Raw genomic sequence first — 72089 nt, 5'->3', positions numbered from 1 at the left:
TGAAAACGAGCCCCACAAGGGGTAATTGGTGCACACACTTGAAAATGAGCCCCACTAGGGGAAATAGGTGCACACGCTTGAAAACGAGCCCCATAAGGGGTCATAGGTGCGCACACTTGAAAATGAGCCCTATACGGGGTAATAGGTGAGCACACTTGAAAATGAGCCCCATAAGGGGTAATAGGTGCACACGCTTGAAAACAAGCCCCATAAGGGGTAATAGATGCACACAAATGAAAACGGGTTGCCACGCTAATGCTGCAAGGCTACCTCAGTAAGCAGACCAACCATTAAGTAGCCTTGTCTCTCCCATGTAAAGGAGACAAGTGCATTACTCCCAAAGCATTTCACCATACATATCAGACTATAGCTAATAAATTCTGAAAATGCAAGGTATCAGGGGCAGACTTCCATGGTCCTGCACTAAAATAAAGGATTACTGGAGGTGGATCTCAGAGATATATGTCAAGAACATGGGACTATAGCTACAGATGACACCCCAAGCTGTACTCGTGGGAATATGACCCTTCAAAACCAATAACAAAGCGAGAAATAGGGCAACATTACATATGTTGTTACTGGAAAAGAGAAGACAAGCTATACACTGGGGGTCTAATTCACAGAGGGCCTCCACACTTGCGGCGGAGGCACCGCAGTCATGGGGGAGTCTCTGCACTCGCAGCGGAGGCCCGCAGTAGAGGGGGAGCCTCTGCACTCGTGGCAGAGGCCCCATAGTCGTGGGGGAGTCCCTGCACTCGCGGTGGAGGCCCCGCAGCCGTGGGGGAGTCTCTGCACTCGTGGTGGAGGCCCCGCAGTCTTGGGGGAGTCTCTGCACTCGCAGCGGAGGCCCCGAAGTAGTGGGGGAGTCTTTGCACTCACGGCAGAGGCCCCGCAGTCATGGGGGAGTCTCTGCACTCACGGTGGAGGCCCCGCAGTCATGGGGGAGTCTCTGCACTCGCGGCGAGACACCACAGTCGTGTGCAAGGCTCTGCACTCGGGCAGGATGCCCACAATGACAATTCTCTTTGCAGAGATTCTGCCGGAGTACGGAGACACTCACGCGACTACGGGGCCTCCATCACGATTGCGAGAGCCCTTTGTGAATCAGGCACAAAATGGGGGAGGACGCTCCAACTTTAAAAAAGCGGATGTGAGATTCGGTTGAATGGATAGTCAGCAACAGAATACATTTGTAAACGACTCGACCGATTGGCAGATGTTTACTACTGGTCTATTGTCCATCTGACTGACAGTGACCGTGATGAGGATATGTCCACCCAGTGATGGGTGTTTGTGTACAAGAGTACTGTTGTAGTTCTCATGGCCTCTAAAGATATGTGCCCTGGCTGCAACCGTATAGACATGAACAATTATTACGCTGTATAAATGGGGGCTATTGGATCTTCCTCAGACATTCAATAAAGTTATTAAAGCCAGGATTTCTAAAGCGCGGCAAGTCACCTGTGAGGGTCCTGAGGCGCTGAATTGGAGGCCCGGAGTGATTTGCCCACAATCACAGAATGTTGAGGCTGACGCCAGAAGTCAGCAGCTCAGGCTGTTATGCCACATCCTCTCCCCCTGCTAAAGTTATCACAACAGATGACCATTTCCTCCCTCAGTAAGCTTCAGAAACCTATGTGCCCCACTAGGCTTGCATAGATGGATCCATCAGTTTACCTACTTTTTGATACTCACACGTTTGTTAAATTGTGCAACAAGAAACCAATAAAGCTATTTTTTTTGAAGGTACATGTCATGCATGTAGGGTGCATCAGTTAAATATGTGTTAGATCATTAGTCATGCGTTTGTCTCAGCCATTTACAAGCTTTTTTCGCTTCTACAGGATTAGACAATGTAGCCTTTTTGTACTTTGCACACAGTCCTGAGGCTGATCCCTGTCATCAAAGAAGCAGCGCCTCATAGACAGTGCTTCTCCCTCAGTCTAGTGAGCTGCAGTAATGTTGCAAAAGTGATTGCACCAACTATATTACCTGGAAACGGCACATATATTAGACCCTGCCAGACTCCAGACAGTGAGGCCAATATGTCCCTGGTTGGCGTTCCAAGATTTATGTTTGTCGACTCGAAAAATGCAGCAATAATTGGGCACATTTGTTTTTGTAAATTAAACTATCTTCGTTTTTGTCATTACTTCTTCAGGCTGAAATGAGATATTGATCCAAGGTTTGTACAAAAACAGAGCTCTGAATGTTCACAAAAATAATAGTTTGTGTGGTTGCTTCAAGAAACCAAAGAGGTTTGCCCAACGTTATGCCTATTTATGTGTTTTTGTTACAGATGGCCTTATTCACAATACTACACAGTCAGCCTTGTTCGACTTGTCAATCACAGTTCCCAGCCTTTTGAGTGGATTTGCTCTCTGTTCTGTGTTTTCACCCCCATGGATACAAGCTTGTTTACCCTTGCTTTTGATTGCCTGGGGCAGTGGGTCCAGGGGTCCCTGGGGGTCTGCGAAGCCAACTCAGGAGGTTCGGGACTGCATAGACACAGAAATAATGTTAACAGGTTAATAAAGTGTATATAAAATAAGAAGTAAAATGTAAAGATAACATTTTTCAAACGTTCTGTAAGTGTGAAGGGATTTTAAATTGGAGGCTAAAAAATGAAGTTAGTTTCCTCTGATTGATTCGTGGGAGCAGTGCAAGTGAATTAAACAGATTATAGTGTGGAAAATTAGTAGACTAAATTGAATTTAGAAAAGCTAAAACCTTCCCATCAAAATTGAATTTAGATTTTTTTACATGTGTTTGTGAATTTAATAAAATATTTCATCGTGTGTGTGTTTGATGCAGGCTTGTTTCTCTATGTTTTGTGGTTCAAATCATTGAAATGCTAAGGCTGGGAGCGCTGGATTCCAATAATGACTCAGCGGGGGTACCCAGGTTCCAGTAATGATTTAGGGGCCCATTAGGATGGCGGGCGGATTTCCCCCGCCAGGCTGGGGGTAGCCACTGCCGGCCTGGCGGGGGCAATCCGCCCGCCATCCTCACCTAAATGACCTTCCGCCATATTAGGATGGCGGGGGGGGACCGCGGCGGACGGATCAACCGTCCACCACTTTTCTGCCCTGGTCCCCCTACGACCGGGGCGGAAAAGGTTTAATATGGTGGCGGTGTCTATCAGACACCGCCATCCATATTAAAATGGGCTTCTTTAGATGCCTTTCTGTGGCGGCGATGCCGCCAAGGAAAGGCATGGGGTCTTCACTTTGGGGGCCCCAGTAGGCCCCCAGAGTGAAGGAGAGGTGGGGGGGGCGCACACGGGGGGTACCTGTTGTACCCCCCAGCATTTGCATAAACAAAGTTGTACCCCCCAGCATTTGCATAAACAAAGTGGCAGGCACCGCGCCGTGCCTTACGCTTTGTGTATGCAAATGCATACGTGTATTTTTAGCATTGTTGCGGGCGGTGCTGAGAGCACCTCCAGCCACAATGCTAAAAATGCAGGATGCGCCTGCCACACTGGCGGGCGCATCTTAATGCCCCCCACGGGACCCCTGCCCTTCTGGCGGGCGGTCTCAATCACCGATAGGATGGTGGGCGGACTATGTCCGCCCGCCATCCTAATGACCCCCTTAGTGAGGGTCCACAGACGTCAAAAAGGACACTGGACTATATTGTTTCACTGCTGACATATTCAAATTGGTTCTTTGCATTTTTTTAATTATATATTTAATTTCTTGTTTAGCAATCAGAGAAGTACTTTAATGTCTCAGTGTTAGAGCATACTTTTTACTTTTACCCTCCCTGACTCTTGGGATATCTCCCCACCGGACTTTTTGCTGATGCTCCTTGGAGGTGCATCCAGCATCAGCAGGTGGCCAAATTGATGCCTTGAATGTTCCCTTTACCCAGCCTCTCCCTCTCCCTCCCACCCCCTATCATTTGCAAAACCAATAAGGGCCACCGGCCATGTCAAAATTATGTTAAAAAAAATTCTATTCCTATGATGAATATTTTGAAATTCATATGGTGCTAGCTGGACCCAGTATCACTGCGCTTTACATGTTAATGGGATTCCTATACATGCTTTCGCATTGCATCCTGCAGCACACACAGCATTGTCACATTTTTTAAAAATTTTGTTTATTGAAATCCATATAACAAACATTTTAGTATCCAAGTCAAGTCAAGTCAAAAGAACTTTATTCGAATGTTCATAATAACATCCATAAAAGCACATTTCAGTAAATTTACAATTAACACATAAAATCCATATATTACTAAAAATCACATAGAGTAAAGGATCACAGACAGAGTATACAGTAAAAATTTATAAGTACAAATAGTTATATTGGTTAAAAATATTTCTCTCTGCAACAACGCAATTACCCCTCCATACTTTTCCTAAATTTGATTGCAAGTTTTAAAAAGCTACATACAAATAAAGTGCAGTCACAACTTAGAAGTTGGAGGTAGTAAAGTGCTGGTCGAATTTGTGCAAAATTCAATTGTTTGAGGATTGGTTTTAAATATAACTTCCGTGGTACGAGATAAAAAGGACAGATGAATAAAAAGTGTGCCAGGTCTTGCGGAGACTTTTCGTCGCAGCCGCAAGGTGGCAACACTTGGCCTCGATGGGCCCCCCTCAGGACGGCTAGTAAAAGATGGAATAGATCTAGGCGAAACCTCGAGAGCAAAAAGCGATCATAACCTGACAGGGGCCATGACAGGTACGGTTCCGTTTGCAGGGAGGTTTTTAGTAGCAGGTGTTTCCGGACACTGTCTTTCTTTAGTTCGGCCTCCTCCCGGGCTAAATACCTAGAAGCAATGAAGGTCTTCTTCACAAAAATGACGTCAGATTTAGTAATAAGCTCTGGAGTTGCAAAAAGGTCAGGACGCCCTAGTTCAGATAGACATTTGCTGATATATTTGATCCAGGGGACTTTGGAACCATTTTCCCATGTTAATGCTTCTTTCAGGATTTGTTGACTAAGGGGTATTTCAGTATTTATCCAACAGTTTAGCCAACAAAGTATGGGATTTACGGCTATTCTGTCGCTCAAATAGGGCATACCCAATTCTTCATGGACAGAAAAGTTTCCTGTGCCCCTTGGTACCCTCAAAACCCGTTTTAAAAAGCTATTTTCTGCAACCTCCAGGCCTCTAGAAGAAGTAAACCCCCATAGCTCACTTCCATAACATGCAATAGATATGCTTTTTGCTTGATAGAGTTGGAGCAATGCGGCCACCGGACTATTGCCCATTTTTCTTGCGAAATCAAGTATGGCTACATTGGCCCTGGTTACCTCTCCCATTTTCCTCTGTACTGCGGGTCCCCAATTTAGCTGGTGATCAAAAAGGACACCCAAATAAGAGAATGTCTTAGCCACGGGAATATTTTCCCCATTAACATTAAAAGAGTTTAGCTTTTTATTCCCCAAGCCTACCTTCATGACAAAAGATTTTGAGTTGTTAATACTCAGGTCCCGGGACTTCATGAAGTCATGAAAGGCTTTTAACAGGGTTTGTAGGCCTGTTGAAGTCCTGGATATCAGGACTGCGTCGTCCGCATAAAGCAGAACAGGCAGACCTTTCCGGCAAACATAAGGGTAATCAACTCCCGTGCCTAAAAGATACTCTCCTAATTCGTTAATGTACAGGTTGAAGAGGAATGGGGCTAGGATACACCCTTGGCGAACGCCCCGGTGTATTCCAAAATCCCTCGTTACTTTTAAGTCTTGTGTATATCTGACATTTGCTCTTGTGTCGGAGTGCATGTCGGCTAGTAAGTTAATCAGGTTCTGCTCTATACCCATTTTTGCCATGACATCTCATAGCCTACCTCGGTCTACACAGTCGAAAGCCGATGATAGATCCATGAATGCCATATGGATTGTACCTTCCCTGGCCATGGTGTATTTCCCTATGATCATGTACAGGTTCAGACACTGGGTAATCATTGAGTGACCAGGCCTGAAACCGTATTGAATTGGGGAAATTACGTTATTTTCATCTGCCCAGGCTGTTAGTCTATTTAGGATTATACCCCCTACTACTTTTGCTACAGAATTAATTAGAGATATTGGTCTGTAGCAGAGTGGGCTGCTGCGATCTCCTTTTTTGAATACAGGTACTATAGTAGAAATCCCCCACGACTTTGGGCATCCAGAAGCTGCCGCTGCATTAACTACAGCGGTAAGGACTGGGGCCCATAGTGATGGACAGGATTTAAAGAGATCTGGGGGGAGGCCGTCAGGCCCAGGGGCCTTATTACAAGTTATGCCTTGAATTCCTTTTTCAACCTCATTAATTGAAAAATGCTAAAGATTCTCCATAGGAGTAATAGAATTATACTCTGACTGTGGCTTGTCGCTTTTAAAAATGATGCTGAAGTGAGTGACCCATTCTTCCTCTGGAATATTTGTGCCAAGAGCCATATTACTTGGGTCGTCAAACAGAGGTTTATTGATTTTCCCAAAACCTAGCGCTGTTACCCAAGATTTAGGGATCTAAGAGGGACTCCCAAGTACTTGCCTTTACCTCTTTTTTCCTTGATGCAAGGGTTTTTTTATATTGTACGCGCATGGCCTTAATACAGGCCGGGTCTCTGGGTCTAGCTTTTAGGGCCATCTTAAGATCTCTACTGGCTTTGGAAGAAGAATGATCAAACCATTTTGGGTTGTTTCCAGCATGCCCATTTGCTGGCACCATCAACAAAGACCCTACTGTTTCTACGACCCCCTCAAAAGCAGACAAAGTTTGATCGGGAGATGATGTGGATGACACAAAAATTGAAAGATCAGAGCTACATAAGTTATTTATCGAGGTATACAAGTTATCACAGTCCACCATTGTCCATTTAAGGTGGCGTTTTCCATTTATGCACTTTATAGTTCCCCGGCCTTCGCTGCGCTTTCGTAGGTCAAGAATGCCTCCGCCCAAGTTGATGGAAATCGGGTTATGATCGCTGTGGGCATTCAATTGAATGCGAAAATCCGAAGCAAAGTTAGCAAGGTCCGTAGATAATAGGACATGGTCTATATATGATCCGTTTGAATTACCTTTATATGTGGGAACTTGGAAAAGTGTATGCTCCGCCGTCTCAGACATAGCTGCAACTAAGGTATTTTTGACAATCAAGTTGTTAAGTTGAGTTCCGCGCCGAGAATGATCAAAATAAAAGCCTTTTATGCTGTTGCACCCTAGATGACCCATGGGCGTCTCTCCTGGGTTCCCACAGGGATGGGTATTGAAGTCACCGGCAATCAGCAGTTTACTCAACAAGTTCCTCTTATTATCTCTCAAAAAGTCACACAACTGCAGTAAGTTGCATTCTCCATACTGGTTAACGGCGTTGTAAAAATTGATCAAGGTCAAGGTATGTTTACCCCTTTTTAGCTCTAGTACTTGGATGTTCCTATTGCCTGGGTGGCGGATGCTTTTATGGTAGGTAAGAGCCAAACTTATGTAGATTGCCAAGCCCCCCTTTGCTCTTCCACTACTTGAGGGTTCAGCTGGGGTGAAAAAGCTTTGGTATCCCTCAATGTAGGCAAATTGTTTGTCTACCAGCCATGTTTCTTGCAGACATATTACTGCGTGTTGTTTGACAAAAGACAGCCAGGTAGGATCACAAACTTTGTCGATCAGACCTGCCGTGTTCCAAGAAACCAAGCTTGTGGTACATGACGATGTTATATCTGTGTCTATCTCTATGCCTATGTTTGCAGAGTTAGCAGCTTTCGGATGGATAGGCTCTGTTTGTATGACTACCTGTTCTTCAATGATGTTGTGATTATATTCTACATTTGCTGGTTCACGACTGAGAGCTTCTGGATGATCTATGGGCGTCTTTGATCTATTTTGTAGAAGTGGGCTCTCTAGTAAGGTTCTTATATCTGAGCCCATCTGCTCGATCGGTGATAGACTCTCAATAGTGTTAAATTCATTTGGACCCTTTATACCATCGCTTTTATCAGGTGTTATCTTGTGGTTTACATAGTCTTTATTCAATTCAATTCAAATAATCTTTATTTCGATCATTAGAGATCATAAAAGATGTACAAATAAATGCCACATAAAAGCGTTAAAAAAGAGTTCAGTGTTTTAGAATACAAAAGTTCATGATTATAATCAAATTTAAAATAGTACATTTTGGTTTAAGAACTAATGGTTCATGCAGTATTAGAGTCCCTTATAATTCTTGCGCGTATTCTCCACATTGCCGTCAAAAATTTCGCCATTACAAACACAGTTGGAGGTGTTAAATCTGTTTTGAGCCCTCTGTAGGCTGGGGCGTAAGTTCGAAAGCCCAAGTTCCTTAGATAGGGGACCAGCCAATAGCTCCTGATTCTACTGTAGGCTCGGCAGAACAGTACCACATGCAGATCACTTTCCATCTTGTAGTTGCATGCTGGGCAGTTACCCAAATCCAAATTACCGGCCCAGGATTTAGTAAGGGACCTCAGGGGGAGAGAGCCGTATCTCCATTGCAAGAAGATCTTTCTCACGTACACTGGCGTCATAGCATCTAAGACGTACTCAGGACTGTAGGAGTCTTTTGCTTTGATAAACGTATCGGTTAGGGAACCTTCCCGGATTGAGCTCAGAGTTCTCCGGAGCATAAAGCTGTAAACAGTCTAGAAAGTTCTTTCCTCGAGAGCCTTACAGACATTGCTTGCGGATTACTCCATAGCTCTGGAACTCCAAGGGTCGTGCACATGTCCCGGATGTACTTCAGCCATGGGATTTTAGCCACGTGAATTGACCTGAGAAGCCCCTGCAATTCTCTTCTGTAGTGGGCCAAGTCCTGACTACTCCACAAACGTCTCCAGTGGGTCAAAGGTTTGAGGCCCAGTTCCTCGGTGATTGGTCGTAATGCCAAGTCCATTCTCAAAGGGAGAAGAGGAGTACTTGGTGGGAGGGCCGCCAGTTGTCTAATAAAATTGTTCTCTGCGACCTGTATGGTCTGTAGCGGTGTATGTCCCCATAACTCGGCCCCGTAGGTAATGCCTCCCCTAGCTTGGGCTTTGTAGATGTGTATGGCGGGGGCCAGTGGGCGAAGAGGAGATTTTTTAGCGGTTCTTGTGATCGCACCCGCCCTCTGAATTAGTTTTGTGGTTGCCTTTGTTTTATGTGGCAGCCAAGATAGATTCTGATTGAGGGTTATCCCAAGGTACTCAATTACATGGACTCTTTCTAGGGAGAGGAGATTCGCGGTTCGGGTAGTCAGTCAACCCCCTCCAGGTCGCACTGCTCGTAAAAGGCATTAAATCTGTTTGAAATAGGAACATTGTACTGGTTGTTCATATGGGTGAAATAGGGGTATTCCTGTTAAGGTACCTGATATGATTCTTCCCTCCTCTCTGGGTACATTGCGAAATGAGTTATAGTTCTATGGTCCCTGGGTATGACCCGACCTGGATATAGTAGGTCGTCTGCATTATAGTGGCTATAATTGCCTATAGTATCCCAGTTTTGATGTTGATTGGTATGGGTGTAGGATCCTCTCTGTTCCCCTAGAGGATGTGGATGCCTATTGTTTGACCCGGGACTGTTAGAGGGATAAAAGTAACCTACTCGCACCAACTTTGGTGAACCACTTACAAACTTTGTTTCTACTGTTCGAACTACACGAACTTCAAATACCAGAGTGCTTGGGGGCGATCCGGAGGAGAGGCTAGCAGTGTGCGATCCATTGTGGTATTCTACTTATAGCGCTCCCATGAGCCCCGAGCTGATGAGCTCCTGGAGACGCACCTTCGTGCCAGAGAGGCATCAAGGCCTGTGACGGATACTTTGCAGCCTTCTCATCCACCCTAAATACTTCTCTACTGATGAGGGAAACTATCCCGAAACCCGGGCCATGTCTCGGGTCTAGAGATCTTAGGGACAACGAGTACCTACTTGCACCAACTTTGGTGAACCACTTACAAACTTTGTTTCTACTGTTTGAACTACACGCACTTCAAATACCAGAGTGCTTAGGGGCGATCCGGAGGAGAGGCTAGCGGTGTGCGATCCATTGTGGTATTCTACTTATAGTGCTCCCATGAGCCCCGGGCTGATGAGCTCCTGGAGACGCACCTGCATGCCGGAGAGGCATCAGGGCCTGTGACGGATACTTGGCGGCCTTCTCATCCACCCCAAATACTTCTCTACTGATCAGGGAAACTATCCCGAAACCCGGGCCATGTCTCGGGTCTAGGGATCTTGGGGACAACGAGTACCTACTCGCACCAACTTTGGTGAACCATTTACAAACTTTGTTTCTACTGTTCGAACTACACGCACTTCAAATACCAGAGTGCTTAGGGGCGATCCGGAGGAGAGGCTAGCAGTGTGCGATCCATTGTGGTATTCTACTTATAGCGCTCCCATGAGCCTCGAGCTGACGAGCTCCTGGAGATGCACCTGCGCGCCGGAGAGGCATCAGGGCCTGTGACGGATACTTGGCGGCCTTCTCATCCACCCCAAATACTTCTCTACTGATGAGCAAAACTATCCGGAAACCCGGGCCATGTCTCGGGTCTAGAGATCTTGGGGACAACGAGTACCTACTCGCACCAACTTTGGTGAACCACTTACAAACTTTGTTTCTACAGTTCGAACTACACGCACTTCAAATACCAGAGTGCTTAGGGGCGATCCGGAGGAGAGGCTAGCGGTGTGCGATCCATTGTGGTATTCTACTTATAGCACTACTTAGGCTATTTGTGGAGCTATCCCTCCATCTGGTAATGTAACTTGCCACACGAGTGTCTTTAAAGGTTACAATGATGCACTCTCCTTCAGTAGACTTAAATCTATGTCCCACCCAGTCTACCCTCTTGACATTGGCTATACGACCATCAAGATGTGAGGGAAGCGGCCTATGTGTAGTTAGCCAATGGCTCACCTTGTTTTTTAGTTCCCCGTATGTTTCTTTTTTCCCCTCACCCAGTTGTGGAACGCCTATCATAACTATTGTATATGGATGAGACTCGGGGGGAAGGTTGGTATGAATTGGCTTTTTGGCTAGTTTCCGATTTGGTTTCTCAAAGAGGTCATTTGTGGGCATATTTTGTGACACTATGGGCCTTAGGGATCCGTGCTGGTCATCTTGTTTGTCAAGGCATAGACCCTCTGCCCCCCATTCACTCTCATCATTTTCAACTAGAGGGGACTCAAGAGCTACATTAGGGTCTGGGACTGCTACAGGTACAGTATTATTGTGAGCATTAGAGTTTTTATTAGAGACATTTGGAGCTGGTCCTGTCGATTGAAGGGGTGGTGACTGTTTGGTGTTACCATTGAGAGATGAGTTCTTTGGTCATACGGTCTTGTTATTAGTCGATTTTGGTGGACAGTTGACTGATGTTTCTTTTAATGGCAATGATCTAAGTATTTCTAACACTGATACTGTGTTTTTGTTTTGTGTGACTTCGGATTTCTCAATGATTTCCTCCAACTTGATAATTCTTTCTCATATGGGCAACAAAAGGTACCTTATTAGATGTTATAATTGTGTCAAAAGTGTATTATCACTTAAAATTGATGCATCAGTCTGGCATGACCGGTCAGTGCTGCCTAATATATTTTCTGGCTGTTGGGATACCATCAGACTAGGTGGTAGTAAAGTCTGGTGAGTAGGTGTCTTACTTATCTGTTTGGTCAATCTGAAAGTAGACCAAATATCCTTCGCTAAGAGCTTATGTTTACAGATTAGTCGGGAAATTAACCTCATGTTTGATTTTAGCTTTTTCCTATACCGCCTTTTGGGCTTAGTTGTCGAGCTGTCTTTTTCGCCCACAGAAGTATTTGTAGGTAATAGTTCCCCCGAGTATGCCACACACGGTGAAACTATAGGCATAACTCTAGGAGAGGAAGAAGTACCTGGATTTACCTGTGGGCTACAAGTCAGCGGCAGGCTGCTTTCCCCACTATTAAAAATTATTGGTGTGCTTGTATCTGGAAGTGAGGTTTCTCTGGCTTGGGTGTTTGGCAGTCCTGTAAAGGATTGCATTAAGAGTGATTCCTGTGAATTTATTGTAATATCAAGGGTATTAATGGTGGCAGTATTATGTAGTGATAGGTTGGGGAAGCACAGGCTAGAAGTTAGGGAAAGGCGTCTCTCTGTGTTTTGGATGGCGTCTGCCACAACGCCTATAGTTTTCTGCAACATTATATCAATAGCTGTGAGGGTGGGAAGAGGTGTAGTAGGGACCACTTTGTTCCTGGTGGAGGATCTGGTAGCGATGGGTGTTTTTTTTTACTTTCATCATGTTATAATAAAGTATCCTTAATTATTCAGTATATCTACTGCAATACAGTACAGTTGCCTCTGCTTTGAATCATAGATATCAATCAATTGTGAAAGAACACTGTACAAGCAGCCAGGAAATAAGGTAATGAAGTGTTAAATAACTGTCATCTTGTGCCGTAGTTCACGAGACAGGATCAAAAGGGGGTTGGCCCGTCCCGTCCTCCTTGTTCCTCCGAGGGCCACAGAGGGCCCGCCCTTTGCCCGGGCTTAGCCCCGGGCGCTCCCGCGTGCTCCTGCTCCCCCGGGGTGACGCGCACTTTATACGCCGCCTGGCGCGATGTTGGTTGCGTCTCCTGCCGCTGTGCAGGGCGGGAAACGTAGTCCGGAGCCCCCCTCCGCTCGGCGGCCGCTCTTGGTGTCGGTTGTGGCGGCGGGAGGGGGACAAAGCCAGGCACCGGGGTCCACAGGGAACAAGATTAGCAATCCTTTACTTATTTTACGGGTCCAGAAGTTCTTGGCAGGAATGAACAGCGTCACCCGCTCCACCGGGGTGACGCGCACTTTATGCGCCGCCTGGCGCAATGTTGGTTGCGTCTCCCGCCGCTGTGCAGGGCGGGAAACGTATTCCGGAGCCCCCTCCGCTCGGCGGCCGCTCTTGGTGTCGGTTGCGGCGGCGGGAGGGGGACAAAGCCAGGCACCGGGGTCCGCAGGGAACAAGGTTAGCAATCCTTTACTTATTTTACGGGTCCAGAAGTTCTTGGCAGGAATGAACAGTATCCATAAATTCATCCATACAAATTAATTTAAATGTGATGTTAATAATACAAAGTTGATAAATAGCACAAATGTACCCGAAAGGAATAAATCTTTAAATCCAGATTAATAAGCAGCATAAACATTTGAACCATTATACAATGGACAAAGAACACAGTATCCAGTACCAATCATAAATATGAATCGAACAATGGATTAAACCTTGGGTACATAAACGTAAGCCTAAAAATCAGCGAGTATGAGTATAATACAACTTCCTATGTTCAGTGATGTAACTGACTCACAAAAAACCTGTCAAGTCTTACATAATGCATTGATATCCTAATATTGCCAGGCCTAGATATCAGGGATAATAAAGGTATCTCCTAAAAAATACTTTGATTTTAGAGATCTTAATCAAAATAGGCTGCCCAGATTCTCTCAAACTTTTTAAGGCATTGTCATGTTGTTATAATTCACATGACGACACAATGAGCATTGTGTCACACAACGTGGTGGTCATCCTAAATGTTTAGGACATGTCTGATCAACACTGTCAAAGTGAGACTGATTGGCTTGCATTGAAAAAATGATCAGCAAAGAAGTGCACAAACTCCCCGGTAGGGAAAGGGTTAACACTCGCTCTGGCTGTTAGTGCAAGGAAGTGGGTCAGGGCAGAGAAGCAGCATCTACCCTAAAACGGATGTATGTCGTTACAACGCATACTTTTACAACGCATACCTTTACAACGCATTTTTTACACCGCAACATCCATTACAACGCATTCTATTACAACACATGCCATTACAACGAATTCTTTGAAACTACCTTTACAACGCATACCATTACAACGCATACCATTACATTGCATGTATGGTAAGTATTGGATAGTGTAGGGGTAAAAATTACTATTCTAACTCCAGGGGGGTGCAACAGTAGGGTAAGTGTTGGATGGTGTAGGAGTAAAAATTACTATTCTAACTCCAGGGGGTGCAACAGTAGGGTAAGTATTGGATAGTGTAGGGGTAAAAATTACTATTCTAACTCCAGGGGTTGTAACAGTAGGGTAAGTGTTGGATAGTGTAAGTATGCGTTGTAATGGTATGCGTTGTAAAGACTGCGTTGTAATGACATGCGTTGTAGTGGTATGCGTTGTAGTGACATGCGTTGTAATGGTTGCGTTGTAATGGCATGCATTATAATGGATGTTGCGTTGTAAAAGTTTCGTTGTAAAGGTAGTGCGTTGTAAAAGTTGCGTTGTAAGTGTTGTTTCCCCCCTAAAACAGTTCCACAGTATCAGACTTCTCCCCTCTAACAGCTGTGGATAAAAAATGGGACCCCCACTGCCCCTCTTGTTGTTCCAGTTCCAAGTCCTCTATAGCCAAGAAAGGGAGTGCTCCACACGGTACTCTAAGACTGTTGTGCAACCACGGCTGGTGTCCGCGTGATGCCCAGTCTCCCAGTGGTGAGGGCACATCACCTGACGTCTCCTGCTGGAGGGGGTGTTTACCTGTCCTGAAGTGCTTAGAAGCCAGAGTGTTTACAGGAGGAAGAGCAATAGGTTTACATAGGTTTACAGGTTTACAGAAGCTACTCAAAGGGCATGTGGGCTGGGGTGATTGGAGCAGGCTTCTCTTCCTTTCCTGCATGTGGTTGGATTTGAGATGCAGCAGTTGGCCTCTTCAGTCCCAGGGTAGAATAATTATGAAATATTAAGTTGCGGATGAACAGCAGTGGGCCAGCCAGAAATGGTAAAATCTGGCTAAATACTTTAAAACTTGGATAAATATTATATGTAATGGTGGATTAATAGACATAGTGGATTTGCTGCTAATTTGGAGATTGTCATATTTTACTTATGGATGTTAGCGAATAAATGATTCTGTTAACCATATTGCGTGCTACAAGAAACTTTTAGATGCAAGTGAGGAAAGCTTCGGGTCATTCCTTCTTGCCGCCAATTAACTTTGTGCAATTTATAACAAAACACTTGCACATAATTAAAGGTGACTTACCAGACTGTGTGAACATTAGTTAAATATACTTCATTTTCACATGTACCTGCTACTCCAGAGCTTAAATGCTGGATAACCAGAGTAAGAACAAGCATTTGCAATGCAATAGGTCTCGCATTATTTAAGTTTGAGCTATTAGCATTGTAAATGGCAATTGTTTTTTGCTTTATGCTATAGTTTTTTTTTTACATAAAAAGCTTCATATAAAATATGTTTTATTAAAGTTATTTATGCAGTATCTAAATTTTGTTTGCATAAAACAGTATAATAATATCTTAGTAAAAAAGTCAAATATTTTAATGGAAATTCACCAAATGTTCATTTATGTGTTGGTTTTGAAAATAGCTAAATTAATAGCTTTGTCATTTACAATGCCAATAGTTATAACTTTCGCAAATGTGACACCTATAGCATTTGTAATGCAACATTTGTATGTACGTGACTTAGATGTATTGATATTACAAATAACAATGGCTTTTAATGTTTTTTAATACTTAATAAAAGTGATTGTAATTTATAATGGCAATAGCTTAAACTTTTGTAAATAACTTTTGTGAAGATTATGTTCAGTGTATTTTATTGTAACAAAATCCAAGAACAGAAGTGAAATATTAACATCTTTTTGTGACATTTGTAATAAAGCTTGAAACATTGAGAGAACATATTTGTGCTGTGGTGGTGCTGAGTGATGCTGTGGTGGTGCTGAATGGGGCTGTGGTGATGCTGAGTGATGCAGTGGTGATGCTGAGTGATGCAGTGGTGGTGCTGAGTGGTGCTATGGTGGTGCTGTGGTGGTGCTGAGTGATGTTGTGGTGGTGCTGAGTGGTGCTGTGGTGGTTCTGAGTGATGCTGTGGTGGTTCTGACTGATAATGTGGTGGTGCTGAGTGACTGTACTCACTGTCACTCTGCACTCACTGTCACTCTGCACTCACTGTCACTCTGCACGCACTCTGCACTCACTGTCACTCTGCACTCACTGTCACTCTGCACTCACTGTCACTCTGCACTCACTGTCACTCTGCACGCACTCTGCACTCACTGTCACTCTGCACTCACTGTCACTCTGCACTCACTGTCACTCTGCACTCACTGTCACTCTGCACTCACTGTCACTGCACTCACTCTGCACTCACTGTCACTCTGCACTCACTGTCACTCTGCACTCACTGTCACTCTGCACTCACTGTCACTCTGCACTCACTCTGCACTCACTGTCACTCTGCACTCACTGTCACTCTGCACTCACTGTCACTCTGCACTCACTCTGCACTCACTCTGCACTCACTGTCACTCTGCACTCACTGTCACTCTGCACTCACTGTCACTCTGCACTCACTGTCACTCTGCACTCACTCTGCACTCACTGTTTCTGCACGCACTCTGCACTCACTGTCACTCCGCACTCACTGTCACTCTGCACTCACTGTCACTCTGCACTCACTGTCACTCTGCACGCACTCTGCACTCACTGTCACTCTGCACTCACTGTCACTCTGCACTCACTGTCACTCTGCACTCACTGTCACTCTGCACTCACTCTGCACTCACTGTTTCTGCACGCACTCTGCACTCACTGTCACTCCGCACTCACTGTCACTCTGCACTCACTGTCACTCTGCACTCACTGTCACTCCGCACTCACTGTCACTTCGCACTCACTGTCACTCCGCACTCACTGTCACTCTGCACTCACTGTCACTCTGCACTCACTGTCACTCTGCACTCACTGTCACTCCGCACTCACTGTCACTCCGCACTCACTGTCACTCTGCACTCACTGTCACTCCGCACTCACTGTCACTCCGCACTCACTGTCACTCTGCACTCACTGTCACTCTGCACTCACTCTGCACTCACTGTTTCTGCACGCACTCTGCACTCACTGTCACTCCGCACTCACTGTCACTCTGCACTCACTGTCACTCTGCACGCACTGTCACTCTGCACGCACTGTCACTCTGCACGCACTCTGCACTCACTGTCACTCTGCACTCACTGTCACTCTGCACTCACTGTCACTCTGCACTCACTGTCACTCTGCACTCACTGTCACTCTGCACTCACTCTGCACTCACTGTTTCTGCACGCACTCTGCACTCACTGTCACTCCGCACTCACTGTCACTCCGCACTCACTGTCACTCTGCACTCACTGTCACTCTGCACTCACTGTCACTCTGCACTCACTCTGCACTCACTGTTTCTGCACGCACTCTGCACAACATCTAATTATTTTAGTTCCTAAAATTATCTTGCAGAGTAACCTAAATTGAGGACTGTCAGGAAACGCAAAAAGAGTCTGCAGAAAGAAAACCGTATCCATTACACCAAACATTACCAAAGGTTTGCAACTTTTTCGCTGAGGGGGAATACTAAGGAAATACCAATTTTAGGCCTGAATGTGCTGTTTGTCACGTAGTAATATGTTCCCAATATGTGCTGCTCAACCATGACAGCCAAAACTACTTCTACCATGTCATTTCCGAGGGGAGCCAAATGTGCATCTGTACGCTGTTTGGATCTGGGGGGAACATCATGCCCGCATTCTGAGTCTTTAACGAGCTCCGTGGAGCCCACCTTTTTACACTAAAAATAATGCAGGTGATACAGGTGCAAAACGGAGGTTGGGCAGAAGATCGGCATGTCATTTAATTAATAATTGATGATAATCAAATGCCATGCCGATCTTCTGCCCAACCTCCGTTTTACACCTGTATCACCTGCGTTAGTTTTAGTGTAAGAAGGTGGGTCCACGGAGCTCGTTAAAGAAATCAGACATAAAAAGACAAGGCAAAGCCTTCTCTCTGGCTGCTTTAACAAGCTCCGTGGAGCCCGCTTTTTTACAGTCTGGCTTCTTGGCTTGTGTATCACTGCCGTACTCCTGTTCTCCTGTTCTACTGAACAGGAATCCCTCCCATGCCAGTTCCTTACCTTACTTGCGAAGAGGATCCCACGGTGGGCAGCAATAACGTGCCTCAAACGGTCAGAGGCGAGCTGCATATGCCAGTAATGGCGACTACTACGCCTGTGAAAGCACGACTCGTACGTACGTGCGCTCTTGGGCCAAATAATTTTCCCGGATTATGCAGGCAGCAAGTTTTTTGCGCTGCAGCTGCAATAAGGTCAATTTTCCCAACGTGAGCGCGGCGCCCCTGGCTGCTCATGACGGCGCACCGGGGCGCCGCGGCGCACAGTTTGGGAACCACTGTTCTAAGCATTTTTTATGCAGCGTCGTTTTGCGCCGGCCTGCGACCAGGAAGTCAGGCAGGCCGGGCGGGACAACCGGAAGTAGGAGGGCGGGAGCCTACCCCGCCTCCCACGGAAGAGCCGCGATTGTTTGGCGCACCGGAGCAGGCAGGAGCCTACCCTGCGCCCCGGTGCCGAAGAAGGGAAGAAGAGTCTTGCTGCCGGTGGGAGCCGCTGCACTGAGGATGTCGGTGAGTGGGGCGTCGCCTTGTTGGGGGGGGGCATCTGTGCGCGCGCGCGCGGCGGCGGACTGTGTATGTGTGTGAGCGTGCATGTGTGTGTGTATGTGTCCTGGAGTCTGTGTGTATGCGTGTGTGTGACGGGGGGGGGGGTTGCCTGTCTGGGTGCCTGCGTGTCTGTCTAAGTGTAAATGCGTGTGCGTGTGTGTGGAGCCGAGAGGAGAGGGGCTGGTGTGTGTGGAGGGGTCTCTGTGTATGCGTGTAGGTGACGGGGGTGTGCCTGTGTATGCGTGTGTATGTGCGCATGCGTGAGTGCTGTGTATGCGTGTGGCTGTGATGTGCGCATGCGTGAATGTTGACGTGCGTGCACGCAGCTCAATCCAGCCAGGATAAGCTCGTCACAGTTTCTTGTCCCTCATTCCCCCGTGTCAGACAGCTTTAAGTCTCCAGCCTGGACGCATCCTTCGGATGCGATGTCCAGGCGAGACCTAAAAAGGAAGGGAGAACACAGCAAAACAATTGATATTCAAACTGCCTTTAATGCCACAACCTTAAGGTTTCCCCGGTGATGCTTGTCATACCACTACTCCCAATTACTACGGTGGATTACCAATGTAAGATGTACATACTTTATTCATAATTAGGACTAAGATAGTTCTAGAGTTAAATGTTTACACTTTCTATCATCTATCTAATGATTTGAGAGCTATCACTTTTTGTGCAATACCTTAATACAGTTTCAAAACTATTGTGTAAGAATTTATAGTATTAGTTAAAGGGGGTGAGAGGCCACTTCAAATAATAATCACAATCTATGTCAGGTGAACCACCGAAGACACCAAATAAACGTCTGATTAACCTTCTGGTGGCTTGGCACAAAGCAGTTGGGCTTAAATTTAGAATAAGGAGGCAATGGTTCCCTCAGAAGAAGCCCTAAACCTGAGCTTCATTGGCATAAACACCCACCTGCACATGAAATATAATTAACAGAAAAAGGGTAGGAGCATACCAACTCACATTCCATCATTCAATTTGCCCCAATGAACTGTGGTAAATGCAGGGCATGATAACACTTAATTCAGTAGTAGTCTTTCATTTTTCACCCTTGTTGGTTCAGTCTGTGCTTTATAACTCTAAATGTGTTTATGGATTCATTCCTTCATCAGTAGAGAGCAACAAGTCATTTTGGAGGTACTGGAAATGCTGCCCAACGTCTTCTCGGGTCTCTGTACCCCGCAGGTAAATCAACACAACCTCACCAGCTCAGTAGCTAAAGGGAGCCTTTTCAAAGAAAGAGAGGGTGAGAGCACACCGCCTTAACTGGGGGAATTGAGTGCTGGGATGTGAGGCAGTGTGCTTCCACCCTCTTTTTGTATGAAATATAGTAATACCATAATTAGCTATTGTCAATCTTTGCAGTTCAACAATTAAAAAATGGGTGCTCCAGTGGATGGTGCAGTGAACATGACATGTGTGCAAAATAGTGTGTTAAATGAGATTTGCGAACAGATCCAAAAACACTGTAGACTAATTCACAGAATAATTTCAATCCTGGCGCATAGTTAGAGTACAGTTTGGGCGAATAACAATGAATGCCAGTCTATGTGGCATAAGCGTCAACGTTTTGACCCTACAGATTATTCTCAGGGACTAGTTGGTAGCACCGCATCGATCATTTGGAAAATGTGGATGTAAAGGCCACTGAGTCCTAAAGTTCTGAATATGTATCCTCCTTCGTGGATGAACAAACCACTGTATCTAAATGCTACGCCACCATCAGTTGATCGGTGCTGGAGTTTATGCCTCTTGTCTGGTTCAGTGTGCAGTCGGGGTCAAAATAAAAAGTCAAAAGTTAAGGCTGACCAAGATTGAACATGGGTCAGAAACAGGGACCAGGTTTGTCCAGGTGGAAAGTTACTTCTCGCCTTAGAATCTTTTATGGAGTAAAAGTGGTTGTTGATGAGTTGTTGGTAGGCAAGCTGCAAGCTGGATCCGACGTGGGGTGCGATGACGGCATGTTGCTGAAGAGCGGTGTCCTGGTGTGACAAAGGCGGGAAAGCTCTAAGCAAAGTCTGATGTCTTTCCCTGGAAAAGCCTCGATGTTGATTTGATGATGCTCGCATCAGGTCCAATGAAGCCCCCTACGTTTAAACTTAGAAACTTTTCTGGGAGTCAGATCTCCATCATTGGGGCAAACCAGCAAACTGAGGCTGACCAGCGATTTAATGGCTGCGGCTTCAACGCTGACCCCAATCTCCATCAGCTCTCAAAGCTGAAAGTTGGCCAAGGGTTCTAAGTCCTTATTCTTGCAGTTTGGGGACAGGTGGAGTAACCCTAACACCAACCAAGAGTCCAGGACCCAGGGGGCACCATTTGGGAGATAGGGTTCTTTCCAACAAAAGCCAGAAGGAGGATCCAGGGCAGGTCCACTTGGCACTGCCAACTGGGACATTGTAGATAAAGGAACTCTGAAAGCTTGTTGTTTCCCTATAGCTCAAACAGAAGGTCAGCAAACTGACGGTTCAAGTCACTTCTGGGGTCCTGGGTTCAAGGCAAGCCAGTCTAGTCTTCCTTCTGGTTTCAGGCAGAAGGGTGGTCCTTCTCATGATCTTCACAGGTTCAGGAGTGTTCTGAGGAGAGATCTATGGGGTCCACTTTTATGCCCAGTGGCAACTTGTGGGTGGAGAGCAAGCCTTTGTCCTCTCCTAAACCAGTTCTGATCAGGCCCTCTTATCCCAATGGGTTTGGTGCCAGCCTGACTTCATTTGTCAGCGACAAGGTAGACATCCATTGTAGCTCAGGAAGGGGCAGGGCACAGTCCCCAGGTCATCCTGCTCAAGCAAGAAAAACACCCTCCCACACCCACGCCAAAGCCCTTTTTCCATTGTCTAGAAACAAAGCACATCTCACCACAGGGGGAGTCCATTGACAGCTGGGCATGGACAGGGAAGCTGCTTGATTTTAGGTAGACTAATTACAACCTAATAAAAGTTACATTTTCAAAATAGTGATATAAAATCTAAATTAATATTAAAATAAGTCTTTGAATTATTTTGCTAGCTGATCCTAAATTGCCAGGCCATGTAAAACATGAAATATAAATGTCCTACTTTTTAAATACTATGCACCATGCCCTATGGTATTTTAGGAAAGATTTAGGTCTGGCAAAAGATGTCTTTTGCCATGCCGAAATAGGAATTTATTACTTCACACCCAGGCTGCAATGGCAGGCCTGAAAACATGTTTTACAGTAGTAAGTTAGTGGGTGGCATCATGCGTGTAGCAGGCCCCTAGTGGTAGCTAATTTACAGGCCCTGTATACGTGTGGCGACGTGGAATGAATTTGGCGAAGACCAGATCTAGGTAAGTAAGGTTTTATTGTTTTCTAGACAAGACTTTCACTACTAGTTAGTCTCTCTTCTGCAAACCGGGCGGGATCCGTGGTGGCGGAAGGACTTCTAGGTATTCTGGCAGCCGGGTCTTCTCTTCTCAGTATCCCTCGGCAGTAACATGGACGTAGGGTGGGCCAAAGAGAGCAAAAACAGAAGAGAAGCCGTCAGTGAGGCTGTTTTTCTGAATACCACCAGGTTAAGGGCCGGGGGTGAGGAGACACCAGTTACACATGTGAACACTAGTGCACTCTGACGTTTGAGGGCTAGTGAAAAGTGCTGGTAAAACAGGAAGAAAAGAAAAGGAGTGGGGATTAAGGGAGGGGTACGCTGGTATCGTAAAGCTCCGTCCGGTACTTAATGGCGTCCCCGCCTCCCAAGCCAGCCCAAGACCCGGTTCTGTACCTAAATTAGCCACGCTCCTCCAGGAACGTGGCTTGAGGATGGGTGGGAACGTCGGCCTCCTGGCACAGCCTCCAACGAACATGCGTCTCCTTCCGTCTGCTGCTCCTTGCTGCTTTCCGGTAGATTCTCACTCGTTCTCGATACCGCCGCTGCTCCTTCGTTCTTTACGTCTGTGACGTTGCACACCTCTCTGTGTTCTTCCTGGTTCTTATACAGTGGTCTTCAATGATGTTTTGAGGGGGCGTGTCTTCAGTACAGTAGAACGCCCAGTTAAAGGAACGGGTTTCATTTTCCTCGGCTGGGGTTCGATCGTCTTCCCAAGACCACTCCTCCTGTTGGGGAGCAAAGAGAGAGGGTGACGTGGGCAGAACATTCCACCAGTCCGTATTGCTTTCATGCGACCCTGCTGTCGGTCCCGCTCAGTCACGACATGTTATACCATACAGAAGGGACTTACAAATAGGTGTGGCTATTATGGATTTGGTCATTCTAAAAGGTTCAGAGAAAAGAGCAAAAGCATTTTACCACTGGTTGGCAGGAGTAAAGTTTACAGAGTCCTATGGCCAGCAAAAACAGGCTCAGAAAAGAGGAAAATATCTCGGGGAATACCACACAAAAGATGGTCTTCCCAACATATTATCTAACACAAATATCATCACAAAATACTGTGGTGATAAGAATAATTGGTACAGAATATTTCAGATGCAAATTTCATGTTGAAGGGTTTAATATAGTTTGTGTTATTTTGTATTATTTTATGATATTGTGTGTTTTAAATTATCAATATGAGGAGTTGCTTGTAATTTTTTTGCAGTTTAAGTAATATTTTAAAGGGTTGTTTTTGGGTTTGTTTAAAAATGTTTTCACCGTTGGTCGTGTTGGGGTTTTTTTGGAAGAAGGGTGGGAAGATATTCAAATAAATGTTTGATTTTTTCACTTTATTTTTACAATTTATGAAATGTAATTGGGTAATATGATTAATAATTATATTAAATATTTAAGAGTTACATTATTTAATTAATATTATTAAAATGTTTGTTTATTTTTTCAATTGGTTAATTGCATAATTGGTTCTAAATGTTTAATTCATTAATTATTCAATGTGTTTTAATTGTTAACGTTTTTTATTTTAACTTGATGCATATGTTTTAAGTATCTAGCTTAATGAATTCAGTTAATTTATTTCACTTTTCAAGATGGTCACACCACCTACATTTTTGTGTGCCCTCCAGACTCAGGGGTCGATTAGGATCCCAGGGCAGGAGGGAACCTCCGCATGGCATGCAGAGTTCCCTCCTGTGCAATTAGGATGTGACCGCCACAGTGGCGGTCACATCCTCTATTTTTAACATTGCGGCGGGTGCAGCTTCAAGCTGCACCCGCGGCAATGTTAAAAATGCACGCATTGCATTTGCATGCAGAAAGAGGCAGGCACTGCGCGGTGCCTGCCGCTTTCTGCATGCAAATGCAGGGGGGTACCATAGGTACCCCCCATGTGCACCCCCCACCCCCCTTCACCTAGGGGGCCCGCAACTGGCCCCCGCTGTGAAGTTCCATATGCTTTTCCACGGCGGAAAACCCGCCGCGGAAAAGCATAATTTACTGGCCATCCTAATATGGTGGACGGTGTCTGGAAGACACCGTCACCATATTAGAGCTTTTCCGCCGCGGTTGTAATCCGACCGCGGCGGAAAAGCTGCGGACGGAAACCAGGACCCACCAGCCATCCTAATCTGGCGGTGGGACTTTGGTCAGTCCGCTGCGGTTTTTCCGCATCCTTTGGGGCCGGCGGTGGCTTCCGCCGGCCCCGAGGATGCGGAAAAACCGCAATCATAATGACCCCTTATGTCATTTTAAACCTATGAAGGTGAAATTGGATGTAAGTTTGCTCCTTTGGAATGATGGGTCGACTAGAACATCCCTAAATATGCTGATGCAAGGGGTATATATTGGAGAATTGCTCTTTTAGACATTTGTAAATACTATTGGGAGAAACGAATGGGCTTTTTCTCCACTGAACAAGCCACTGATCAGATATGATAGATATCCAGATACTAAGGGGCAGAGGACTCTTATTGGCGCTATTTAAGAGAACTAGAAGCAGGAGCAGCCACTTCATACGACAGTAGGGCTTTAAGCATGGAGAGAGGTAAACAAGCATTTTGGTTAGGAAGGTGAGTTTCCAAAGGGGACACCTCCTTGGGACAGTCACCTGCTAGATGAAGTGGGCATGTGTCCAGGGATGCAACAGTGGGAACTTATTGGAATCAATAAACAGGATGACATATGGGGTGTGCAGGGCCTCAAATCATTTTAAGATTTGAAACACAAATACAAGTTGGGAAAAACTGCGTTTTTCTGATGTCTGTAATTAAGACATGCCTTTGACTCCCACATTCCCAGACACCCCCAGATATAAGAGGAGGAACCTCTAGAAGACCGAATGATATCCAATCCTCTTCTTAAGATCACACTTCACTTGTTCCTATAGCTTACTTTTATATAATTCTGATTAATTTGTCAACACCTATTATACCCTTTTAACTGTGTATTTTTGACATGTATTGCTATTTGCAATATTTATGAATCTTTGAATGCATTAATATCATTCTGTAAGTTACACTTTTATTGCCTTGAAGGTTTTTTGTATATCAATAGCATTCTTAAGTATTATTTCCTGTCTTTATGCATTGGTGAATATTTTTTGTCTGTATGAAGTATTGTTTTCACAACCACTTTAATTTTTCAATAAACCTTTACTTGAACTTAAAAATACACTTCACTTGTATATAAAAAGATAATGAATAACTCACTCAATCTACTGGTGACCAGTGGAGTGAAATGGGAGTGGGACCTGGGCATTTTTGATTGTGATGAATGGGCAATGGCCCTCTAACTTTCATGTATACTGGCAATAAGAGCAGGTTTTTGCCTGATGACACTATGAATCATTCATTAAAGTGAACACACATAAACAGAGTTGCTAAGTTGGAGAATAATGCCGTAGATGCATGTTTGAGATGTTGCAAACAAGCAGGAATGTTTATGGATAAAGTCTGGGAATGTCCTTACCTAAAGGTCCTTTTTGGGGGGAAGAACTGCAATGCCTCCTGAAATGTTTCAAAGGACAGCTAGTTCTCGCTGCAAAGTTAGTACTCTTGGGTATATGAAGATGCATCATCTAAATCTGTACAATTATTGTGCAATTTGGGATGGATTGTGGCAACAATAGATATAATTAGACTGTGGAGTGTTCAATCCTCTCCCCACGCTGACATAATGGGAGCATAACATGGCCGTGTGCATGAGAGCAGAATAGCTTATTTAGAGGCTGTCTATAAAAATCTGAAAAAGTATCCAAATGACATCAGTGATGCTGTGGTGACCCCCAGGACGCACGTAAGCAGAGACATTGGACCACGAGGGCCAAATATACAATAGGGCTATGTCAAAGAGAGCATTATTGGTTATGGACCCAAGGTGTGATAGATAAGTGTGTTTGTGCCTACCAATGAAACCAAACCGTTCAAGATTTTAACGCCGCAGCTTACCACAATTTTGGAGTTTGATCTTGAAATGTAATGTCTTGGAATGTTATTTACAATAAAAAAAATGTGATTTAAAAAAAGAATCTGTAAACACACTAGGGGCCCATTCGGATGGCGGGCGGATTGCCCTCGCCGGGCCATCCTAATGGCTCCCAAGATGTCTGTCTGCTGGGTTAGGGAGATAGTGGTGTTAGATACAGTCATTTATCATGAGGCGAGCTTTAGGGCTGTGCTGCTGTATCTTGTGAAATTCTGTTTTATATATTTTAAAAAAAAAGAACAAGATAAAAATAAAATGCTACAGGCCTGTAAATAATTTTGGATTCAATGTGCTGTATACCCACCTAATGTCTGTCTGGTGGCTTACAGGGACAGTGCTGTTAGATACAGTCATGTTATCTTGAAGCGATCTGTAGTGGCTGTGTCGCTGTGTTCGATAAAAAGAGTGGATGTCAGAGTTTTGCTAGTCAAGTATAAAACTTTATAAATTTGAATTTCAGAAAAATAATGTCTATTTAATATATTTGAATTAATCAAAGGTTTAACTCAAAATTAACTTGATAGTGTTGTAGCTGTATTTTATTCTACATTTAAAATACATATATACAATTAATTTACAATAATATTTAACCTAAAACAATTTTTCTATTTTTTTTTTAGTTAAATAAACTTTTCCCTATACATTACCAGTGGGAGACTGTACTGTCGGGGTGGACATGTCTCAATGGTAAAGTATAAGGAACGTCAAAATGTATTTAACTTTATAATAAATATTTAAATTATTTTGTGTTAAATATTGATGTGAATTAATTTTATATTTTAAAAGTAGAACAGAATAAAAAAAATGATCCAGCACTGTAAACACATTTGTATTAAGGAACAGATGTACTAATACTAGGAATAACGATTTCCTATTTTCTATTCTTTCTATTGGGTCGCAAAAAGACCTACCTCATGCATATTAATGAGGTACGTCTCAATTTGCGCCCCATTAGGATTTGCAGCCATCACAGTAGATGGTGGACTGCTGAAGTCAGCAGACTCATCATATCTGTGTTTGCTTTCTAATAAAATAATTTTTTTTTTAGATGCAGCCCACTTTTCTTAAAGGAAAACGGGATGCGTTTAAAAGAAAAAATTAAACTTTGCAGTGTTATTTTTAAAAAAAAATGTTTCTTTTTAATCGTCAATTTCCTTCAAGGAGTTGGTAAAATATGAATCTTTTGCAACCATAATTCGGGTGAAAAACATTAATAGTTCCCATTCAGATTCGGTATTTGGGAGGGATTCCCTAAACAAGCCCCTCCCAAATACTGATTCGTAAACACAAATTGCGATTCGGTAATCTGTTACTGAATTTGCAATTTGTGTTTTGTACATATGTAAAAGCATTTTTACGGTCAGAAATGGACTGATTGGCTGTTTTCCTTTAATTAATTTAAATATATTAAATTTAATTTAAAATATTTTTTATACGTTTAAATGGAAAATAAATGTCCACATAAATTTAAAAAATGCATTCATAATTATTACAAGTGATGTACATTATTAAATAAAATTAATTAAATTATATTTTAATAATACATTTTTTAACACTTACATTTATTTGTATTATTCACTATTTTATATATTTAATTGAATTGAACAATATTTCCTATGAGGGTTTCTTTGAAGTCTCCACCTCTTTGTTATGTTATATTATAATGCACTTATAGAGAACATATAGAACCAACGGTACCTAAGTACAAGGAGGATACATATCACTGAACTGATCCTTACTGACGTTGAACATCCTGTGATTCTGGGCAAATCACTAAGGGGTCCATTAGGATGGTGGGCGGAAACAGTCCGCCCGCCACCCTAACGGAGATCGGGACCGCCCGCCTAAAGGGCGGGGGTCCCGACATTGGCATTAGGATGCGCCCGCCACTGTGGCGGGCGCATTCCTCAAAGTAACATTGTGGCGGGCGGCGCTCACTGCACCGCCCGCCACAATGTTAAAAACAAAAGCACGCATTTGCATACTCGAAGCGGCAGGCACCGCGCGGTGCCTGCCGCTGCGATTATGCAAATGCAGGGGGGGTACCACAGGTACCCCCCCATGTGCCACCCCTCTTTGCTCGTCACTCTGGGGGCCCACAGGGGCCCCCCAGAGTGAACACTGCATGCCTTTCCGTGGCGGCATTGCCGCCACGGAAAGGCATTGAGAAATGCCTATTCTAATATGGCTGGCGGTGTCTGATAGACACCGCCACCATGTTATCCCTTTTCCGCCCAGCCGCTATGCGATCGGGGCGGAAAACAGGCGGGCGGTCTTTCCGACCACTGCGGTCCCCTCCGCCATCGTAATATGGCGGGGGGAATGCAGGGAAGGATGGCCGGCGGATTGCCTCCGCCAGGGTGGCGGTGGCCACCGCTACCCTGGCGGAGGCAATCCGCCCGCCATCCTAATGGGCCCCTTAATCTCTCCTTGCCTAACAAAAATGAATGTGTCCTCATGTAATGCAACTGGTGCTATGTAAAGCACTCTGATACCAGATTCGGGTCAAGTTTGAGCTATATAAAACTCTGAAAAACAATAAAATATCAAGCTTAGTGCTCGCTTGAAAGGGGAAGGCTAATAAGCCTGCCTGACCAGCTAGGTATTTAGCTCTTTCCTAAACATCACATAGCCCATCTGCTGGTGAATAGGTTGGGGAGGGGAATTCCATATGGTACGGGCTAGAATGGGAAACCTAGAACCACACATCTTTTGCCTCTTAAATTGGTGATGGTGAGTAAGTTGGCTGAGGAGGAGTGTAAAGTTCTATCTGGTAAATATTTCATGACTCCGATTCTTAGAAACTGAAAACCCTCTCCCCAGAATGCCATAAAAAATGCTGTAACAAGCTTTAAAGGTAATCCTTTGTTCCAGTGGCAGCCGATGAAGACTCCTCAAAAGGGGAGTAATATGGCAGATTGTAGGTGCCTTAAAAATAAGTCTAGCTGCCTGGATCTGGACCATCTGTAGTCTATGTAGTTGATATTTGGGGAGACCGAGATACAAGGAATTCACGTGTTCTAACTGAGGAGTAATAAGTGCAATGATCACCAAAATTAAGGCCTCCTGGGTAAGATACCTAGAAATCTTTTTTATTTTACATAGTGTCAGAAAGCAGGTTGAGATTACTGAATCTATCTGAGGTTTCAGAGTAATCTCATGGTCAATGGTAAAACGTAAACTTTTAACCAATGTTTTAGGAACAGCGGGTTCTACAAGTTCAGGAGGCCAAGCTGTTGGATTCCAGGTGCTGATTGTATTATCTCTAATAAAAACTCCAGTCTTGTCAGCATTGTGTCTTAAAACATTACTGCAATGTCTCAACTTGTATGATTGAGAAAGCTTAGTCAACAAGTATGTACAAGACATTACAACGAGAAAGAAATAGGGAGACTCAAAGTTTATTTTAAAATGTGCGCAAGTCATCATATATTTGGAAAAGGAAACAATAATTGTAAAAATAATAGGGAACAGTTATACCAGCATTGTAAGCAAAGATTGCAGAGGCAAACCAAAAACTTTGTGCACCCAAGTGCTCGTGACACTCAAGGGTGAACGGCGCAGGTGACAAGTGTGAAAAACAGCGGGCGCAACATGAAGTTGTAACTAGTATGTACAAGAATATAAGGTTCATAAAGGATTATCTACAATGTATTTGTTTTTTAGAGGCGTTTTGAATTAACCATATTTGAAAAAGATGCCGCAAATTGCGCTGGTATGTCGACGGCGTTTCGATCAGCAATCAGAGTTAGAATCACTCATCGGTTCCCAAATTCTTCCCCCACCTGAACTTACCACCACTGATGATCTCACCTCCCACTATAACATAACAATGACAGAACTTCTTGACACCATTGCCCCCTTAAAAGGCAAAAAATCAAGAAGTATCCCTTCTAGATCCTAATTCAACACAGACCTTAACAAGGAAAGATGATAGCTCAGGCTGACTGAAAGAAACTGGAAAAAATAAGCCTCACTAGCTCAGCTCTTTCTCCTCGGAGCAGAACGTCTAAAATGAAAACAACACATCTACAGAGAAAAATCATCTTTTCTCCGAACCCAACTTGACCACTCCAGAAATAGACTCAAAGACCTCTTCAATATCATCAAACACCACACCTCCTCTCTCACACAACATCCTATTGATGTCTCCACCAAACACTGAAGAGCTCCCTGAAATCTTCTCAGATAAAATAACAAACAGTGAGCTCTCATTGGACCCTCTCACTTCCTCTCCACCTAATAAAGTTGACCCCCTCGCTTCATCATCAACTGATGATGGTCCTTCCAAATCCACCCTCTCAGAGAACCAGGACACCACATACTGCCAGGAGCAACTGGCTAACTATTGGGAATTGATGGCACCAACCTTCTGCCAGGTAGACATTTTGGAGCATCTCTTAATTTATCTACGATCACAAGCTCCCTCCCCTTTCTGTCCATCTAGAGAGGTAATTGTGTCTGCAACCCCAAGATCTCCGACCACTGCTGCCAGTGCTCCTAGCTAACAAGTTGTGCTCAAGAGCCAATTTTTAAATTTCACTTTCACGTCACCTTCACTGGACACTCAGCCGACATTCCCTCTCCGCTGTAATACAGGCGTTGTAGCACACCAGGGACACACTCTGTGTCACCAGGTGGGCCCGATGATGAAGCATGCCACCAACTAGGTTGGTGGGTGAGGGCTTCATAAAAAAGAATGAAGACTTTACTTTTTTTTCACTAACAATACACGGTTTTGAGCCTTATATCACATCTTGACAGACTACTTCTCATTGATTTAACTTAAGTATTACAAATGTCTTGCGCGATAATGACACAGTGATGTTTTTTCTACTGTGTACCTACCTTCCCTTGTATTTGCAGTCAACTGAATGCCAAGGTTCACAAAAGTGGCACAAGGTATTTATGATTGTGCTGGTGTCGGCCTGTTTGCTGTTCTTCAAAAAAAAAAAGAATGCAACCTGGACCATGTTTCAAAATATCTCTGAAAAGGAAGCCTTTGAAATATTATAATGCTTGAAGCTGACCTCCTACCTTTTCTGACCCTTTCCCCTCCTCTCTTGTCAAAATTCTCAGACACATTATTTCATCCAGCAGCTCTATGCAGCTTTTCTTAAACTTGGCCAAATCACCCCCCTCATCTAAAAGCCAGACGCAGACCCCAATGACCTTAACAACTACAGACCTCCCTCTCCTTGCCAAAACCATTGAAAAACGTGTGCTCTCTCAACTAAACAACCACATTGAAAACGTTAACTTACATGACACCTTCCCATCCGGATTCAGAAAAGGCTGCAGTACAGCGACTGCAATACTGAACATCACTGATGACCTACATAGATCCCTTGACGATGGCGATGCCTGACTCCTAATCCTCCTGGATCTCTCCTCATCCTTTGATACCATCAACCACAACATTCTTCTAAACACCCTGTCACAATGTGCTGGCATCAGCGATACTGTCTTGCAATGGTCCCCATCATACCTGAAAGAAAGATGCCACCTATTCAAAATAATATTTTCAAAAGACAAGGGAAACCCAAAAGGAATGCCACTGGGGTCCTTGGGCAGTAGTATATTTTACGGAACAGAGGACCCTAGTATTCAGAGATCAACTAAATGATAGACATATACTAAATAGTATATATGACTACTGTCCAGCCGGACAGAGTTTTTTTATGTTCAGATATAAGGTTAAATGTGTCAGTATAGCATTTATACAAAAGTGGGCACAACCTTATTGCACCATATGTTTTATTTCAATTCACATATTGCGTTAAACAATGGGTTGCTATGGTTTAATTCCAGTCTGTAAAATGGATTATTAGTACAGACCGCCTTTGTGCGCTTTTACGTAATTGGTTTGTCATATGTCTTGTCTTGTCCTTTGTGGGTCACAGGTTGTGCCCACTTTTGTATAAATGCTATACTGACACATTTAACCTTATATCTGAAAATAAAAAAACTCTGTCCGGCTGGACAGTAGTCATATATACTATTTAGTATATGTCTATCATTTAGTTGACCTATTCAAAATAAATCATTCCACATCACCAGCAGCATTAGTCAAACAAGGAGTTCCCCAAGGCTCAATCCTATCTTCTGTCTTGTTCAACCTCTACATGGAACCCCTTGCGAAGATCCTGAAACAAGCCAGGATGGCCTACCATGTTTATTCTGATAACACCCAAATTTACATCAAAATGTCATTATCTAAAGACATCCAACTCCTAAACAACACTCTCTCCTTGATACAAACCTGACTGACCAAAACCACCGAAAGCTCAACCCCAACAATACTGTACTCCTCCTCATCCAGTCAAAAAGTAATCCTTACCCAATGTATAATTGACTTGACGACCTAACTGCAGTAAATTGTAAACTATTTCCAACTCTGATAAATCTCTTGGAATTACTTTAGACAAAAACTTGAACATGAAAGATCATATCAACACCTCTGCAAAAATCCCCTTGTACAGACTAAAACACCTTAAAAAATTAGACCATGTATCCCCCTTGAAGATCTGAAGGCAGTAATACAATCCCTAGTTCTTTTCAAAGCTGGACTGCTGCACTGCAACTATCACTGGTACCCCAAAAATCGAAATTTGACCAATGAAGTCCACACTCAAGGCAGAGGTCAGACTTCTCTCTGGAGAAAAACAATACAACCACATCACTCCCACTCAATTGCCAACCAATTAAAGCAAGAAGTATATTCAAAAGAGCTTGCATAACACACAAAGACCTCTCTATGGAAAACCACCCTACCTTGCCAACAAACTCCCAAAAGCCATCCAAAAGAGACCCCTACAAAGCTCTAATACTCTTCTCCTGATTCCACTCAAATTGAAGACAGATTAATCTCTTCACCCGCTCCTTCTCTGGGAATGCTCCCAGAATTTGGAACCCCATTTCTAAAGTACTACATGACAACCAATCCTACCTACACTTCATGAAAAACCTCAGACTATCTCTTCTCAACAAATACCTATACTCATTCTCTTAAATCAAATCTTCTCACCCAGTTACACATCCCGACCTCGGAACAAACTATTCATTCCAACCTATAATACTATGGCCCATCCCATTTTCTTTTCTACCAATCCCTGCCTCAATCTTCCATAGCTAGCTCAGAACTGCATTGACAATCTATCCCAACCCCACTGTACATTTCACCACTGTGATATATTGCATATGATTGCATGCTCCCTACATGTATTATATTTCCTGTATGCATTGTACTGTTTTATATGTCCTGTAATTGCTGTATATGCAATCCTTGTAAAGCGCTCTGATGCTCTCGGGCAAAGTTTGCGATATATAAAACTCGAAGAAAAAAAAATTGATAATAGGGAAATTAGAGTGTAGACTGGGATTCATATCAGAATGAGAAATCTGAGGCTTCTTAAGGCCAGCTACAATGCTATCATTAATAATTTAAATTGTTTCGATGAAATATGTGTTTAACATATTACAGAACTAAGTAGGGGGTAATGGAAGGGATAATCTGTCTAGGTTGGATAATTCAGATACAATTCTGAAAATATCCTTGAATTTGTTGTCAGAATGCATGATCTTATTTGTAAAAAACAGGGTCTTTAATGCAAGAGTAAGGCTTTATAGTCTTTTAAAACATTTTTTAAAAGAATTTCAATATCACGAAGCAGTCTCCACAACATTTCCTCTCCGGCTGGCAAAGTTTCAGTTTCGCAAGTTTCAGTTCCTCTGTAAACCATAATGAAGATACTGTGTACTTCATGTTTTTTACTTTGCATGAAAGAGCATGTTTATTACCTTTGTTTAGTAGCCAAGTGGAGACTTTTCTCTCTATTAGCTGAGCGTCTTGGCAGAGACTTAGAGCAGTAGCCATAAGAGTAATATGAAATTAATTTATGTCTCGGAGAGACCAATTAGGAACGTAGATATTGCCACTGGATGTTATCATTTGTTGTTTTAAGCCAGTCACAGTAAATTTAATCAGAAAACGATCAGACCAGGGACAAGGAAGAACACACAAGAGAGAGGTTTGTTGTCCAAACTTAGTCTAAAGTATACCCTGTAATATGCGTAGGAGAAGATAAGTATATTTTCAATGGGTTTGTGTTGCAGTACAAGTGGTTGGCTATTTGGGGTGCTTGACTTACTACTTTTTCTTTTTTGTCAGTAGTAATTTACAGTAGTAAATCTGGCTGTCCCACCTTTTTAGGGGTGTTGAGACAAGTAAGTCTAAACATTCAGTGACTTTACACTCGGATTTTGTAAATAGCAAAAAGTAATTAAGTTTTTCAAAATGTAAATTACATGTGTAAGTCACCTTTGTGAATACTGCTCTTTCATTTTTTCTAATCCTCCCCATTCTGGTTCCTAAACAATTCTTCATGAAACTTAAAGGAATTATTTTGTAACTTAGTTGGCAGGAAAAAAAGCTCTATAACTTATAGGGTCTGCAGGTAAGCTCTCTCAGATCTTTTACCATCTTATAGGGTAGCACCGTTATGTGTTTTCTCAGATTGGTATCTCAGAGAGACTGATAAATGACAGCTGTATATGGAATGAGCAGTAGTGGTCAGAACCATATGGGACCTGGTGTGGAAACCAAAGCAATGTCAGCCCCCAAGAGCCTACATCAGAGTCCCTACTAACAAGGCACCGACTGTCTAAAACACCCGAATGAGACACTGAAACCTAACCAAGGGCCTGATTTAAGTTCTTGGTGGATCTGGTCTCGCTGTCACTTTTTCAACGGTTTCACCACCCGCCTACTTGGCACTCCGCCCACTCATTTTAGGTGTTGGTAGGTCCGAGAGCCACCGACTCTTCTAGGATTTCCCTCCCACGTTGAGGGTGCCATAGACAAAAGCATCTAACGGAGAAAGTCTGTTTCCATCTTGAATCCCATTCTCTATGCCCGTCCTTTGCTGCTACAACTTGACTACAATGCTAATCAACTTTGTTGTTGCCGGGATCACAGGTAAGTTTTATACACGTCGTACTATGAATCGTGTGTTAACATTTCCTTTAGCCTCATGTATTTTCACATTGCCCTTACATGTAATTTCATTCTTATGTGTAATGCATTAGTGTTTGTTTTACAACTTATCAATGTAAAATGAACACACACCTGTATTGAAAATTATATATTTTTTGCTGTGGTGGTTGTGTGTGTTATGTTTGTGGTAAATGCGGGTGTACATTCAATAGTATGGGTATGCTGGATGTGTACTGTGCTATATGTACAAAACGGGGCATTTCACATTACCTACATATATTTTTATACCACACACAAGCTATATGTGTGGTGGCACATTATAAAAGTGGCACTGATAAGTCTCCACTCCACCAGGGACTCACTTAGTCAGGAAACTGCCACTAGGACAATGGGGAAATCTAAATCGGCTCAGCACAACCCACCGGTTTGACAGCGATAGAGTACTGTTAGCCAGCGAGGGAGTCCATCGCGTTGACGGAGGAGTGCTGCATGTACAACGGTAAAGTTTGTTGATGTGGACGGCGGTTCAGCTACCACACACTTAAATATGGTGGGCTGGACTCCGTCAGCTCGACGGAGTACTTCTAACAGTCGCCACAGAGGGACGCTCAGAGTCCTACTAAGATCTAAATCTGGCCCTAAATATTTCTCTCTATACACTCCTACTCATTGCAATGCTGCCTGTTCGGCAGCACTTCAACCCAACTATTTTTTTAAGTGGAAACATTAACAGCACATTATCAGATATGTTCCATAGTGAGAGATCTTTACTTTTGAAAGTGAGCTTTCCACTCAGATGAGTCTATAAAAATATAATTGAGGCTTTGATCTCCAGCCTTTACTCCTAGACTAGACAAAAGCGTACCATGATCCTGGAAGGAGTTGGAGGAGGTCCAGTGGAAGAAATTTTGGTTGGCAGAGACACTACCAAATAGCATTTGACTGGTATTTGTGTCCACAAAAGAAAAGTAAATTTCACTCCAACTAGGTGCTGTATGCCGGAGGGTTATGGTCTACTGGAAGACTTCAAGCATACTTGGTGGGATTGTCCCGACATAAAATTGTTCGGGTGGAAATACTGACAACCATGAGAAAGATTCTTGGGGGCAGCCTATCTCTGCAGTGCATTTGTTCCACTGGATTTCCACTCCCGAAACATCAAATTGGGTCAGATCGTTGCTTGATGTGGCATTGGCTGGGGTAGCATAAGCGGCAATATTTATCCTGGAGGAAGAGAGGCCCCCCATCTATTTCACATTGGCACTTGAGACTGTGGAATGCAATGGGGATGGAAACTCTCATAGGAACACTGTCTGAGCAATAGTAATTACGTTTTTGAAATGACATGGAGACTGCTACTGCCGTGCCAGTCATAAGGTCTCCCAACTCTTTCATTCCGCCCATGACTATGAGTATTAAACCTTTTTAGCTACTGTGGTTCAGAGGGGGGGGGTGACACTTTCTGCTGCGCCTTGGTTGACAAATTATTATGGAATTTCTACTGCAGAAGATACCCATATCCACGTTTTTGGGGATTACCAGCTTCCATGGAGAGGATTTTAGGAGGTTTTGCGCAGTTTGGCATAGTAGTTTTTCTTCAATATCAATTTTATTGAATTTTCCGTACATATATACAATCTGTTCTACCCAGACTTTAACTATCAGTCTGCAACCATCTAAACTCTTAACGCGGGGCAGCTGCGGGAATCCTAGCTTTATAAGTACCGGGATGTATCTATGCAGTTGGAGTTTGACCCATTTTTTTCCTCAACCCCTACACCCCCACCCCCTCCTCTACCCTCTTCCCATACATCTCTCGCCACATCTATTTATCAGTATGGATAGCCCGCGTTATCTTCAGGGGAGTAGCTTGGCCAGTAAGATTAGGGGGGGTGAGCTACAGATTTCCCAACCATCATGGTGGCAGGTAATGATAAAATACATTATACAACAAGCAGGGCACATGAGAGGTGCTTAAGAGGCAGTGGAAAAGGAGAGGAATGTGGATTGGTAGGAGTATCAACTGAGAGAAACACAATATTTTGTAAACTAATCAATATTTTTGGAGCTTTCCAAACGGAGATGAGAGAAAGAGTATGTTTTTATCAATGTGTTCTTGCAAAAATCTGTGTTGAAATCCGACACACACCTCACCATACCCGGCTGAAAGCACCTGTACCCACCTATTCATCAGAACAGACATTTATCAGGGGGGTGTAACACCCCAAACACTCCCACTGAAACTACGCCCCTGATTAAGTTGCCAAATTCGAATTCTCTGGTGAAGTTTAGAACCTGTTAATCCAACCCACACATAAGGGAGCTCAGGAGCACACATTCCTTTGCACCGCCCCCACCTCTAGTATCTGTGGATGTCTAAGATGTGTACTGGGGGACATAGTTCTTGACATGGCCGGACTGGGAACCGGAACTGGCCCTGGCAAACAGCTTGCCCAGCCCCGGTTGGCGGGGGTGGTTGCTAGTTGGAAACACCACTACCAATGCTTAACTTAAGCTGGTGCTTTCCGGTGCTCAGCACCGGCAACTAATCCCCAGCACCTGCGCATATAGCACCAATTACGGACACACTCATTAGGAAGGCACGCGATTTCCCCCCGAACAGGATGTTGAGCCACGCCGAGACTCAAACCCAGTTCCCCAGCTCCGAACCCGGCAGCTGTAGCCATTAGGCAAGTCCTCTCCAGAATAATAAGTGCCAGGGGCCTCATTTATGAGGCTGTGCGTCACTTTTACGCCGCCGGTGCGTCACTTTTTGTGACGCACCAGTAGCGTAGAAAATGCCCCTTGTTGCGCCATATTTACAAAGTGACGCATCTAGGTAGATGCGTCACTTTGTAAACCCCTGCGCCACAATATACCTGCGCCAGGTATAATGCATACAAGGGGGGCGTATTGACGCAAGGAAGGGTCGTAGAAGTGACGCAGTGAAATCTATGAGATTTCACTGCGTCACTTTTAGGACGCCGTCATAGATTTCACTGCGTCACTTTTAGGACGCCGTTGCATCAATATCTTGCGCCTGCCTCACAGCAGGCGTAAGACTGATGCAGGCCCGTTCACATGGAGCTTGCCCCATGTGAAAGGCCACATTGCAGGAGTTGCGCCACTTTTGTGACACACTCCAGCAATGCGTCACTTTTGCGCTTACAGATACGTCAGAAATACTGACGTATCTGTAACTCCTCGCGACATGATGCGTCATACTGTAAATATGACGCACCAGGAATGTTGCAAGGAGTGCGCACTGAGAAGTGACGCATCGCTGCTTTCACGCAGCGATGCGTCTTTTCTCATAAATGAGGCCCCTGGTCTCTAGTCATGAGGCAGTTTGCACCCGCACATTTCTCCTGTTAGCGCTGCCTACTGAGTTGAGCCCCGGCACTTTTATTTTCCAAATTAACCACTGACCACTCGCGTCTCACTGCTGCCACTTTTGTTACAAAGGTCCGATATTTCAGTGGTTTATGGACAGAGGAGGTAAATAAAAACCACCTCCTCATACCTGGCATCAGATCCAGAAACTGTACTCTTTCTTGTCTCATGATGCAACATCCATATTAACTCTCTGCTTGTTTACTGAATAATGCACTCGGAGTTGCAATAAACAACATATTTGAAGGTTTTTCTAATTACTCAATGCATGTTTTTCCAAGCGAAGCATCGCCTTATCCAGCGACTGACGGCAGTGTGCAGCACTGAACTCCCACGGCCTTGGTGGCAGACAAAACCACAGAGATAAACAAAGGACAAGGGCATTAAATGTCTCAAAAGCCCTCACAAACCTCTCTTGATAAGGTTCTGTGAGTGCGCGCCTCTCATGAACAAATTCAAGAACACAGCGAACGCAGAAATTATTTATTCTATTTCAAAAAGGGAACAAAAACCCTTCTAATTCACTATCATTTAAAAGAGCTGCACTAACACAGGGAAACCGCACGTCCTTGAATGTTCTCAGAGTTAATGAGACTTTTAGCCCAGGAGAGCGAAAAGCTGATTACAATGCTAAGGAATTTCTTGGAAACATTTGAAAATCAAATGTATGCTTATACTTCACTGAAATACATGCCTGAATCATTTTTCATTTTTTTTGTTTTATTTCTTCCTCTTCTTTAAGAATAGTTTTCATTGCATATGAAGTCTAACTGTGTTTGAATTATGGGTAGATTGATTCCAGATGGTTATCTGTTCTATAGAACATGGGGTGTTTTTTCAGAATGGTACTGTACTTGTATATATCTATACGTTTAAAAAACATTTTTGTCAATGCTATAGATATTTTACCGCTAAATAATTACTCAAATACATTGTTTAGCTATTAAAAATCAAATTAAATGAGGATTTAGATAATCATTCTTCAGACCCCTAGATCTGATGGCAGACCAGCCGAATGTGCGGAGATGTTTCACTTCTTCAATATCCAATGTATCGATCGGCTATCCCAAAGTGCTGCAGATCAGGGTGCCTTCGGAGAGGGAACCTCAGAGATTACTCCTAAACCAGCGAAGAATCAGGCTCACGTGAGGGATTTCAGGAACATTTTTCTTATAAACCAGGATTGCAAAATACATGCCAGAATTTTGGGTGACCTCCTCAGTAGAACAACCCTTCACCCACTGAGTCATGAAAACAAGGACACATGCCTTTGTAAAGCAAATTAATTTTCTTTGGCGAGGAAACCACAGTACAGCCAGAGCAGATGACGACCTCATGCCAGCTGCCCCCCTGCAAATAAAAAAATACAATTCCACAAGAAGACCAACATTCTATGAAACATGCCCAGCTCCCCAAAATAGGTAGGAACAGGACATAAGAGGAATTTTAATATTACCGCCACTCATCACAGCCTTCCCTTTAATACCGAGGCTTCACTGTACCAAACATCGCCCCCATCAGTGCTCGGATGAGATGCACACTCACTCAGAGCATAGACCGAATTGTACCAAACTTCCCTCCCATCAGTGCCAGGATCAGGTGCACGCTCACTCAGAGCTTAGCTCTTATTATACCAAACCTTGCCCGCATCAGTGCCCGGATCAGGTGCACGCTCACTCAGAGCTTAGCTCTTATTATACCAAACCTCATTTAATTCTCTGTCATAGGTAATGCCCAGGCTCATTTGGAGGGTGTTCCCTAATAATGAAGAGTGGATGCAGTTTCTCGGCTTTGTCTGGCTTATGCCATGGTGAAGTTTAGCCTGCCTATCACGCTACAGGATGTCTGTGCACCGAGAACATTTCATCCTACTGCAGAACATTGTTTACTGCAGATGCTGTTCATCCCCATCAGCGGTACAAAAGGGGGTGGTGATGGACGGAGCATCTGAACCAATCAAACACTCACACCCAGTCAACAGATCTGGGTTTGATCCATCACCGTTCTTTAGCCCACTCTGCCACCCCAGTTCAGACATGGCCATATGCTAATCAGTCTGACCCTGTGCCTCATGGGAACAGTCCAGCCCGAACTGCCAAGCCATGCCTTCCCTGGACCGGAAACAAGCTTCCGAGGACCGATTTCTGGCATTTCAGCCGTTTTCAGCCCAGTTTGCTTGACTCCAGTGGCAAAGTGAGCAAGGAACTCACGTCTGAGCATACCCTGCCAAATTATGGCGAACAAAGCGGTACAAAAGGGGGTGGTGATGGACGGAGCATCTGAACCAATCAAACACTAACACCCAGTCAACAGATCTGGGTTTAAACCACCCCCTTTTGTACCGGTTCATCCCCATCAGACATCAGGCAAATGGTGCTGGTGGAGTGGGTGGAGTAGACCCGAGCACGCCATGGCTGCAGTCAACCTTCTGCCCTTAGGGGCACTGAATGGTAGCAGGAGTGGTTTTGAGATGACATGGCGGACTGATAAAGATGGCCACCAATTTATTAACCTTTTTAGGTTTGCATTTTGGAATGCCAAATTCAATGAGAATGATAACATCCAGACTCGCTCAGAGCTCTGCACCGGATTCTCCACGATACTGTTCTTGGCAGTATAGAGGCTCTCTGTGAACTCTGTTCTTAATGGAACCTAGAGTACCCAATAGATCTTCTCTGAATAATACTCAGAGTCTCCCATAACAGGGCTTGAGTGGTCTGCCTCCTCCTGGTCTTAGAGAGCGGGCAGGATCAACCCACAGACTCCTATGGCATCTAATGTTTTACAATGTAGGACCCAAACATTCCCCACTCCCATGCTGAACCTCCAGCCTAGCTTGAAGTGTTGCAGCCACTGACACACCCTTACCTCCAGCAGCACCGAGGTAGTGGTACCTATACTGCTTCATGCAGGAAAGGTCTTCAAAGTTTCTCTTTTAGTTTGTTGGGGTCTTTGGCTTTGTAGAGGGCATCTGCAGTATGGTCAACACATTGTGTACAGATCTGTGCCCAAAAGCACCAATTAACAGATATAAGGACAGCAGTGCTCAATTTGTTAGAAAAGTATGTTCTGAAGCTTACACTACCCAATGCCCCAGCCAACGCTGCCAAGGACAATCGCAATACAACTACTAACCATCAAATCCCTACAAGTGTGTCAAATCAGACTATTCCAGGCCTCCCAAAGCTATAAGAATGGTGATGGTGACAAGTATGAATCATGTTTATTATTTGGTGCATTATTAAACACTTTAGTAGTGCTCATCTTAAAATTAGACAGCACCACTATGCAGTTGACTGTCATTAGTGCTGGTGTTGAGGATTTAATGCCAGTGCTGTGCACCGGGAAACACCGGCTCAAATTGAACATGGAATAACGGCCCATGCAGGATTTTTTGTCTATGGAATGATATCGTCATTGCTTTGTGATTACGATGGAGTGGGGTGCATGTTGGGTACATATCTAGAACTCATGGGGGACTTGATTTTGTGTGATATTTATATATATATGACACCTCGTCACAGAGTGGGGTGTGGTCAGCAGTCTCACTGTCGCCATCCGACTCTCTGAGGAGTGAGAGACTGCTGCCTCTCCTATTAGTTGATCGAAGGTCAGTCAATGAGGGAAGGCAGCAGTCTCAACACTCCTAGGGTCTCCGAGGCTTGCGACTGCTGCATTCCTTCATTGGGGAAGGCAGCAGTTCTAAACCTCGTGGAACTCCAAGGCAGAGCTGCGCAGGTCGAGTATGATTTTATTTTTTATGCTTGTTGCTTGCATGCCGGCATGACTATATGTGAGTGAGTGTTAAGAATAGATGTGTGTGCGCATGTTTAAATGCCCCCTTACCAAGGGGCAGCTTACCCCATTTTTCCTCAAACATTCATAGTCTGTTTTACCGTACAAGTGCACCCCTATAAGTGCATCCCTCAAAGCAGGCACCGCATTGATATATCTTCAGGCCCACCCCTGTACCTATTTCTGTAATACCTGCTCAAAAAAGAAATCAGATAATACTTTAGACAAGCAGTTGAAAGAGTTAGAGCTATTGCTGTTGTAAATGTAAATGCTTTTTACTTGTGGAGTGGAGTGGATGTATGTGGTATGGTGGTGCAGTAGAATTATTTGTGGATAGTAATGTGGTATTTAGTGCATAAGTATTATGTGTTGTGGGGTTGCGTGTTATGGAGAGTAATTATTTTTTTAAGCCATTTTCTATTTCGACGAAGTAAATATCAAGTCCAAATTCGTCTATTTTTTGCTAGACCATCCAAAGTTTTATAAACATCATTGGTGGCAAGCTTTGAATGATAGTAATTTCAGAGCGCCTCACAACTCACTATAGAATAGGTGTGTCTCAGCTAGGTGATGTTTAGTCACCATCTGGCAGATACATCCACCAAAATACCTCCCGGTAAAACAGCGAATCGGTAAAACAGGCCGCTACCAAACGCAGAAAATGCTATGCATCAAACAATAATTCGGAAAAAAATAAAGAATCGCTAAAAAACCCCCGCGGTAAATTACCGAATTGCTAAACAGACAAACGGAATTACCGAACCCCAAAGCTGACCTCGGTAATACCGAATCGCTATTAACGAATCGCAATGGCATGCATGAAAATTCGCTAATACCGAAAATCCCAAAAAACGCTATTTAGCATGAGCAAAATAAGGGGAATCACAATCAGGAGGTAAAGTAAACTGAAGGACAGAAGAAAAAAATACAACCCCATCAGCAGGTGCTGACAATCAGTAACCCTTCAAAAATGCCCTGGGAAACCCCAAATGTCAACCAAAATGGCTGCCCTCTACGTGCTTGCTAGGAGGAGGAGGATCAACGCCCAGGCCCAGCACAGGAGGATGATCCAGGACAGGATCTTCAGGCCGCAATCACTTTGCTGGGGCAGACCGATGAACAGGTGTACGACAAGTATAGACTCAACCGTGCCATGATAATGGGCCTAATAGCAGACCTGGAACCATTACTGCAGCATGAGACCCGTAGGATCAACGCCATACCAGTCCATGTGCAGGTCCTATGCTGCCTGCACCTGCTTGCGTCTGGAAGCTTCCAGGGGGTAATAGCTGAGACTGGAGGCGTGTCGCAAAGCGCTTTATCACGCTTCTTCCACCGGTTCTTAGAGGCCATGCTGACATTAATAAATCAATTAAGCAAAAGGGGGTGGTGATGGACAGAGTTTCTGAATTAAGCAGAATACTCTCACCCAGTCAAGAGATCAGGGCTTGATCCAACACCGTTTTTTAGCTCACTGCACCATCCCAGCTCAGAACCTGGCTATATGCAAATTAGTCTGTCCCTGGCCCAGTGCATCATGGGAACAGGGCAGACCAAACTACCAAGCCAATTATTTCCCTGGGAAGGAAACAAGCTTCCGGGGACCGGTTTCTGGCATTACAGCCGTCTTCGGCTCGGCTTGCTTGAATCCTGATGGTGCAATGAGCAAGGGACTCACGTCTGAGTATAACCTTCCACGCTTATGGTGGACAAAACAATTAAGCAAAAGGGGGTAGTGATGGACAGAGTTTCTGAATTAAGCAGAATACTCTCACCCAGTCAAGAGATCAGGGCTTGATCCAACACCGTTTTTTAGCTCATTGCACCATCCCAGCTCAGAACCTGGCTATATGCAAATTAGTCTGTCCCTGGCCCAGTGCATCATGGGAACAGGGCAGACCAAACTACCAAGCCAATTCTTTCACTGGGAAGGAAACAAGCTTCCGGGGACCGGTTTCTGGCATTACAGCCGTCTTCGGCCCGGCTTGCTTAAATCGTGATGGTGCAATGAGCAAGGGACTCACGTCTGAGTATACCCTTCCACGCTTACAGTGGACAAAACAATTAAGCAAAAGGGGGTGGTGAATCGACACTAATAAATCGCCACATCACCTTTCCCACAACCCCCCAGCAGCTGACCCGCACCAAACGGGAATTCTACCAGGTGGCACAATTCCCCCATGTCATAGGGTGTGTTGACTGCACGCATGTCCCCTTCTGTCCTCCATCAGCCACCGAATACATTTTCCGCAACCGGAAGTCATATCACTCCATAAATGTGGAGGTGGTGAGCAATGCCAAGTACATCATTACGGACCTTGTAGCCCAATTTCCCGGGAGCACAAACTACACTTACATATTCCGTCACTGTGGCCTCCACACACGCCTGATCAACGGTGAATTTGGAGAGGGACACCTACTAGGTACATATTGAAGCATCATCGTACTCACCATCCACTCCATCCCCACATGTATATTTGCAATCATGCTGATGACCATTCTCTCCCCCATCCTGCAGGTGACAGCGCATACGCATTGCGTGAATATCTACTCACTCCCTACCTCAACCCAGCTACACCGCAAGAGCAGCGCTACAACAGAGCACACATCAGCACGAGGAATGTGGTTGAGCGTACATTCGGCATCCTGAAGAGCCGCTTCCGAATACTGCACAAAACTGGAGGTGCCTTGCAGTATGACCCAGTGACCTTCTGCCAGATCATTGCTGTGTGTGCCATCCTGCACAACATCACCACACGCAGGGGGATACCCATAGAGGTGGACGGAGAGGATGAACTACGTGCACAGCAACCACCCCCCCAACACCGACAGGCGCATGTGCCCAACACAGCTGAAGGGCATCGGAGGCGGACATACATCACACGGAATCATTTCTGAGACAGGTAAGAGAGTGACTTGACAACAGGATCTGATTTGCAAAGGTTTAATGGGCATGGACACCTGACTGGTGCAGATAAACGTAACACAAACATGCTGCTGCTGCAGTTAAAGTCAAACTTAAATTGTCCCTTTTCAGAACGGGGGATGCGTGCAGCAGTTTAGTCTGTCCATGGTTACGTCACCAAGGACAGTGTGACTTTGCCACATGTTCACTTCCGTTTGCCGCGTACCCCCAGTCTCTTGTCCTGTGACTCCTCGGCTTCTACACAATGGGAGTCTGTGGCAGTTGCATTGCGGCCACTGCGCCTCCTCACGCTGGTGTCCGACAGTGAGACGCTGCTGACACTGGAGGCTGCCTCACTCCCCTCTTGCGCTCCCAGACCCTGACACTGGCTGAACCAGGCTTCAGTTGCTCCACTGCAGTGGTCACCCTCTCAAGGGCCTTAGCCATATCCCCACAATAATGACCTAGGTCCACTTGCAGGGACACGGACCTGCGGGACAGCACAGCCGTGCTGTTGCACAGCTTATTAATGGCCTTGTTAGTTGTATTCACTGCCAGCATGATCTGCCTGTGACGCAGGCGCTCACTCTGTTGGCCTGCCACTACGGCACGTGTCAGTTCTTGCAGGCAAAGCTTTATTTCATTGTTGCCGGCAGCTACGGCAGTGGTGTGCTCACGCACAGCGTCAGTCATGTTGCCAAGTTTGTTGCAAAGTTTGGTCATGGAGAGTTTCATGGCACCCATGTGTCTCCCCTGCAGGCGCTGGACACGCAGCATCCGGGTCTCCACAACTCCGTACCCTTTGGACAGATCGACTGGTAATTTTTACCGATTAGTTTGATGCATCGCGGTATGCATGTCCTTAATAGCGATTTGTTATTTTTCGCTATTACCGACATGAATTACCGATTGTTGATGCATATGCCCCTATGTTGATAATTGCTTCATTATACCCAGTTATAATTTGAAACATTTTTGGGTATGTTGTTTCAGATAGTGCCAATATATACTGCACTCAACGGTCATTTTATCTGCACTCAGACAGGTCAAAGCTGAAGAATTAAATATAGGAAGTTAACTTCCCTATAATGCAGGTATGTTATTCTCCATTAGAGCGTAACGGCATTGAAGACAAATAGTCTAAATGACTTCACAACATTGTTTCTTTTGATAGCAAACGCTTCTGCAGCAGTAACCATAGATGTAGCATCTGGTACTAGGCAGCCTTCCACTTCTATGAGAAAGTAAATGGTACATCTGTTACCACGTCAACACAAAAAGGTGGTGGTGGTGTCATTTGATTTCCTCTGGCTAGTGCATGAATTAGATATCTGCACCTCTTGATCTTTCTAATCACATTCTTATTTGATACACGGGTCCCTTCGTTTCTTGATGTGTTTAATATACTTTGTTTATTAACTCAATGTAACGTGTTGCATTATGTTTAAATAGGAGTCATTTTGTCAGCTATAACTTTGCTCGTCATGAAGATGGTCTGAGGGACTACCGCAGAATAGACCAAAACGTTGCCTTTCTCTTCTGTTTCCAAGAAAATTTGTCATTTTGATGCAATACATATTCTCATTCAGAGATTTGTTGCTTATAATTGATTTGGAATAGATGTACAGTCATGTATTGTTCGGAGAATTTGATTTTTGCTTCTCTCCATGTCTTTGTGCTGAATTGTTTTTATTCATTTGTACTCCTTTTTCAACAAAATATATATAAAATAAGATATATTTTCTCAAACTATTAGGTCTCCCGGTGTTTTTTATATTAAGAATTCTTTTTTGTGTTTATAGTTGACTAATGACACTCTGGCGTTTGTTCCATTAGGACTAACACCTTGATTTATCTTTGAATAACTTGAGACTATTATAAAACTAAATCCCTTGTAGGCCTTATGTAGTCACAGCTGTGAAGCAGAACTGTGGGCATGCAGACTCCTAAAGCCAGAGACACAACTATTCTTCAGTGGCGCAGAACTTCAGTACAATCTCTGACACACTACAACAACAACAGGGTGGCTGGAGGCACAAATGCAAACTGGATGTGTACCATGGAACCGTGGATCCAATGTTTAATTTAAGCCAGCCATTGCTGGGGTAGTGGGGCACCGGCATTTACTTTTGGGTACCGGAGCACGATAGAGAAAAACAAAGAAAGCTGAAAGAGGGAGGAAGACAAGAAAGGAAACCCGTCACAACCTGAGAAAGCAGAGAACTGAACAAGCGAGATAAAGGGACGGGGTGTATGGTGGATTAAAGAGGCCTGAGGATCACCAGAAGTGGTATGCAGCATGAAACATTAAATTGCAATGGCTGCGGGCTTCTGAGCCGAGCTTCCGGCACGGCACTCTCCGATTTGCAAATTAATCATTGGGTGGCACCTCGTACTAGACCGGGATGTTTAGCAAACAGCACTCTGCGTGCTGACACAGTTGAGCTCAGAGGCGCAACTAGAGCCAAATTTCGGAGGGGGGGGGGGCTAAGAAAAAATTTCGGGGGGGGGCTGAACCTTTAGTCAGTAGGCAGAGTGGAGCTGCAGGGTCTCTTAGAAGGGGTGAAACAACTGCAAGGCCTAATTAACATTCAAATGGTCTTTTAAAGACCTGTGAAACGTTTGGGTGCGGCTCTGTGTGTGCCCGGGATCTGTCTCATCCCGGGCTGCCACACACGACGGGGAGGTGGGGGGCTGAAGCCCTTTCAGTCCAATGGGTGTTGCGCGCCTGGTTGAGCTTATGTTAATTGTGCTAGAGGCTGAACTACAGCTCAGAGCATGCAACATGTCCTTGGCAAGAAATCAGTTGGATTCTATGGTGATGAAGGGATGGTACGAGTTAAACAGAAGCAAGTCATTCTCTGGGGTGACAGGGGGAATTTATGGTTCAGGGTTGGTATGGGTTATGGGGTGCCTGGGGGAATTTATGGTTCAGCATGGGTATGGGTTTTGGGGTGCCAGGGGTAATTTTAAGGTTCAGGGTGGGTGTGGGTTTTGGGGTGCCATGGGATTAAATTTAGGGTTCAGCGTGGGTATGCGTTTTATAGTGCCAGGGGTAATTTTAGGGTTTAGGGCAGGTGTGGGTTTTGGGATGTCAGGGAGCTATTTTAGTGTTCAGGGTGGGTATGGGTTATGGGGTGCCAGATGTGAATTTATGGTTCAGCATGGGTTTTGGGCATATGCGTGGTAAGAGTTTGCATTGTAATGGTATTGTGTTGTAACAGCACTTGAGTCAGGGCCGTTTCTAGGTGTTTTGCCGCCCTAGGCGAGAATTGAAAAATACCGCCCCCTCCCTTTCACTCATCAGCTACACGTTCGTAATCCTTGCTAAGCACACTCGGTCTTCCATCCTGCCGAGGTAGGTAAAAAGAGCAATCGTGAAACCTGTTATTTGCAGCCTTTGGAAACTGTATACGCATTGTGTAAAGCGCTATATGAAAATAACTGTATTATTTTTGTTTGCGGGTGCAAAAGGACGGGATGGGGATGGTTGGGTGGGTGGGGGTAGCAATCACATGATATAGTCTTCGCTCGATCAAGTGACCAGAAAGAAGAGCGTCAGTCAGTGCGCTAGTGCATGGGAAGCTAATTTGCAGAGCCTGAACTTGGGTTTCATGAGGCGCTTTCTAAAGGTCTATCTGTTTGAGCTATGAATTCACCGACTGTAAGATGCAATTGGTAAATAGAATGATGCAGTAAAATTTAATTTTAATATTCAACTTGGGAAGGAGAAATGTATTCAAGGCGAGCATGAATAATTAATCAATATTATTACTAATAATTCAGGCTGTATATGCATCAGTGAATATTATATTTATTTACACACTATGCCTACTATCAAGCATCTGACAGTGAATATCTTCTGCTCCTTTAAATGAAAGTGGAATTTCAATTTGTTGTGGCTCTTACAAAAATCCTGCCTTCCCATTTTCATTTCGCCTGTTTAGTAGAATGCCAATAAAAGTATCACCCACCTTTGTCATTGGTTTTGTGTTAAAGTTACTACAATCAAAGGTACTTTCACATTGTTATTTTTATAACTCTCACCATATTAAAATACTTCGATATTTTTGTTACAAAATAATTTACAATTTTATTTTAATTTCCCTTTTTTACACTATTTTTACAATAAAAGTAATAGTTTACTTAGTACTGGGGATGTGATAAACATATTTCGATAAAGTGTTATTACACTGTTTTTTAAATGAATTAACAAAATTTGTTTTTACACTTTTTGCATTCCTTTCTAATTAATATTATGATAAAAGTATCATAACAAGTTTTTTAATAATTGTTATAGCAATTACCATGTTTTTACGTGTATCTATTGCTTCTCATCATTCTGTAGGTGCCTTAAAACACTATTGCTCCATCACATTATACGTGGAAATTACACAGTTGGTAATTTTGGGTGCAACCTAGAACAACGCTTTAAAGTTACTTTACTTTAATCATAGCAGGAACAATCTCCACCTAATGCATAAACTACAATACTTGGCCAAAGTGTGGATAAACACTTCCTTGCTAAAACCATTTGGGAATTAGTAGCATGCTATTAACATCATTAACAGTGCCACAAACTCAGAAAACACCAGTAGCAAGCGCCTGTCTCCTCACTCCTGATTCACTGGTATAATCTTCTTGGCGCACTGAATTACTGATGCCGCGCAGCTCAAGGGTGGCACAGAGCTCTTTCATCCCTGTCAGTGCCGAGCCTGATGTATGGTACCTCTCCCGGCCACCGACCCACTTTTGCTGCCGGATTTCTGACACATTTGTTTCCGGCGCCTTTTAATAATGAATGCAAATAACTGAGCCAAAAGAGGGACCCCGGGCTGAGCGCCTGCGCGAGGAGCACAACCGGAAGAAGACCTCTGCCAAGCACTTTGCCCCCCTGGCCTGTCTGAGGGTCCCTGCGCTCTGACAGTGGCATAATTGGCGAGCCCCTTACTGCACCTCACATGTACACTCCGTTGGCAGTGCTCGGAATCCCTGCACCTTGAGAGAGGGGCTTAATGACAGTGACCCCTGCCCTCTTCTGCACCTCACGCAGGGCCGTTTCTAGTTTACTTTGCCGCCCCCCTCCTTTTGCCGCCCTAGGCGGCTGCCTAGTCCTGCCTAATGGTAGAAACGGCCCTGACTTGAGTTGTTGAGTTGTTACAACCGCGTTGCAAAGACATGCATTGTGATGGCATGTTGTCATACATTCGTGCGATGCTGAAGCACTTATCCATGCATGTAGCAGGTTACACCTAGTGGGTGTGTGGTTGGAAGAGTGTTGTCTTCACTTAAGCCTCTGTGAAAAGCATCTCCATGCAGTTCATGATGAATACCAAGGTGCAGTTATTGAGCTATGGGACTCCGTGCTTAGTCGTCTGATTGATGAGGAAGTGTGCAAGATAGGAAACCATTTCTATAATATATTTTATGCTGGCAGCTCTCATTAGCGCTGCAGGTCCCTTTATTATGCTGGTGGTTTATTTCTTGTGTTCTGGATCCTGGCTCCTGCTTATGATGGGGGGAAGCAGTAGATGGTTCACTCTGATCTTATGGATCCGCAAGAGTTAGCAGAACTAATACATATCATAGTCTGGTAACTTCTTATCTAGTACTACAGACCTGCACATTAAATAATAATCTAAAATTAAATTTAGTTCCGGAATACCTTTCTAAAAATAATAGTTGCACGATTATAGACTCAAATTGCTTGCCCAGTTTGTGATGAATTTTTCAGCCCTTAATAGATGCAGACACCCCTCAGTAACTTTAATTTCGGGTGTCAATAAGTTTCAGATTATTGATGAGGCCCAATACACACACTTTTTTTAAGCACGTCCAAAGTTGTTGATTGGCTCTTCGAATGTGAGATTTTCCTGCAGGTAATGCAGTGTATCAAAAATGCATGTCAAGCAGGCGTGGTATTTGAAAACACCATCTTGGTTACTCAAACGTTACTAGGGCTGGACTTTTACATGAGAGCGCAGAGCACAGGCAATTAAGGGCTCCATGTGTGAGCCTCTATCCTGACTTGATACATGCAATCATATTGTGGTATTGAGCTATTTAGAGGGTATTTACATTGCTTACTGATGTGCACCACTCCCTAATATCGCAATTATGAGGGCATAATATCCACATTTGGTAAACACACTTTTCAATGAACTCTGTAACCTGCTGGTACATCGGGTAGGTGTGTGTTATCCTATCTGCTATCCTTTCATCCATCAATCCAACCATCCATACTTTCTGATTTCAATTTACTCTGCCAACCTTACACCGATCCTTTTAGCCATCATCTCAGATATCTATTTACTCTACCATCCCATCACCAACGCATCCATCCTCTCACATTTAGATTTACTATACTTTCCCCCTTGTATCCATCCATTCTGATTTCCTTTTACGCTGCCATAATTTTACTCATTTAATTGGGATTTACTTAACTTACACTAAGTCCACTTTTTGTGGTTTTGCGTGGTTTAGTAACTCCAGAGTAATGAGAGGCAGAGCATTGAGCTGCCTTGAGTTACCTTGCGTTGGGAAGTTGTTCCATGGGTGGAGCTAGGGCATTCCCACACATCTGTCTATGGATTTTGACACAATCCCACAGTTACTTCGGCCAGTAGACCTGGGAATGCTTCCAAATGGTGCGCCTCCCAGGCCCAGGCGTTACAAGGAGAATTATCTTTATTTATCCTTGTTGCTTCCTTTTTCCATGTGAGCTGCATTCAGGTATCCCTTCCTTCACTGAGAGATTCTTGCTTATACGCAGGTACCATTGCACCATGATGTCTGCATTGGCACTATGCAGCACCAGTTGAGGGAGACAGCAGAAATGTGTCATATTTTTGTAAATATGGCACATTTCTGCTCTCTGCCTTTGCAACACAGCACAGCGTGTTCCCTTGCCAAGTTGTGGTGCCTGAACTTTTAGTAAATCTGGGCCTAAATATTTGTGAGGCCTGTTCTTTCTGTAGGTAAGCGTACATTGAAAGCATAGAGTCGTTGCGTCAAACATTAGAAACTAATCTTATAGTTATATACCCAGATGGTTTTGCATAATTGTTTGGGGGTGATTTGCATTGGACATTTTCAGATTATAAGAAATTCCAGCCATTTCATTGAAGTTTTAGACATGTGGTAAGTGTGTGGTATCAGAATTGTTCAGAAAATCAGGCTACTTCTAGCTTGCTTCTTTAAAGAGTTTTAGGATAATTTAGAGAGGTACTGGGTGTTTAACTTGTATTTCTTGGCTTTTTAATGTTGGTTTATAGTACAAAATTACAGTATTCTTTCCCCCCGTAGTTTTGTAATAATTAAGTAAGTGACCTGAGGGCTTTTTTTATATTTCACTAGAGATTGCTATGCGCATACAGCAGGATGCTGAACACCAGAGGCTTTGGACCACAAAATGTTAAGCGGCGAAAGATAGAGGATTATTTCACTCGTCGGCCAGCCACTCAAGACCCTTTGACAGCCTGTTCTGATTCAGGTGAAGAACCTGCCCTGCCAGCTTCCGGCTACACTCCAGAAGAACATTTAGCATTTCTTCATTCTGAGTCTCCTGCATACACAACCACTGGTATGCCAGCGACTAGTAGTCCATGTTTGGAAAAGTCAAAGAGTTCATCCATCTTAGATATAGGAGTATATATAGATGTCTCAAGACTCAGCACAGTTTCATCATCAATCCCAGATGATTTACGCTACCAACTTTTGCACTCTTCCTGGATGCCAGAGACATCATACAAGTTTCCAGTTGTTCAAGAGGGAAATCAAGCACGTCGCTTTCAACATGAATGGTTGAAAACCTATTACCCATGGCTTGCCTACAGCGCTAAACTTGAGGGGGCCTTATGCAAGATGTGTATACTCTTTGCCCGTAAAGAAGTTGGAAGAGGTTCTCATCAAGCTCTGGGGAAATTAGTGCTTCGGCCCATAACAAAATGGAAACATGCTCAAAGTGATTTTCGTTTCCATGCTTCTTCCTTGTATCACAAAGAGAGTATGACAGCGGCGACTAACTTCTCATCTGTTTTTGAAGGAAAATCTGTTGCTGTTACAACTATGATCGAGAGAAACTGGAAGAAAACTATTTTGGAAAACAGAAAATGCCTTGTGCCAATAGTGGAATCAGTACTTCATTGTGCAAAACAAGGTATAGCTCTTCGAGGACACAGAGACAGTGGACAGCCTATTACTTCAAGGGAACCCGAAGAGAATGATGGCAATTTCCGTGCTGCTCTGCGCCTACGACTTCAAGCTGGTGATGAAGTTCTGGCATGGCATCTGGCAACGTGTCCCTCTAATGCAACTTATACAAGTTGGAAGATTCAGAATGATATCATCTCTGCTTGCAACATTCTAATGAGAAATAGAGTGGTGGAGCGCGCAAACAATGCACATTTTTTTGCCATTTTACCAGATGGACCAACTGACAGTGCCACTATCGAGCAACTTGTTCTAGTAATTCGTTTTATAGAAGGTACATCTGTGTATGAAGAATTCCTTGGCTTCGAAGAGCTTCAGCATGGAACAGGGGTTGAGATTGGAAAGAAAATTCTCACTTCCTTAGAAACATATGGCCTGAATGTAGATCGTATACATGGGCAAACATACGATGGTTGTGCTGCAATGAAAAGTTCTGTTAAAGGTGCACAGGCGCTAGTTTTAGAGCGTGTGCCAAAGGCATTTTATGTACATTGTGGAAGTCATTCACTGAATCTTGTGATTGGATATTCATGTGAAATACGTCAAATCCGTAATTGTCTTTCAACACTTAAAGAAGTGTCTAATTTTGTAAGAGGCTCTGCAAAAAGGATGGCTGTCCTAAAGGTGAAATTTGCTACTTTGCCCGATACAAAAATGAAACTGTTAAGTGGTTTATGTGAGACACGGTGGGTTGAAAGGAATGCATCGGTTGTTCGTTTTGTTGATATGTACCCAGCTGTGGTTGACTCTTTGCTTGAGATCTCGGATTGGCAAGATCACAATGCCTCTTCCAAGGCTGAGCAATTTCTTGCAGCTGTTCAGTCCCATAACTTCATTGTTGCATTACATATCCTGGCACGATTTTCTGGGCTACTGCTTCCTGTTTTCAGCTGCACTCCAAAATCCTAATACAGATATGTTGGAGTGCATGGGACAGATTGAAACAGTCAAGCAGGTGATTCAAGAAAGCAGAGACAAAGCTGAAGAAGCATTTAATGAGATTTTCGTTAAAGCCCAAACCACAGCAGGGGAACCTCTGGCAATGCCACGCCTTACTGGCAGGCAGACACAACGGGCCAATTACAAGACTAGTGATCCTGAAGCTTACTTAAGGATTTCAATATTTTTACCATTTATAGACAATTTATTGTATGAATTGTCAGAGAGATTCAGCCAGCATGTGAAAAAGGCCTGTACAATGCAGTATCGGGTACCAAGATTTGTCACCCAAGAGACTTTTAAAAATTTGAAGGATGCTCTTGACATATATGAGGACGATTTACCTGGTACACGCGAGGATCTTAAAAATGAATATGACATGTGGGTAATGACATGGCTGAAGGTACCTATTGAAGAAAGGCCAGGGAACATAATGGATACCTTAACTCATGCTCACATTGACTTCTATCCCAACACATACTGCCTGCTAAAATTATTTGCCACTTTGCCAGTGACAACCGCATCCCCAGAAATGTGCTTCAGTTGTCTTCGCAGACTGAAAACCTATCTTCGGTCAACAATGGGGCAAGAACGACTCTCTGGACTTGCAATGATAAACATTTCACGAGCACATTGTCCTCCTATAGAAGCAATTGTTAATGAACTGGCGAAAAAGGGTCGTCGCCTTGAAATGGCATTGTGAAAATTGGTTATAATGTGTTCCTAAAGTGCTTTGTAGTAAAATGTATTAAACTGGCCTTTTCATTCAGTACAATCTGTTCCTTTTTCATAAGACAATAGCATATAAATGCATCAAATTAACAAAAATGTGTGCTTTAATTGTTGTCCAGTTTCAAATGCAGAATTCACCACATTTTTTTCTCAGCTTGACCTGAGCATTAACCGATCCGGATTATCTGCCATTTTAGCTCCGCTCCATTGATTAACATTAGCCACGCCCCCTCATTTGCCATGTTAGCCCCCCCCAAATTAATTCCTAGTTGCGCCCCTGGTGTACCTGCAGCCTCCCTGTGCTGAAGAAGGTGGCAGATGGATTTTTGAGCTGAATCCTCTCCCTCAGCAGGTAACTGCCTTATCCGAAGTACAGGAAGTACTTCTGCCCAGTGCACAGGCCAGCAGCTGATGGAGTCAGAATAGAGGATTTGTTCACACCCATGTCTATGTCCCCAGGCAGGACAGTGCACAGTGCCACCAGGCTGAGGAACAACGGAAGAAGCATGGCAGGTGCATGTGCACACAGCCCGGGCTCCATAGGCCCTGAAACTGAAGGGTGACACATGGACTGTGGCTAAGCACTGAGGCCACACCCCCTGATGCCGCAGCACAGGCCTGGTGGTAGCATGAGTCAGCATCTTAAATGAAAGCGACATAGCGAGGACGATATGGATCTCTTGCTGGTGTAAGGGGTCAGTGTAAGGAATTACGTGACAAAGTGTAAATAACTGGGACACAGACACGCACTGCGGAGGGTTGGTCTGGCAGGAAGTCCTGAGCGACCTCCGCCCATTTATTTATAGCCTTCTGGCCACGCATGGCCAGAAGGTGCTACATTATGCTTACGTAGTTCCGGCCGAGGCTGGAGCTACGAACAACTAGAACGCTGCATCCCTTTCCAAATTGGTTCTTTGAAACAAATTAGTCTAACACATAAAGTCTGCAAGTCTTTGACTGGGCCGAGGGTTTGGCCTGAGGCTGTACTGCCTTCTTCCTCTTACCGGAGTGTTCTCAGGGCATGCTCTCGCGGATGGTGTCAGTGGCTCTGCGGCCATGGCTGGATGTGCGGATGCCGGACTGCTCAAAGGAGTGTCTGTTGGTTCACAGCTGTTGTCCGGCCTTTCCGGTGATCCCATCTGACGCTCCGTGTTGGCAGGTGTTGATGGGATTCGTTTGAACCACGACACGTTTCTGGTTACTTCTTCACCTTCGCGTCGGGCTGTTACTGCCGTGCCTCTGCTTGTTCTGACAATCCATGGTTCAGTCTCATAGGGTGTTCTGAATTTTCCCCCTGGCCTACATGCCCGAATAAGCACATGATCCCCAGGAGCCAGTAGTCGGTCTTGAGCACCCCTTCTGTAATGTATAGGCATTTATATAGCGCACTACTTACCCGTAGGCGCTTCGACCGCTGCGAAACCCTTCCTGGCTTCCCTGAGAGATGGTCCCTTAATGGGTATCTCCAGGGTGAGACCAGGCATCCCCGGCGGTCTGGTGGGGCCGTTAGTGAAGATGAGGCAAGCTAATGCCCAGAGTTGCCGAGTGTGATCGCTGATCAGAGTGGGCACCGAGGCGAGAGAATTATCGATTCCGCTGACCCTGGTCCAGAAACCAGCCGCGCCGGGAATCGAACCCTGGTCCCGGGCCGTCCTCTGCTCTCGGGTCTGCCGCCTCTAACCAGTGAGCCACACTACTTCTCTTGCTTGCTTGGGCATTGATCCTTTTCCGCCGGGTCTGAGTTCCTTCCGGATGGTATGGCTCAGATCTCCAGTCTTCCGCCGTGGGTAGCAGTTCACGTCGGGGTCCTGTAAACATGAGAGCCCACGGCAATCTTTGTGTGGTGCTGTGGGGAGTGCTTCGGTATTCTCATAAAAAGCTTTGAAGAGCATCTTCAGGGTTAGTGCCCTCCACTGTGGAAATTCTTAACACCTTGTTGATTGTCCTCATGAATCTCTCCACTTCACCATTGGCTTGAGGCCATTGTGGCGTTATGCGGCTATGGTGAATTCCTAGTCTTTGCATGAAGTCTTTGAACTCATCCCCTGGAAGGGAGGCCCATTGTCTGTTTTCAGTTGTCGAGGAATCTCAAATAGTGCAAAAGTTTTGCTCAATATTGGTTGTATGTTCGTGAAGCTTGTGGACTGGGCTACTTCTACTACTGGATAGTTCGTGTAACTGTCCACTAGTACTACTGTAACTCTTTCGCCCGGGAAGCTGCCAAAGTCCAGGCTTACCCAGGACCATGGTGCTGGCACATGTTCCTCTGTGATAATTGGTGCGAGAGCTTCAGCTCTTCCTGTTAGTTGACACGCCCGACAATTCTTTACCATGGTGTCTACCGCATCCTCCAAGTTTGGGAACCATACTGTCTCCCGCATCCGTGCCTTCATCCTCCTGGTGCCTTGGTGGCCTTCATGTGCCAACGCCGTCGCTTGTTCTTGTAGAGATTTTGGGATTATCACTCGTGATCCTCTCAAGATGAGACCATTCTCAGCTATGCTGATCTCATTGTGTATCTTCCAGAATTGATTTACCCATGCACGGTCATCTTCACTCCAACCGTGCACGTCTCGCAGGAAGCCTTCCCACACACCTGTGTGCACAGCGTTCTCCACTCTCTTCAGGACGGCATCGTCGGTGTATTGTGCTATGATTTTATCAGCTGACATTGCTTGAGGGCATGATCCTTGTGATATCATGTTGACAAACTCTTCAGTCTGTCTTTCGGGTTCTTCGTCTGGTGCTTCTTCCTTTGCTGGATGTCGAGATAAAAAGTCTGCCGGGTTCTTTGCTCCTGGTCTGTACACAAGGTCCATTTGGTACTGTTGGATTTGGATTGCCCATCTTTCAATCCACGGTGGCAGGTGTGGAGCCGTCCCTTTGAACAATGGGATGAGGGGTTGGTGATCGGTTACCATTCTGAAGGGGTGTCCGGTTATGTAGAGGTGGAAATGGTTGCACGCCCACTTTACGGCTAAAGCCTCTCGTTCGATTTGAGAGTATCTCGCTTCAGTGGTGGTGAGGGCCTTGCTCGCAAACGCTAGTGGCGCCCATACCCCTGGCTCCATTTCCTGCGTGGCTGGCATCTACCAGTATTTCGGTGGGTTTTGTCATGTTGAAATAGGCCATAGTTGTTCCATCGAGGAGGGCATCCTTGATCTTCTTGAACGCTTCTTCTTCAGTTTCCGTCCATTTCCATGGACTCTCCTTCTTGGTTAGATTTCGGAGGGGTTCGGCAATGGTTGCTAGGTTCGGTATGATTCGGGTACAGTATTGGGCCATGCCCATGAAGCTCCTCACTTCTGAGGCTGTGGTCGGCGCTGAGGCATGCTTTATGGCTTGTGACTTCCTGGGATCAACTTGGACTCCATCGGAGCTGAACACGTATCCGAAAAACTCTATCGATTTTTGAAAGAACTTACACTTGTCCTTGTGTAGTGTTACTCCATGTTCGGCTAGTCTTTTGAGCGTGGATCGCAACCTCTGGTGGTGTTCTTCACTGGTTTTGGAGTGTATCAGGATAGCATTTCTCGGATTGTATTTTGTAATATTTCCGCCGCTGATGAAATCCCGAAGTTGAGTCTCTTATACCTTCTGAGACCAAGGTGGGTTGAGAAAGTTGTGATGTACCTGCTTTCTTCTGCCAATCGGAGTTGGTTTTACCCGGCGTTGAGGTCTAGCTTTGAAAACCATTGGGCTCCATTCAGATCTGTCAGTATGTCATCTACAGTGGGTGTTATGTGTCTTTCTCTCTTTATTGCCTTGTTGGGCATCCGCATGTCTATGCAAATTCTGATCTTTCCTAGTTGCCGGGGCTTCTCTGCTATCACCATGGGAGATACCCATGGAGTTGGTCCAGTGACTTTCTCTATGACTCCTTGTTCTTCAAGTTGTGCTAGTTCTTGCTCGACGGTTGCCCTTAGGTGAAACGGAACTCTCCGGTGTTTCAGAGCGATTGGCTGGATGGCTTTATCAATGTGTAGTTTGACTGGCTGCCGTTTGATTGTACCTAATCCTTTGAACAGTGATGGGAACAGCTGTAGTATGTCTTCTACCTGGAGCGTCTTGACTGCATTGGCGAATGCGACTAAGTTGAGGTCGTCCGCAGTGTGGCTCCCTACTAACAGATCTGCTTCCTTATCGATCACTTGAAACATTGTTGTTACTTCACGGTCTTCTGCCTTAACTTGCACCTGCATTTTCCCTCGTAAAGGGAGCGGAGTTTGACTGCCGTAGGTCATTATCTTGATTTTGGATGGCGTGAGCTGGGGTCTCGGATTGAGGCTTTTGTAGTGCTGTATGCCCATGACATTCACTGTTGCACCGGTATCTATGACCCCGGTGACCTCCGACCCGTCAATCTGGATTTGGCATTTCAGCTGTGGTCTCCGCCTTCTTTTCAGGTCTTTCGTGAACGACACGAAGTAGCATTCTCCTTCATCGTCGGTGGAGGAGTCATCTAGCCGTGCATGGCAGTGTTGCCTGGTCGACATGGGTCTTGACACTTGAGTTTCTTCTAGACTTAGTTGTCTGACTGTTTCTGTTAGGGTCCGCCTCCCTGCTGTGTTCCTTCTGCGAAATCCTCCTCTGCACACGCTGGCAAAGTGGTTTGGTGTTCCGCACTTAGAACATGTCTTCCCTCTTGCAGGACACCCATCTTGACTATGCTCGTCACGTCCGCAGTAACCACAGGGTGTTCGTCTCGGAGTTCTGGTTGGCCATCTCCCCCGTCCACCCCTACTTGAGGCGCGGACGGCATCTACCCGTTCTGTCTTTACAACGGCACTAGCTTCAGCCTGGGTGGTCATGGCAGTTTCCATTGCTGTAGACCGGACATCGGATAGTTCGTGTGACCGTGCGAGCATGAGTATTTCATCGAGCGTGATGTTGGGTTGGTGCAGTTTCAGTGTCCTTAGAGTCTTGTTCCGGCACCCTTGAATGATCTGGGCTGTGACTTCTTTAGTGTGATCATCGTCGGTGCATGTGCTCACAAGCTCTCTTAACCGGGCATGGAAAGCGTCCATTGTCTCACCTTCTCTTTGTCTAGATTGCCGGAATTTGAATCGTTCATAGTGCGGGTTGAGCTGGGGGTCACAGTGCGCATTGAGTGCTCTTAGGGCTGCGTCATAATCATTAGCGTTGCCGGTATTCTGAAGGTGGGTGAATAGTTTGTAGATCTCGGTACCCCCAAAATGTAGTAGCAAGGAGCGTTTGACGGTATTATCGGTTTCACGAGTGGCCACAAAGTAGTTGTTCAGTTGTCCTATCCACACCGCCCATCTCGGTGATGCCGTGGATGGTTCAATCAGTTCACTGAACGGCGGAAGCGCTTGAATTTGCGAATGTGCTGAGGGATGTGTTGGTTGAGCAGGAGGTGCTGCTTGCTGTTGTGCTGCTGGTTGCTGTACTACTTGTTGTGGCTCTGCCTGCTGTGGAGCTGGCTGTTGTGGCGCAGCTTGCTGGTTCTGGTTGCCTGGTGGGTTCGACATTGTGTTTGCGTGTGTATTACACCTGTGTTCTGTCTGTTACCCAGTGGTTCTTGGCTTGTCTTGCACCACTGTGCTGTGTCTCTATTGCCCTGCAGCTTGTAGAAGCTTTTGGCGTTACGTCTTTTCTTTCCTCTTATGGTGTTTTCTTTTTTTTTTCTCTTAATACTATTGTTGACTTTGCCAATGTTTGTTAATGTAAGTCCGTTTTGCCAATGCTTTTTTTTCTCTCTCACTCAGAAACGTTCCCAGCGCTTGTGCCTCGCTGTCCCAGGCAGTTGCGGGACACTCTGAGGCTCGTCGAGGCTCCACGCGGCCTTCGCGCTCACACGCGCTGTTCCTGGGCGTTGTTGCTGGGCCTTGCTGCTTGTGCGCATGCGCGCTTGACGCGCCTGGGCCGAATCGCACCCACGTGTGCAGGCGCTGTGCCGGGCCTTCTCCTGAGTGCATCTCTCCTCTGCTGGTGTCCCTATGCAGCGCGAGGCAGTTGCTGCTCACCGGTGGCGTTGTGGACGACGCCGGACTTCTGGGCACAGCTCGGTCTTCGCGATGGGCACCGTCGCGGCACAGATCTCCCGCGTCTGCTCTTGCGGTGCTCCGCTGCACTTGGCGCCTCGTCTGAAGGCGGTTCGAGGTGTCGCTGTTCGAAGTCCACCACTTGTCGCCAGTGTAAGGGGTCAGTGTAAGGAATTACGTGACAAATTGTAAATAACTGGGACACAGACACACACTGCGTTGGTCGGGCAGGAAGTCCCCAGCGACCTCCGCCCATTTATTTATAGCCTTCTGGCCACGCCTGGCCAGAAGGTGCTACATTATGCTTACGTAGTTCCGGCCGAGCCCGGAGCTACGAACAACTAGAACGCTACAGCTGGGAGCAGGGCCCGCCTCTGACTGCAGAGCTCCCAAATGCCAACGCTGAGTTAACGTTTGAACAGAGAAATAACGGTTCTCATTTGAACGTGTCTGCCACGCTCTTCCTAAATAATCCTTTATTAATGCACCTAAAATGCAAATGGAACTTTGAATCTGTCAGACATAAAACTCTTTTGTTTACTGTAAATCGTTGTGGTCAGGATTCTCATTGCATGGAGGCAACGAGGAGTGGAAACAAGTGCCCTCGTGCACAGAAAATGTAATGAGAGAAGAACGTGATTTACAGCCCAGCTACAGCCTGAGCAACCTAGTCAAATGCTCACAGTGAAACATGAGCAGGTAAGGAAAAAAATAGTCCCTAGAGGAACACCTAAACACTGAAAGCATACGGAGACAGTAATTGGCTGGTGCTCCGTGGCAGGAAAGCAGAAACACAAAGGAGAGAAAAGAGAAAGAATTGCGCAGTAGTAAGCAAGGATTTCTAAAAGACACTGGCATGGACAAATAAAAAGCAATGGCAAGCAATGGGAGGAGTTTAACTCCGCAAACCAAATGCAACAGGTCGCTAAGTGACAGGGTAAGCGCTGTTTAAGCTTAAACTAAAAAATGACTATTTAGAGTTGAGGCATTACTGGCTAGGTTAATGTAAAGACGAGTGAGAAATCCCTCCCTTGGCTGTTACCCAACCAAGAACTTGAGTTCTGGGCACATGGAGTAGCAGGGTACAGCTATAAGAAGCGAGCTGTCTGGGTCCTCCTTTTTATTTGCAATGAGCAGCAACATTATGTAAGAATACGGAATGTTTGTAGCACATTTACTAATCCTGTTCCAGCAGATGCAATAGGTTAAAAATAATTCTGGGCACTCTTTTAAAAAATTACTGATTTCCGCCAGATTGTATCAGTTCAAATGATACCTACTAGTCAGTTTTGGTTCTTAAAAAAATAATGTCTTAACAGTGTGCTCCTCATTTTTCCATAAAAAAATACTTTTAGCATTTTCTTTCGCATCACGGTAATATCCAGGATAGACATAATACATTATATGCTCAAGGACTGGTTGATTATCTATGACTGCATTGTGAATAGGCCAGTGTAATTCAGGTCATTTCTATTATATATCGCTTTCTACACGAAATGTCACAAAATTATGCCATTACTCTACATTGTTGAATTATGTGCCATTCGCAGCAAACGTTCACCACAAGCATACAGTAATAAGGTGTACAACCTGAAAGTGAGTGGCTGTAGCACGCAACGCTTGTTTTTTTTGTGCATTTTGTTTCACAATGAAATGCGTCATTGTGTCAAAAATTGACAAGAGGACGCATTGCATACGTGCACACTAAAATATATTGGTAAATTATAAGGGTGGGCGTAGTTCGCGTAGTAGCGCTATGCGAAGCTACGCGAAGTGCACTTCGCACTTTGCGAACTTTACGTAGCACCACGCGAGCTGCGTAGTAGCATGTTCGCACTGTGCAAGATGCGTTTTCAATGATTGCACAGTGCGGACAAGCATCCGGCACTGTGCAATCATTGAAAACGGCATCTTGCACAGTGCGAGCTGTGGTTTTCTGCTGCTCGAGTAGATTATTACTCGAGCTGCAGCTTTCTCAACGCGAACCGGTAGTTTCTCATTGAGAGCGGTCGCGAGCATGCACAACCACTCACAATGAGAAACCTTACCTCCCTGCATTGAGAATCTCGCCGGGATGTAATTTTGCTTGCTCGCGGTCGCGAACATGACGTTCAGGACCGCGAGCAAGCAAAAAATGAGCGCTGCACTACGCTACTCTGCACTACGCATGTTCGCACTGGGCTACGTACAGCTCGCGTAGTGCGAAGTTGCGCAAACTTCGCAAACTCCGCGTGCGTAGCGTAGTGCTTCGCCCAGGCCTAGTAAATTACAGACTTGCATTTCTAGAAATTTCACCTAATTTGGCATAAAAAAATACACAAATTTCTTACATCGTTAATTGTAAACAAGTTCAATAAAGAAATATAATGCATGGTGAAAAGAACATTAGCAAAGCCAATGGGTCTGGTGTTGGCCAATCTTGTTTTGTCATGTTATTTACATTTTACAAAACTGAATTGTTCCGTAAACTGCCGGCCCCTCGTCAAATCTGATAAAAATGACATTGGCTAAAGACTACAATTTTCTTTGTCTCAAAATAGTTCACATGCTCATAATATTCCTGGACAATGAAGGGAACTACTTTGTGTGTGGGGATGTGAGCCTTCTGAAGGGGCAGCATGCCATTACTCATAGTGAAGTTAGTCAATGGCTTAAGTGGGCTGACACATTACCCCTTGATGCATGCTGGAGTGGATGGAAGAAAAATGTGAATGACACAATCAGAAACAAATGGGTGAAATCTGTCTAAACCCCCCTGTAATTAATTATGTTATGCAAACTTTTAGTAAAATCAAAAGTTAACAATTGGTCTCGCAGCCTCTTGCCTGTGGGAAAGAAGGTAAGAAAGAAAAATGCAAGAAAGAGGGAAGAAAGAAAGGAAGGAAGGCAAAAAAGGAAGAAGGGAGGCAAAAAAGACAGGACGCCAAGCAAAATAAAAGGATGGAAGGCAAAATAGAAGGAAGAAAGGCAAACAAAGAAGGAAGGCAAAAAAGGAAGAATGGCAAAAATGGAAGGAAGCAGGGAAGAAAGAAGGAAAGAAGGCAAAAAATAAGGGAAAGAAAGAAACAAACAAACAAAAATGGAAAAAAGGAAAAAGGAATGAAGGAAAGAAAGATCTAAGCCAAAAAAGAAAGAATGAAAGAAAGAAAGAATGCAAGTAAGAAAGAAGGAAAGGAAAAATACTAAAAGAAAGAAAGGGAAGCAGGAAAGAAGGCAAGAATAAAAAAGGAAAGAAAAAGGAAAGATGGGAAAAAAAGATATAAAAGAAGGGAAAAAAGGAAAGAAGGCAAGAAAGAAAGCAGGAAAGAAGGAAATAACACAAGAATGAAAGTAAGTAAGAAAGAATGAATCAAATAAAGAAAGAAAGAATAGAAAAAGAAAGGAAGAAATAAGGAAGAAAGAAGGAAGGATAAAAGGAAAGAAAGCAAAAAAGAAAGAAGGAAAGAAAGATCGAAAGAAGGGGAATAAAAGGAAAGAAGGCAAAAAGAAACTAAAAAGAAAGAAGGAAGGATAGGAAAAAGAAAGAAGACAAGAAAGAAAGAAAGGAGGTTGCAAAAATGGAAAGACAGCAAAAAGTAAAAAGACAGAACAGAAAAAAGCAGAAGGAAAGAAAAAAGAAAAAAAAGGCAAAAAAGAAAGAAAGGAGGAAAGATGGAAAGAGGAGGTGAAAAATGTATAGAAAGCAAAATGAAAGAAAGAAGGTAAGGAAAGTAAAGAAAGAAGCTAAAAAAGAAAGAAGGAAGGATAGAAAACAATAAAGAAAAAGAAGGTAAGACAAATGAAAAGAAAGAAAAAAAAAGAAAAAAGGAAAGGGAACGAAGATGGAATGAAAGAACAAAAGAACAAAGAAAAGAAAAAATATGGAAAGAAGGGGGAAAGAAAATGAAATATTGGATACTAAAACCTAAATTACACCTCAGCTATGTTTAAATAAAAGTTTTACAATTGCGCTGCAAAATAAACACTATAAAAAATTTCACTGGGCAATGTTTATTAATCAATCATTGATAATATTGAGTCCAAGACTACACACAATATGGTATACTGAGATATAGCAATAGTCGAATAAACAAAGGTCAATCAAAAGGAGTTTACAACACCATTGTTAGGAGACAAGAACTGATAACGCTGGAATGCGCCCTGTGCTCACTTCAAAGTTGTCCTACTATCACATCAGGGAATATTTTAATAAAGTCAAAAGGTCTTGGCTAACACCAGACCTTAAAAGCACAGTTATAGAGTACCACATAAATAAAATCTTCTGCATTTTTCCTCATAGCGTGGCTCAGGAACGTTATCGTTGTTCATTTGTTAAAAGGCTTTTAAATGGCGAGAACAGAATGTACCTCTTAGAGCGCAGCACTTTAGAACAAAATTGCTATGTTTCCTAATTGAGGCTATTTGATATTCTAAATGATATTATGAACATAAAATCATCAATTCCTAATCATTCCGACTTGTTCTTTTGATTTTCTTTCGTTCCAAGCTGAAATGTTTGAATAAGCAATCTTATAATTTGATTAACATGAGAGCTCTTCGGCCTCAAGACAATATTAACTCTGAGAACTGAATACATTTATTACACTGTTCCCAGGGTTAATATATATATAGAAACTCTGTGAACAGTGTAATAAATGTATACAGTTCTCAGAGTTAATATTATATATTACCTACTGGCGGTCGCCAGTAGGTATATATAGTTAGGATTTTTTTGAATAGGGATTTCTGAAAATTCTATGTTGAATAACTTTGGCGTTGATGGACGGAATTGGCTGAAATTTTCAGGAAAATGGCACATTTTGTTTATGAGCGTCCCCTGAAAGTTTGGGGGGGGGTTTCGTCAAGCGGGGGCCGAGAAAAAAGGGGGGTCTCAAAACGTGTTTTAACATTGAGTTTTCCATAGGGCGGTTGGACTCACTTTTAGCTCGAACGGCTGAATGGATTTCCACAAAACTTGGCAAAATTGTAGGGACTGGTAGCCCGATGTGCCTTTGCTATGTCTCAAGATATATGCTCAAGTGGTTTTTACGAAAATTAACTTTGAAAAATTTATATTGGGCTACATTGGACTATATATCTGTTAGAGCCCAAATGTAGCCCGATGTAGCCCAATGTAGCCCAATGTAGCCCAAAGATGGCCACCAGAGACAAAAAAAAACAAATGTGTCCCAAGAATCAGCCAGATGTTTTTGCCAACTATAGCCCAGTGACAGAATGTCCCAGAGTGTTCTAAAGAACAACTAGAGTGCTAACAGTCTTACTTATGACAAAAGTATGGCACACCTGAAGTCATCTTGATTGGAATAAAGTGTTAACACTTAAAACATTTAATTTGCAAAGGAACAAAATCAGGGGGTTCATTTTGCCATAGAAATTATGATTAGTGCTGAAGAAAGAAAAATTAGGGCACATTTTGAGTGACTTCTCATATCTTCTTATATTTCATTAAAAAAATTCTGATATGCAGTCTCCCAAGATGGCCACCAGAGACAAAAGAGCCCAAATGTAGCCCAAATAGCAGCCAGATGTAGCCCAACTATAGCCCAATGACAGAATGTCCCAGAGTGTTCTAAAGAATAACTAGAGCGCTAACAGTCTTACTTAAGACAAACGTATGGCACACCTGAAGTCATCTTGATTGGAATAAAGTGGTAACACTTAATACATTTAATTTGAAAAGGAACAAAATGAGGGGTTTCATTTTGCCATAGAAATGTTAGGGAATGTCATGAATGATGTAATATGTGACATGATCAGCAGTGGATTGCGGGTTCGCGATATATAGTTAGTGCAACTAACTATATATGCAAATTTCAATGGTTTTGTGTGAGTAAAATAAGGTTTTGTAAATGCTAATTCCTAACTATATATGGTCTATAACCTATGGTTTTTTCAGTGAATATATATATATATATATACATTCTCCTTAATAGTCACAATATTTCCCTCCTTGTCTGCCTTTTGTGTTGTTAAGGGGTTGACTCACATAATATGCTGTAAAAACAGCACTGATCGCATCCCTTCTTTAGTACAAAGTGTTCCTGAAACTGGTAACAAATCAAAAGAGGTGGCAGTGGGAGCTCTGAAACGTATATGGTAAATTCTTTCCAAGATTATTTCTGCCAGCGAGGCCATTAGAGGAGAGAACTGCGCCAATGTCATCCAGTAGGATAGGATGCTCATGGAAATGCTCGCATGGTAAATAACAACATGCCTTGAGTAATATCAAATTCAAAGAAAAAATCCTTTAAAACACCTTGTAATACGCTGGCACTGGTTCGGCAGGAGAAGGCATCGGTCACAGAGCTGGAGAACGTGTGTTCATCTTTATATCCATTCTTATTTATAGTTTTGGGAAGGGTTTATGAATGCCTCTGGTAGCTTTCAGATGCCAAATCCTTTTAAAGATGCAAGGTTAAGGGTCTCCAGTGTGGCAAGTGGAATTGCTGACTTTGTGAGTTCTTGAGCTACCGGTATCATGTGTCAGAAGGTTTCGGAAGGTACATTCTGTACATCACAGCATATCAAATACTTAACATTGTGACTGCACTACCTAAAATATCACACACTGAACATTACAGAGTACACATTGCAGCTATGGCTGTGCTCCTTTTATTGTTTTTATTAAGACAAATTAAACAAAATAGAGAAATCTTTAAAGAGCAAAAAAGACACTGAAATCATCAAAATAGATTAGGGGAAACTGAAGATATGGATGTTTAAAGTAAGGCAAATAGCACCTAGAAAAAGTAAAGCAAAACAGAAAAATGAAATTTCAGGCCAACCTTGATGGAGGAGGTCAGAAACACAAAGCGGGTGTCCTGGTAAAATGTTGTACCTTCAGACTAGGGCCCAGATTTACTAAGATTTGGTGCAACGCAACAAAGCAAGACAACTTGCTGCACTGTGTCAAATGGGGAACAGGAATGTGCCATATTTACTAATATACGGCGCATTCCTGTTCTTTCTCTGTGCTGGCCTATTATGTGCTGCCTAGCACCAACGCTGCACCATTGTGCCATGTTACCAGGGTGCTTGTTTTACAGGCAGGAATGTTTTTGTGCAGGAAAAGACACATTTCTGCACAAAAACAATCCTCATAGGCATTTTCTTCTTTTTATGTCTAGTGCAGAATGCTGCAGACATAACAAGAGGAAATAATGAGGAGAAGTGAACACATTTATCCTCGTTACACCTGTTCGGATGCTAAATACCATTTGAAGACATTCCAAGGTCTTACTAAATCTGTGAGTGCGCCAAAATCCATGAGTGGATGTGTGGGAACACCCACGCTCAACCGATGCAATGCCTTCCCAGCACAGAGGGACGGATTGGCGTGCTTGCTCTGCCTTGCATTACTCCAGATTTACTAAACCACTCGGAGCCACGGAAAGTGGCTTTGCTTGGCTTAGTAATTCTGACTTAAGGGCTTGTGTTCTTTGCATCGCCTTGTATGACGAAGAGGTGATGCAAGCCCTTAGTAAATCTCGGCCTTAATCTCCAACTGTGGGAAAGATTCTTCTGATCACTCCTGCAGCCCCTAGCTCCTTCGAGTAGTCTTGTGGGAACCAGGTCTCTCTCCAGCCACATCGCCTGCTAAGTCTAGCCCTCTTCAGCAAGCTCGACACTCTTAGAGTCAGGAGGCATTCTGCGTTTTGAGTGCCTAAGCAGGTAAACAGGAGGTCAACCTCTTGACCCGTGGAGTTCCAGTCCCTGGGGGGCAGCAGATTTCTAGGGTCTTGAATCTTCTTATTCCAGTGGCAGTCTGCAGACAGATGTCGGGATCCATATTCTAGTCGGGCCTTCTTTTTCAGGTGATGTCTTCCCATGTAAAGAAATGTTTTGAGAAGGTGGTGGTGGAGGTGCCAGATTTATTCTATACAGTAGACAATGATTGGAGTTTTACCACCCAAGCCTAACAATTTGTTGCAGTCCTACCCACCTCGTATTGCAGATTATCCTCTTTGCCTTACTTTACAATTACTTAGGGTTTCAAGATGGTGGAACCCAGCCACCACAGAGCATGCCTGTCTTTAGCTTCTTGGACAATCCCTCGCCTGAAAGGGTCAAAGCTTCAATGTCACTTTGGCTGGACCCTGACCATCTAGGAGGGTCCTAGGAAAGGTTTGGAGAACCCCTCCCTTGTATTCCCAAGTCAAATATGGTAGTGCTGAAGCTGTCCTATCTTTGTAGCACAAAGTCACCTCACATGAGAATGTTATAAAATAATAATCCAAAATGGGTTACGTCAACCCGAGGTATAATTCTGAATGTACAGTACCTGTACCAAGTCGCTGATATGGTCCCGATAGATATTCCAACAACGTTCCACACCCAATAACTACTCAGTAGTTCATCTGTGGGCTGGAAAAAGACTTCTGCCATGTATTCAGAAAAGTCCTCCGCAGGAACCGCAAGCCTGCAGGTTCACCAACAGAGGACCAAATCAACAATCCAGATTCTATGCCACTAACAATACATATATGTATATCGTCCTCCGCAATAGCCTTGGGAAAACAGGCTTTCCAACGGAGGGCAAAAACAAGGTACAAATAAAGAACTCCCCCACTGGAGTTTCACAGTTCGTCCTCCGCATGAGCCGCGATATAGCAGGCTCGTCCAACAAAGGGCAAGGTAGGCACAAAACAAGGCTCGCAAACAATACACAAAATCGTCCTCCGCAACAGCCTTGGGAAAACAGGCTTTCCAACGGAGGGCAAAGATCAGGGAAGAGAGGCCCGCAATTGCCGAACTTCGTATGACACGAAGTTCACCAGAATAACAAAGCCGGGAAGCGTTCCTAAGCACAGGAACCAAGAATCCTCAGAGCTGAAGCAGAGCTCTTCTGCTCTGGTTGCCAATACAAAATATCCGACACCGGCTGCTGGCGGTGTCTTCCTATATGGATCCTCTCGCTTCCGGATCGTCACTAAGGCTTCTGGGAGACGTAGTCTTTCCGTCATCCCTCCATTCGACCGCCGCAACTCCGGAATATGAGGCGCTCATCCGATGGATTTACCATAGATGTTCAAGCATAATAACTGAGTTCTTGGAGAAATCAATATTCAAGCAAGGGGAAGTCCCTAACGGTTTAAGTATCTGGTTTTCCAAGAAATCGTTGTGACGTAGATGAACGGATGGAAGTAGCCATGCCTGTATTTGGGCAGCATGGACTATGCCTAAATAAGGACTGGATTTCTATGCCTATATATGGGCAATGTGAATTTTACCTATATAAGGGCATGAATCGGGAAATTTATACGCAATCTAAATCGACATACAACACCCACTCCACTTTCTTATGTACAACTCTTACTAAATGCTAAGTTCTAAATACGTATAAATATATCTAAAAACTATCTATATAACAAGTGTTTTAAAACCCACCCAAAATACATAAAAATGCAATAGTACTGGTTGTACACAAAAGAGCATTGGTGCTGTACGCATTCAAGCAATGTTTCATTTTAAGCATATATTGAAAGCTTTTGAAATGCTAAATGAACGAATCATGAAAATATACATTTATGAAATGGCTCATAAATACAGAAGAAAAAGATGCTGAAACTATTTCAAGTCCGATTTACATAAAACTGTTTGTATGTGGACAAGCTCAAATATTGTCTCTGGAAGTTTTTCAACGAAATCTTGTTCTCTATGAATAGTTCTACTATAAGCAGATTACTTGTGCCAAAAAGAGAAAAATACAAATTTGGAGAAAAAAAAATAATCATAGAAAAAAGAGTGAAAAATGAAGGTCAAATTCATAGTCTCTCAGAACACTGTGTGCCAAAATCAAAAGTCAGTGTTAGGGATTGGAGAAAACATGAAATATTCTATGTCTGTTGACAAAAAATCGTCTACCATCGTAGGTGGAAGTCGGATTACCTTGTTTAGACGATTAACTGCACATAGATGTGAAGCATCACCGTCAGCATTGGTCGCATTAGCAATATACGTAATGGATGGTACCTGCGCACCTGTTTCCTCTCGTACCTCAGCATTTGCAATTTGTGTCTGTGAGATCTCAATGAATGCCGTCATCAGAATTGGTAGCCGCTGGGGACAAAACAGAGCATGGGCCATTACCGGGTCATGTAAAGTATCAACATCCGTTGGCATGACTGATGGGAGTGTGAGACATGTGTCTAACACGCATTCTTCTCCGCATAGCAGGCAGCGTAGAACAGGTAAGATGCAATCTTGCTAAATTGGTCTGAATGATAGAAACCTTGGGGTATTTCAATCTTGTAAACGAGGTAGTCTCAAAATTTGGATGATGCGCTTAGGACACTTCATCGCCAGTAGAGTTGTCTCCATGGAAAACTGGGTGTTGCTGGTGAATTGGCTTGACATATCGCAGCAGTAGGAGCAGAAATAGTATCCTGCAATGATTCTCAACAGGAGGGGCAGTCCTCCAAACACAGAGTGCACAAAGTTTGGAAATATTCCTAGGACTGCTTCAAAAGGTGCTAACAGTCCAGAAAATATGGTCTTAAATACATGTACAATACCGCTCGTATCAGACATGTTCAAAATATGACTTAACATTTCTGAGAAATGTGTACAGCAGTTTGTAATTAATAGGGCATGCATCTTGGCAGAAGTCCTTGCGACTTGTAGATTATAAGTTTCTTTGGCCGAGGTCAGTGGAACAGTTTTTTGCAAAAGAATGGCTTTCATTCTGCTTAAAGTATCAATTTGTATTGAAGAGATGTTCAGTGAAGGCCATAAAGGCGACTTCCTGTCTGTCTTGGTTTTAGTAAACAATACTTGCATACAGCAAGTGACCCAGGCTGACACAGTTACTAGATATGGTATGCCTGGCAACATGCCACAGCAGCCGTGATCATTCAACATGAGGTAACTCTCATTCGAGAGCTGTCCAAAAATTGGATCAATCACTGCAGCTGGTGAACCTTGCAGGTGGCAGGATAAATTGTTAGAGGAACCATCGCAGGCCCAGTGTAAGTTTATACCCTGACAAAGGAGAGAACCACTTAGTGCGTTTTCACAGTTTTTCCCACTAAGAAACACTTCACCTCCCCCACTCCAACATCTATGTGTGTGTACGGTAATTCCCAGGATGTCTTGATGTATTCTTTACCCAACCTTCCATATGTGCCTGCTGGTATATGTTTTAGGCAATACTGAAAATGGAAAATTGTAACAGGCAGAGTGATTGTTCCATGTGTTATCCATTAGATAGCTGGTTTTTCCTGCTACCATAAATGGCAATCTTTCCAGTTTTTCAATGCTCAGCACCGTATAGTCTGCTCACCTTTGTGCCAATTTGATCTATTTATCAGTGAGATTGAATTCTGAAAACAGTGA

Source organism: Lissotriton vulgaris, chromosome 3_2, assembly GCF_964263255.1.
Source record: "Lissotriton vulgaris chromosome 3_2, aLisVul1.2, whole genome shotgun sequence".
Taxonomy (NCBI): Eukaryota; Metazoa; Chordata; class Amphibia; order Caudata; family Salamandridae; genus Lissotriton; species Lissotriton vulgaris.
The sequence above is the reverse complement of the archived record's forward strand: the minus strand, read 5'-3'. Positions refer to the sequence as shown.